Raw genomic sequence first — 67,382 nt, 5'->3', positions numbered from 1 at the left:
AGTGAGTGAGCCCCTGGGAGCCCAGGTGTGCCGGGGGGGGGGGGGGGGCAGGGGCGGTGACCCTGTGCTCTGAGCAGCACCCAGACCTGGGGCGGGGGGACGGTGGGGCAGGCGGGTGCAGCGGGGCTCCCTGAGAGGAGCAGCGGGCAGGGGCCACCCCGGCCAGCGCACTGCCCACGGCGCTCCTGGGCACAGCGGGACCCCAGCCGCTGGCCCGGGGGCACCGGGGGCCCCAGGGCAGGGCCCTCTGGGTCTGACTCTCGCCCACCGCCCAGAGCACCTCCTGAAGCTGCCCCTGGAAGGGCTCCGGGAGTTCCTCCAGGACTCTCTGGCCCAGCCCTGGGCCCTGGAGGACGAGGCGGTGCTCAGACACCTTCGGGCCTCCATGACCCAGCTCCGGAGGATGCGGTGCGACCTGCCCCCACCCCAGGTGGGCTCAGGGCCCCGGCCCCTCCCGACTCGGCCTGCTGGGGCCGCCCACAGGGGACAGAGCCCCCGGGGCCCCCGTCCTCATCTCTGGGGCTCTCCTCTTCTTCTCCAGCTCGGGGACCCCAGGCCAGGGCTGGGCGTGCGGGCACCCACTGCAGGGCCCGGGCACCAGTGTGGGGGGCTGAGCACAGGGTCAGGCCGGGGGGCCACGCGGGAGCCGTGAGGACCCCCGGGGCCCCCAGCAGGGGACACACAGCCTGCTGGAGACGCTGACCCCGTCGGCCTCTTTCCAGCGGGACCTGAGGAGTTCCCCACGAGGCCCCTGGGCCTGGAGCGAGTGTCCCCGGCGCCCGGGCCTCTCCTCCCTTCTCTGGCCTCTGAGACACCGCCCAGGGTGGAGGAGCCGGCCTCCCCGGGCCCAGCCACCCAGCCTGAGCTGCCCGGACCCCCTCCCGGCCAGGCCATCGTCCAACTTCCCCCCCAGCGATGGAACTCCCTCCCCATCCTCCCAGTGCAACAAGACGGTGCAGGCAAGAGGCCCCCAGACATGGTGGGCTTGAAGACAAAAAACGGGATCCCCTTCCCTTCGGCACCTGCCTGGGCCACCCCAGAGGCCCCGCGATGGACCAGGCCCTGGAGCACACCCAGGACTCCCATCACGGGGTCCCCCCAGCCCCCGAGGGACGACGCTGTCGGGCCCAGGACACCCTTCCTGCCCCGCAGCCACTGCAGCTCGTGCCCCTCGCTGGGCAGTGACGGGCACAGCCAGGGCAGAGCCAGGGCGGTGCTGAGCCCGCTGCCCCGAGGCCCCGCACAGGCCCGGGACCCTCTGCCCTCCGCATCCACGGGGCAGCTCGATGCTCGCGGGCCTCAGGGGCAGAGCGTGGCGGTGAGTGCGGGGGCCCGGAGGCTCTGGCCTGCCGTCACCGTGCCCTGCCTTGTCTCGCTGTCCCTCCCGGAGGGTGGCATCCCCTGTCCGCACAGGACATCAGCCCCTGACCCAGAGGGACCTCGGCTGGCCTGGCCCCGGGCTCTGTGGGGGCAGGGGCGACTCGAGCCCCCCCCAGGCCCATCACAAAAACTAATGGGATCCAGCTCCCCGGGGCCCTGGCCAGGCCTGCGTTCTGGCCCCGGGCTGAGCGAGCCCTCTCACAGCCGGATGTGACCTCCTGGGCCCTGGGCGTGCCCCACAGATCCAGGTCGCTGACCTAGGGCAGCCCTGGGGATCCCAGGACACCCCAGGGCAGGGCAGCAGGGGCAGGCCTGTGGGCCCCACCCGCACCCACACCAGGAGGCAGGCTCCTCCACGTGCTGGGGCTCCAGCAGTCAGTCACCCGGCCCCAGGGGGCCCGAGGCCGGGGTCCAGCTGCCCTGCGGGGACCCAGCGCAGGAGCCCATGGGCCGCAGGTCCAGGTCAGCCCTGCTGTCCCCAGAACCGCCTCTCAACGCCCCAACCTCAGGACACGCGCCCCCTCCCAGAGTCCGCACAGACTCCCAGGTGGGGGACTCCAGCACCCGCACCCCTGTGGGATTCCCGCTTTCCTCTAAGGACAGGAAGGTCTCCCAGGGGAAGGTGCGCACCCTCGGCTCTGAGCCCCTGTTTGCTGTTGCAAGTTCAATAAAGTGCTGTTGTGTGAAAATGCATGGCTGGCTCATTTCTGCGTCTCCTGGAGCTCTGTGCACGGGGTGCGGAGACACCCCCAGAGAGGAGGAGGGGGCACCGCCCAGGCCCCGACCAGTTCCTGCAGGGGCGCCGCCAGGTACACACAGCTGACGTCCCCACGTGCCTTCCAGGGGCGGCCAGATGCCAGGGTCAGGACCCCACAGACTCTACTGCGACTCAGCCTGTGCCCGCGGCCAGGACGGGCCTGGGACAGAGTGACAGCCAGGGAGCCTCAGGTCGCCAGGGTCTGTGCTAAGCACCCTGGGAGGTCTGTGCCCCCTCTGTTCAGGGGGCCTGGGCTGCCCGGGCTCCGGGGCGCTTCCTCCCCTCCCCGCCCCTTGCCTGTGCACCTGGGGCACAGAGGGCCCACGGGGCGGTCAGCGTGGCACCGGAGGGGACGTCAGGACAGCAGGCCCTTGCAGCTCACACATCTGGGCCACCCTCACCGGGCGGGCTCAGCGTACACACCTGGTGCTGCTGGATCTCTCGCACCAGAGTGTGGAGGGCACCCTGCACGTCCTAGAGAGTAGGGGCTGGGTGAGCGTGGGGCTCGGCCTGGGGGCAGGCAGCTCAGGGGACCGAGGGACCCCAGCCCCGTCCCCACCCCGACTCCCACACACAGGCAGCCCCAGGGCTCCCCCCATGGGCAGCCGGCTCCTTAGGAGCTCCCCCCAGGGCGGCCCCGAGGTCTGGATCCCCGCTGGAGAGGCATCAGGGAGAAGAGAAGCGGCCGGCGCTCGGCGGGGACCCACTGCCACCAACGGGAATGTGGCCGAGCCGGACCTTCCAGCTCAGCTGACCCTCCGGCGTGTCGGCCGGGCACGAGGGAGCCTGGGTCGGCCAGGAGAACCCAGCTAGCCGCCCAGCGCCAGCACCAGAAATGATGGTGTTTCAACCGTTTCGGCGTCAGGACGACGAGGCCCGAGGATCAGATCGCGGCACGGCGACAGACACACACACACCCCAAACCCAACAAATGTCGGAATCCCCCGATTGTTGTCAGACAGCAGCCGGACGGTTACAGACACGACGCTGGGGTCCCTGGTAGGACACATGGAGGACGCTCCAGACCACGGCTGCAGAGGTGCTGGAGGCCCAGGATGTGCCTGCAGGTGCCGACGGGGAGCGTGGGGCGGCGGGAAGCACCCTACAGAGGGGGGCCCCTCCTGGGAAAGGACGCCAGGTCCCCGCGAAGGCTCTGGATGCTGACATCTGTCCTCCTCTCCTTCAGCTTCTGGTCTCCCCCCTATTTTGTTCTTCCTGATTCTCCTTTGGCCTCCACCCTGCATCTGAGCCACTGACCACACGGGCTTCTTTACGACGTTGGGTCCCAAAAGGAGGCCGAGCTCTGGCTCCCGGGATCGGGAAGGATCATTGCCGAGGTTTATGCTGATCCCCCGAGCTCATGCCTTCCCAGCTCTTCTCTCCTGCAGAATGAGGGGAGGCAAGGGCCTTACAGGGAAGGAAGCCCACTCCCACTCAGGCGGGACCGTCCCTCGTGGAGGACGTCATCTGGGCCAAGGAGTGCAAGCGGGGCGATCAAGGACAGGTCGCAGGTTAGACATAGTCCGCTTTGAGGTTTGTCCTGAAGCGAGCACTCACCTTCGATGTCATGCTTTATTAGTTCATCCATTTATTATTTGTTAAAGATTTTATTTTTATGTCCTCTCTACACCCAACATGGAGTTCAAACTCACAGTCCTGAGATCAAGGTCCCCCGACCAGGCCAGCAGGCACCCCAGGGCCATGTTTCTCATCTCTCTGCTGGCTCGCCTATCTCTGCACCCAACTGGGACATCAAGTCCATGACAGGGGAGCTTTAGGTACCTCCGAACCCGGAACGTTCTCGCTGTATCCCCATCCTAGAACGACCTTCGCCATTGAATAGCAATTTAAATAAATCGGCAGTCAAATGACTCCTGGTAAAGGAAATGGCCAACTTGTCACGTGTGTGGGCCCCGCTCCCTGGGCTCCCGGGGAGGCTCTGCTTTCTTTAACATCGATCAAGGTCCCAATGACTCCACCACACCTCGACGCGGGGGCTCAGTTTCTGCCCTGACACAGGCAGCACGTCAGCTTCAATTAATACCTATCAATCAAAGGGAGCCTGGCCGCTCGGTGTGGTTGGTAAAAACAGGCGACTCTTGTTCTTGGGGCGGAGAGTTCAAGCCCCATGTGGGTGTAGAGATGACAGAAAAATAAAATCTTTTTTTTCTTTTTTGAAAAATAAAATCTTAAAAAGAAAATCAATCAGTCGGTCTGGGGGAGACACAGCCCCGGATCCCACAGGGGCAGGGAGCCAGCTGACGGGTCTACACACAGTATTAGAAGAAGCAGAGCACAAAGTCAGAACTTTCAGAAGTATGCTAGAGTGGGGGACACGCCGGCCTTGACGGTGCTTGGGAGGCGAAGTGGGGGGTGGCCCCTGGAGCGACAGGGTGGGCTCAGGACCCCGGGGGTCCCAGGGACGGTGGCGCCAATGGTTCCCAGGCCCAGGAGCGGGGACCCCGGCAGAGAGTCGCGGGACTAGGGCCAGCTGTCTGCCCTGTGTGGCCACAAACTGCAAACCCCTGTGCAGTCACAGGGCTGCGTCCCTGGGCCGGGCCAGCAAAGGCCAGAAGTGGGAGGAGACCCTCCCGAGCGGGAGGAGCACGGGTCTCCCCCAGGGCAGCCCCTAAAACTTGGAGGTTTGAAACTCAGTCACTTGTCCGAGATCAAAAAACAAACAGAAGCTGGGACGCAGGCAGGGTGAACGCAGGGTCTGCAGAAGTGGCGGAGGCCCAGGGCCCGGGGGCTCCTCTGCGGAGGCCCCTGCAGACGGGGGGGGGGGGGGGGGGGGGCGGGGGCGGGATGCTCAGCTCCAGGCCCAGGGGACGCGGCGCCCCCGCCCGCATCCCGCCCTCAGGCTCGGGGGCAGCACAGCGCCGCCCGCGGGAGGCCAGACCCCGCCTCTGACCCGCAGGTGCATCTTCCTCGAGGCAGGTGCATCGCCCCCGAGGCAGGTGCATCGCCCCCGAGGCAAGTGCATAGCCCCGGAGGCAGGTGCGCACCTGACGTCAGCGCCGCGGCCCCGCCCCAAGACCCCGCCCCGACCCCTCGCTGCCGCCAGGTGGACTGACTGCAGAGGCCGCAGAGCTCCAGCTCCGCGGGGAGAGCGGGGTCGAGCTTCCTCTGTACTTTGTGCTTGCTTTATTTTCATTTCTTTTCTTCGATTCTTTTTTATTAATTGCTTGATTTTAATTTTTATGTATATACCTTATATATGACTTATTTTTGTTTACTTTCATTGTACTTTGAGCTGAAAAAGGACAGCAACAAAGCCTAAAGCCTGCAGCAGAAGGGAAATAATAAAGATGAGAGCAGAAATAGACAATACAGAAACAACAAAACAGTAGAATGGAATAGCGAAACTAAGAGCTGGTTCTTCAAAATACTTAAATGGATCAAGCCCTAGCCAGCCTCATCAACAAGAAAAGAGAAGGGACCTTCTCTAAATAAAATCACAATGAGAGAGGAGAGATCACAATCAACACCAGAAAAATAAGACAATTATAAGGGAATACTGTGAAAGATTATACGCTAACAAACTGGGAGACCTGGAAGAAATGGACAAATCCCTAGAAATGTGCAAACGAGCAAAACTGAAATAGGAAGAAATAGAAAATGTGAACAGACCCATAACTAGCAAAGGAATTGAATCAGCAAGGCACCTGGGTGCCTCGGTGATTGAGCATCTGCTTTGGCTCCAGTCAGGATCCCGGGGTCCTGGGGGATTGAGTCCCACATCAGGCTCCCCGCATGGAGCCTGATTTTCTCTCTGCCTGTGTCTCTGCCTCTCTCTGTGTGTCTTTCATGAAAAAATAAATAAAATCTTTTTTAAAAAAAGGAAAGATGAGACAGGACCCAAATAAAATCACAAATGAGAGAAGAGAAATAACAACAAACAAAACAGAAATACCAACGATTATAAGAGAACATTATGAAAAATTATAGGCCAACAACTTAGAACCTGGAAGAAATAGATCAATTCCTAGAAATGGATAACATAGCAGAAATGAAAAAGGAAGAAATAAGAAATTGGAACAGACAGATAACCAGCAAAGAAATTGAATCAGCAATCCAAAATCTCCCAAAAAACAAAGTCCAGGACCAGATGGCCTTCCCGGGGCAATTCCACCGGACATCTAAAGAAGAGTTAATATCCATTCTTCTCAAATTATGCTCAAAGCAATCTACACATTTAATGTGATCCCCATCAACATAGCAATGGTATTTTTCACAGAACTGGAACAAATGATCCTAAAATTTGTATAGAACCACGGAAGATGGGCTGCCCGGGGAGCTCAGCGGTTTAGCGCCGCCTTTGGCCCAGGGCGTGATCCTGGAGACCCAGGATCGAGTCCCACGTCGGGCTCCCTGCATGGAGCCTGCTTCTCCCTCTGCCTGTGTCTCTGCCTCTCTCTCTCCCTTCTCTGTGTATTCTCATGAATAAATAAATAAAATCTTTAACAAAACAACAACAAACCACGGAAGATTGAAAATAGCCAAAGCAGTGTTGAAAAAAACCCAAAGCTGGGGTTTCAGATTTCAAGTTATATCACTGAGCTCTAGTCATCCAAAGAGTATGGTGTGGGCACAAGAAGGAGAGCCTTAGATCAATAGAACAGAATGGAAAACCGGAACAAGACACACACCTGTAAGTCTATTTTCAATTAATCTTCAACAAAGCAGGAAAGAATATCCAACGGCAAAAAGACAGTCTCTTCAACAAACGGGGTTGGGAAAACCAGGCAGCCACATGCAGAAGAATGAAACAGGACCACTTTCTTACACCATGTATGTAAAAAATAAATTCAAGGGATCCCTGGGTGGCACAGCGATTTGGCGCCTGCCTTTGGCCCAGGGCGCGATCCTGGAGACCCGGGATCGAATCCTGCGTCAGGCTCCCGGTGCATGGAGCCTGCTTCTCCCTCTGCCTGTCTCTGCCTCTCTCTCTCTCTCTCTCTCTCTCTCTCTGTGTGACTATCATAAACAAATAAAAATTTTAAAAAAAACAGAAAGGAAATTGAAAATCCAAATAAAGAGTACTTAGAGCCGCAAATCCCCTCCTTAGCTTAGGAGACCCCTGCCATGGCTATTGTCACCTCAACAGAGGCCTGGAGTTTGATCCTCTGGAGAGGCTTCTGAATGGATGGATGCCAAGCACATACCCTAATCCAAAACATAACTTTAACACTTAAAACTAACCCATTGAAGCTACTGGGAGTTCCAGTGCCAAGCACATGACCAGATCCAATCTCTACTGTTTACAGACAAAAACCCTAACCCTCATCTTAACCCTAACCCTAACCTAGCCTAACACCAGACCCATCAGTAACCGAAACCAAACACTAAGCCCTAGTCCATAATCCATATACCTAACCGTGATTCCAAGTATAACTGTAAAGTTAACCCTAACACCCCAACCCTAACCCCTATCCCTAACACCTAACCCCTAACTGTAACCCCTGACCCGAACCCGAACCCTAACTCCTGACCCTGACCCTAACCCCTGACCCAAACCCCAAACCCCTAATCCTAACTCTCACACCTAACCCCTAACCCTATCCCTAACCCTAACCCCTAACCCTAACCCAACTCACCCTAACCCTAACCCTAATCCGGAACCCCTAATCCTAACTCTAACCCCTAACGCCTAAGCCTAAGCCTAAGCCTAAGCCTAACCCTAACCCCTAACCCCACCACTAACCCTAACCCTAACTCTAACCCTAACAGTAACCCTACGTCTTCCTGAAGCCTTCCCACGGGGTCCTAAGTAGGCCGGGCCCTGTCAGCGTGGACGCGGCCCCACGGCCTCCCCGAGCCTCCCCGCGGGTCCTGAGGAGCCGGGCCCTGTCAGCGTGGACGCCCCCCCCGCGGCCTCCCCGAGCCTCCCCGCGCACCCAGGCTCCCCTCAGCAGGCGGACGAGGCTACTGCGCACGCGCCCCCGGCGGGGCCTGGGCTCGGGCGCCCCCTGCGGGACGCGCAGGCGCTGCAGGAGGCCGAGCGGGAGGCGGCGTCCCCGCGCCCAGGGCCGCCCCCGCCTCCGTCCAGGCTCCGGCCGAGGCCTGTGAGCGGCGGAAACGTCTCCCCGACGCGGAGCCCAACCCCGGCTTCCCCAGGACACGGGCGGACGGGGACCTGGAGCCCAGGGACGCGACGTGACATGTGGACCAAACTCACCCCGTCCCGCAAAACCCCCTGCACCCTCCTGCGCTGCGGGCGGGGCCGCGGGCCTGTGCGGCCGCCCTGGAGACAGCGCGGAGGCTGCTCGGGGAGTTCCCGCTGGAGCCGCCCCGGACCGGCAGGTGCGCGGCCCGGAGCTCCCGGGAGATGGAGACGCGGGAGACGCGGGGCACCTGCCCCCGATGTGCACGGCAGCCGGGTCCACGGCGGCCACACTGCGGGCGGAGCCTCGGTGCCCTCGGGCAGAGGGTGGATAAAGGGGATGGAGACGGGTGGTGGCGAGAGACAGAGACAGAGAGAGAGAGAGGTCGGTGTCACTCAGCGTCGAAGAGAAGGACATCTCGCCGTTCGCAGTGACGCGGACAGAGCTAGAGGGATCGTGTTAAGTGAAATAAGTCAGTCCGGAAAGAGAATGACCGTGTGGCGTCATTCACAGGTGGAATTAAAGAAGCAAAGCAGAGGAACATCCGTGAAAGGAAGGAAAGACAAATAAGATGGAAACAGAGACGGAGGAAAAAGAGACTCTTAATCCGAGGAAACACACTGCGGGTCGCTGGAGGGGAGGGGAGGGGAGGGGAGGGGAGGGGAGGGGAGGGGAGGGGAGGGGGGCGGGGTCACGGGGACCGGCATGAAGGAGGGCGCGGGATGTCACGAGCACTGCTGTTCTCTCCAACTGGTGAATCCCTGAATTCCATCTCTGAAACTAATAATACACTCTACATTAATTCATTGGATTTAAAATTAAATTTTTTTAAAAATCAGTTGACTGTATCAGAGCACATGTCCTTCCAGGCTCTCTATTCTGCTCCTTCAGCTGATGCCGGAACCACCCCCCGTGGGTCTGGTTTAAGTAGGTGCCACGCCTCGTCCACGGCCCAGCCCAGGGCTAGAACTCACGACCCTGAGATCAGGACTGGGGGCGAGGTCAGGAGTCCGGTGATTCACCGACGGAGCCAGCCGCGGCCGAGAACTGCACTGGTTCATCCTGCGTCTCTGTGATGTGACATCGATTGAAATAGGAAAGTGCTGCGTCCCGCTCTGTCCTGCTTCTCCAATACTGACTTGCTGTCCGGGGTCATTCGTGGGGGCAGACGGATGTTAGTTTTTTTTTTTTTTTTTTTTTTCTATTTCTAAGATCTGCCACCATGATTTTGATAGGAGTGACATTGAAACTGGAGAGTGGCTTCAGGAACTGCAGTCATTTTCACAAGCTGAGGCTCCCACCCCACGAGCCCAGGATGGCCTCCCAAATTCTTGTAGGTCTCAGTGCACAAGTCTTGCACTTCCTTGGTTTAGTCTAATTATTTTCTTCTTTTTGATGCTCCTGAGAAGAGAGTCATTTCCTTAATTTCCTTCCTCAGTGCTCATTGTCGGGACACAGCAAGGCTACTGATCTCTGTAGGTTCATTTTGTGTCCCATGACTTTACTGAATTCACTCATTAGTTCTAACAGTTTTTGGTGGAGTCTCTCAGGTTTCCTGTTTCTGGTACCGTGTCTTCAGCAAACAGGGACAGTTTGACGTCCCCCTTCCAGGTGTGGATCTCGGGCTTCTCCTCTCTACCCCTCATCCAAATGGCACAATTTCCACCTGGGTGATCAGGTGACCTTTATGATGTGGCTCACTAGTCCCCCACCCTTCGCAGGAGCCAGGCCCCGAGGTGAGGATGGTGCGGAACCCAATTTAGGGTTAGGGTTAGGGCCCTAGGAGCTCTGTTGGTCCTATCTACCAGGGTGGAGACCTCCCAGGACGCTGAGTTGAGGGCAAGACTCAGCATGAGGCTCGGGCTCATAGCCGATGTAAAGGGGGCCATGGAAGGTGTTGACTGGGCTTAAGAGGCCCTTCTGAGTTTTCAAGCTGGAATCATCTGCCGGAATTCCAAATCGCACAATTTCATCTGGGTGCATGGGCGAGCTTTCTGCTGTCACTCATGTGTCCTCAATGCCTTGGAATTTGGAGCTAGGCTCGGGGCCTAGGTCAGGACAGAACACAATCTAGGGTTAGGGTTACTGACCAGGAGCTCAGACGCTCCAATCTGTAGGCATTGGGCAGACCTCCCGGCAAGGCTGAGTGGAGGGCAAGGCTTAGCATGAGGCTCAGGTGCACGGCTTGGGTGCAAGGGGGTGCTGAACTTGGGACTGGTCTGTCTCATCGGCCCTTCAGATTGTTCATCTATGACAGTGCAGTCAAGGATCGCTTGATTCTCAGAGTTAAGTCTATCACATTTTCACTGCACTTCCACACCTACTGTTGAGATAGGTTCAAACTCCCTTATGTGAGAGGGTAGTTGAAAACTGTATTCAAGGAACACTTGTTTCAGAGTTAAGTACAGCGCATTTCCTTTGACAGGCTCAGACAGGCCTCTGCCAGCAGGGCTCCTGGAAAGAGATGGGAGTTCAGGACAGATACCTCTGGGGCTTTGTCTTCTGGAAGTGAACCTGGCTAGGACCTCCTTAGCAGGCACTGGGCATATGGTAAGCAGCCCAAGCCTTGGACGGGGTCACAGCCTCCAGGAAGAGCCCATGTGAGAGAAGGGAAGGTCCCTGGAGTCAGGCAGATGGAGCAAAGTGAGGAAAACAGAGGCTGAGAAACTTGCTCCAGGGCAGACAGCTGTCCAGACTGGTACCAGGTGCCCAAAAGACTTGTCCACTCCCCACCCCAGTGCAGCTCAAGCTCCCTCCTCCCAGAATCCTGAGGGTTTGCAACCCCCTCCCCAATTATCCTTTCCATAGGCCAGGCCAGAGTTGTCTCCATGTGGGAGGGAGCCTACACCCATATGACCCAGCCCCTTAAGACTCTCCCAAGAGTGGGCCCGTCCCTAAAAATCTGAGGTACAGAGGTGAGGGAAAGGGGCTCCAGGGGCAACCAATGCACCACTTCTGAGCATCTCCACGTGCCAGGCTCAGGGTTGGGCCAGGCTGCAGGTGGGCAGACATAGGTCTCACAGACTGGCTGGACAGACAAGCTCCTGGAAAGTTCAACAGGGAAGGCCAGGAGTCACGAGGAGCAGCAGATGAATCTGATGAGGACCGTGGACTCAGTACAAATAGGAGATCAGAGAAGAAAGGGGTTAGGATGGGCTGGAGCCCTCAGGAAGGCTTCCTGGAAGAGGGGTGCTGCTTGTGTCTTGAAAGCCTGATAGGAACTGAGGGGATAGGCAGAGAGAAGGGTCAGGAAGAGCACTGTGAGTGAAGGAGGAGGAGGGGTAGGGGAGTCTGTGCAGGGCAGGGGCCAGGATGAGCAGGATTCTTCAGGGTTCCAGAGCTATGGCTCAGAGTGTCTTTTGAGAGTCAGGCAACCTTCCTCCCCTTCTCCACCGGCCCAGCAGGCCTAGGTACTGTGACCCACAGGGTGGGAGTCTAGCCAGAAGGAAGGGAAAGGCTGGTCAGTAGCCTAATCCATTGAAACGCCCCCCTTACAAGGTGCCCTATGGGGCTCAGAGAGCTCCTCGTTGAGCTCCTTTCAACCCCTGCTGTTGAAATAAATACTTGTGAAGAAGCGGTGAGACCTGTGACCTAGTTTGCTCAGGACTGAGGGAGTTTCTGGGATGCGGGACTTCCAGTTGTAAAAATGGGTTGAGTTGGTCACCCTTAAAAAACAAATCCCTACTGGAGGACAGTCCTAGAGCAAGTCTGAGGAGGTCATCCCAATGATCCATGACAGATTATATGACTCAAGTGTTTCTTAGGAGGAGAAATGTTCTGTTTTTAGTTCTTTAGAACTGTTTTCCAATAATTTAGGAAAGCAGGACTTACATGTGATAGTAAATAACCCACATGAAGTATTACCCACAGAGCAGTTCAGCACTGTTTCCCAAATGCTGTTTCCTTAGGAGATGTTAACTGGTAAATCCAGAACAAAGAATTCCTGTGACCCTTGGGAACACCGAGTCCTCTACCATCCATCCACCTGCTGCACCCTTACCTCAGAGAGTCCTGCAGCCCATCAGTACATTAAAGCTCCAAAAAGCCCCAAGGGAGAGAAAAACCTGCTTCATCCTGTTTAATGGCTCAATAAACAAGGTTATTTGCACAGTGGGCGAATTCTCTTTACTCGCCTGCACACTCTCTCACCCAACACACAGATTTTCTCGTGATTCCATGGAAAACCCTGGAAAAGAACATAGATCTATAGAATCACCCACTTCATGGATCCCAAGAGCCGGTACCAATTCAATAATCTCATGGTAAGACTTTAAGGATAACCCTGTGGGAAGTGCAATTTCCGTTCTTGTTCAATTCAAAATTTCCCTCTCTTTTTTTTTTGCTTTAATAATCCACTGGATTTTATTTTTATTAACTACTCTCTATACCCAACGTGGGGCTTGACCCCACAACCCTGAGATCAAGAGTCGTATGCTGTACTGACAGAGCCAGCTAGGTGCCCTAATCCACTGTTTTTTTTTGTTGTTGTTGTTGTTTTTTACTTTTCTTAAAGATTTTATTTACCTTTTTTGTCAGAGAGAGCACGCAAGCAGGGGAGTGGCAGAGGGAGAAGCAGGCTCCCCTCGGAGCAGGGAAACCGATGGGTGGCTCTATTCAGGGACTCCCAGATCATGACCTGAGCCACAGGCAGACGCTGAACTGACTGAGCCACCCAGGCATCCCTCCACTGGCTTTTAAATGCTGGACTTTTCAGCTGTTCCAGGGGCTTCACCCCAAGGCCTCAGGCTTGGGCTGTGCTTCCCTCTGGGCTGGAATGGCCAGCAGCTTCAGGTCATTCTCCGGCCATGCCCTGCAGGGTGGGAGGACAGAGCTGGCACCCCTCACTCCTCCTTTCCTGGGGCAGCTCAGCATTCTCTTCTGGATTCTGGGTCAGGGAAGACAGTGTCCTGCCCATGGTCAGAGCAGGGGTCCAAGCTGGCCCAGGAGGCCCCAAAGCCTCTTGTGGGCGTTCCCTAGCACACTGCCTCTCCCTGAGTGAGGGATTATATCACAGGAGGCCACTGAAGCTCTTGAGCAGATGGGGTTTTGTGCAGTCATGAACCCTCTGCTGGGGCACTGGGGGAAGAAAGGCAGGAGAGGCATGGTACAGCCCAAATGGTCCCTGAGCTCTGTAATCCCCTGAGTGGGGCAGATGGGGCAAGGAGATAGCCACTGGTTGTCAAACCAGGCCAGAGTCGCAGTAGAGGGGGACTCCCTGGAGGAGGCAGCACTTGAGGATGGCTTACAGAGTGAGAGATATTCTAGTCCCAAACTGGGAGAAATCTTGGGCCCTGTGAAAGGATATGAGTTAGGCTCTGGAAGAATGAAACGTGGGAGCAAGGTGGGGACCTCTATATGGGAAGCCAGGTCTTGAGCTTTCTCAAGGCCCAAGCACTGCCTCATTCTCCCCGCTCAAGCCCCACTGGGGAAGAAAGTCAGAGAAACTAACACCCACTGAGGATCCCAGACATGGCTGAGGAAAAGCCACTTCGCCTTCATCCACACTCCAGTACCTCAGATATGGGGTGTGGCGGCATTAAGCTAGGCAGCCGCTTCTACTCTAAAAACAACCCACTGAAAATCCCTGGAAATGAGGTGTTGAGAGCATAACAGCATCAAGCTTAGAGCCCTGACAGATGGATACAAGCCAGGATCGATTACAATATTCGAGTTAGGAGGGTTTTCTCTTCCCACCTTTCAGGACTTCCCCCACATACACTAGGGGCTGTGTGTGTTAACAGAAGTCCTGTGGGAAAGCAAGGAGTGACCTAGAGGAACCAAATTGCAGATGGTGGCATTTCAGGCACCATAACAGAGATAATTTGGGTCCGGGTCTTCCTCATACCCTCCTTATCACACCACAGCCCCTGTTCGCTGAGCTATCTCTGCTCCCGCTTCGGGAGTGAGTGGGGTGGGGGCCCCCATCAAGGGGTTCGCTGGCCCAGCCAGTCCCACGTGGCCAGGCATGTGCGGTTCAGTAGCCAGCTGAGGTCTAAGCAGAGGGGACGGCAGTGCCTTTCCTGAGACAAGTGGGAAGAAGGTATCAGCCATGGCTGACCGAGCGGTGACCCAAGGCCCAACACAGAGCCAATTAGCAGCCCCCACAACGGCAGTGGGCTGGCTACAGCTTCCACAGGAAGCCCCACGTGCAACCGGCGTGTCAGGCCGAGTTAGCACCAGGAGGGCTGAGTGGAGTCCTGCTGGAGGCTGCCTGGATGGGGGAACGTGGGTGATAACACCTCCCCCTGGACTCTGGGGAGCTGGGCCAAGTGCGACGCGTGAGGATGCCTGCCTCCACCTGGGCCCGTGCCCACGCGCGTGCTGCGAGTGCTTGTGTGCACGTTCACGAGGTAGGACGTGTGTGTCCCTGGGTGTGTGCGTGCCTGCTCACGCTCACTTAGCATACTCTGTGTGTGTACTTCATGCCTACTTTGTGTGTGCGCTTGGAAATTCTGGGACTAAACACGCCAGGTCTCTGCCCTCGTGGGGCTTCCATTCTAGTGGCGGAGACAGAAAAGAAACAAACATCCACACGGACGCGTAGTGGTCAGCGCCAGAGGAAAGGTAAAACAGGAAATGGGGAGGAGGAGCTATCTTAGAACACAATCAGGGAGGGCTCCTCTGTGGAGGTGACCTTGACCTAAATGACGAGGAGGCAGCCTGCTGCATGTCAGGAGGAGGAGGGCTGCAGATGGAGGCCAGAGAACAGGGCCAGGCGGAGAGGAATTGGGATGCAAACATGCTGCTGGTATGTATGGTGTGGCCGGGAGGAAAAGGAGGATTCCACAGCTGAGGAGACCTCCAGGCAGCGGGACAACCCTCAGTAAGAATCTGCTTGCCTGGCACAGCCCTGAGGGGCAGTTATGACCCTTCCCCACATCCAGTCTCTGGGTCCAGCACACAGAGGCCTCTCTGCTTGCGCAGGTCCTGACCACCCGCAGGGGGCACCCTCAGCTCTCCCAGCCCAATTGTATCCACAGGAGAGGCCACTGCCCAGGAAGGAAGAACAGGACTCTTCTAGCCAGACTCAACCCTGAAACCAGAGCCTGAAACTGGCCTTGAAATGGAATCCTAGTGGCCAGAGGCAAGGCTGCCTTTGGATGCCCTGATGCATAAGACCTGCTGGTTGATGGTGTGAAGCGATGGCTGAGAGGCTGGAGAGGGACACCGGGGATCCAGCCCCAGCTGCGCCAGCCCAGATTTTCCCTTAGGAGGCCTGGCATGGCACGAAACCAGGACTGGGAACTGGGGACACTGGAAGCCTCCCCAGCCTTTGCTGCCTTGCCCAACCCTCTCCACAAACAAGGCAGGCTCTAGCCTCCAGCAAAGAGGCCAAAAGCCAGCTCCAGACTTTGCTTTCCATTTCCTTAATCCCACAGCCCTGGGACAGAGTGCCTCACTGGCTCGGGAGGGGAAGCTGAGCTGCACGCCCCTCGGGAGGCCTCCAGGAGAGGGCAGGTGAAAGGAAAGGGAGGTAAGTGGGTGGGAAACACACTATTATTGCCTTGACAAACCAAGCAAAGGCTTCCTTCCAGTGTGGAAGACTGATTTGGGTGTGTCAGGATGACATCGACGGAGGATGAGAACTGCATCTCTGGGTCTACTTGTACATGAGTATGTTTGATATCTAGGTCAGACTGGTACCTTCCTGATTGTTCACGTGTCTGTGAGTGAGTCCCGTGCCGCTGTGCCTGTAAGTCTGCCTGTGGCCCTTGCAGTTGCCGGCTGTGTGGGCGCCTCTCTGCATATGTGCCTTTCTGGGCATGAGTGGTGAGGTGTCTTAAGGTTTGTCACCTGTCAGCCTCTGAGGTCTGTATCACGCTGTTCCTTAGCCTGGCCTGGCCCTGAGGCTCTGGGGAGACGATGCCTGCTCTGCTCTCATCAAGGCCATAGACAGGGTGGCAGGGGGACTCACAGTTCTTGGGACATGTGATTCTGCTGCTGTTGGCTGGCAGAGATCTGCACTTGCTTCATCCACGTGTCACCACCTACCCCACCCCCACCCCTACTGCTACACAGCTAGCCAGACCAATGGCCCTAAAACCAGTTCCATGCTGATTCTGGCCTCTTACTGACTTCTGGCTGTGGCTTCAGGCCCTCATCCTGGCCACTGCCTCCCTGGAAGAGGTGGAGGCTGGGGGCGAGGAAAGGCAGGCAGGCTGGCTGGGGCAGCAGTTCATCTGGTATGTTGGGCTCAGAGATTTCAGATTGAGAGGAAATTAAGAGGTAATGTCATCTCCTCCCCCAACTTATTCATTTTATCAGCCACAGTAGTGTCTCCATGTGGGAGGGAGCCTGCACCCATATGACCCAGCCCCTTAAGACTCTCCCAAGGGTGGGCCCGTCCCTAAAAATCTGAGGTACAGAGGTGAGGGAAAGGGGCTCCAGGGGCAACCAATGCACCACTTCTGAGCATCTCCACGTGCCAGGCTCAGGGTTGAGCCAGGCTGCAGGTGGGCAGACATAGGTCTCACAGACTGGCTGGACAGACAAGCTCCTGGAAAGTTCAACAGGGAAGGCCAGGAGTCACGAGGAGCAGCAGATGAATCTGATGAGGACCGTGGACTCAGTACAAATAGGAGATCAGAGAAGAAAGGGGTTAGGATGGGCTGGAGCCCTCAGGAAGGCTTCCTGGAAGAGGGGTGCTGCTTGTGTCTTGAAAGCCTGATAGGAACTGAGGGGATAGGCAGAGAGAAGGGTCAGGAAGAGCACTGTGAGTGAAGGAGGAGGAGGGGTAGGGGAGTCTGTGCAGGGCAGGGGCCAGGATGAGCAGGATTCTTCAGGGTTCCAGAGCTATGGCTCGGAGTGTCTTGTGTGGGAGTTGGGGGAGAGGACCAGGAATGCTCCAGGAGACTGACCGTTGCTGGGTAGGAGCTGGAAGGAAGGGGAGGAGGAAGAAGGACAGGCTGGGCAGGGCAGCTCTAGCTGAGAAGAGGTGGTGGGTATGAGTACTCAGGACTCCAGCCACCTCATGGTTTCCTGTGCTCTTCCTTCCCCACAGCAGAAGTTCCCAACCTGGCTGCCCTGAGGGCACCCTGTGCAAACAGGAGACTTGAAAAACTGCTGCCACCCAGGTCCCTGCCCGAATCTGGTTCCATCAGGCTGAAGTCATTATAGTGTGTGGCCAGGACCAAGAACCATTTGACTCAGTGTTGCACAGCAAGGGGGAAGGGCCAATGCAGCTGGCACTGGGACAGAAGGGGCCCAAATGGGGGGGGACACTCCTCCTCTGGAGCACTTAGGACTCTTGAGTTGCAGGAAACTCAGCGGTGCCATGCAGAAAGAACCCAAGGGGAGAAAGGTAACTGGGAAGGGAGGGGCCTGGAACTGGGATTGGGAAGAGGCCTAGGCCACAGTCCACTGACTGTACCCTGCTCCCACGTAAGCCTGGGCCTTCTCACCAGAGCCTGACTTCCTTTGCTGTCACTTGCATGCTGTAGGCTTGCAAGGGGACATCTTCATGGCCGAGGCCCACATACTACACACAGGCTCGTCCAGCTCTCTCTCAGACACCTTTCCAGTTCTGGGAAAGAGAATGTGTGAGGCCAGCTTAGGTAAAAAGAATCAGTTTGGCTAGCTTGGGTCAAGGCTCTACCTCTCCAAGGGGTGCAGTATCACCCAGCAGAAATATGGCCATAGGTGGGCTGCTTTCCCCCACCATAAGCCCCTTGTTGTGCTAGACCCGCATCGGGTGCTGGAGATATTCTCACGGCCTTCTCAGGAAATATTTAAGCTGGATCTTGAAGAATACAGGTTGGAGAGGTGGGCAGGGTATAATGGGCAAGGCTGGAGTCTGCATCTGAGGCAAGAAACCACAGAAAGAGAAGGAACCGCTATCTCATCTCATCCTCTCCTCTCCTCTCCTCTCCTCTCCTCTCCTCTCCTCTCCTCTCCTCTCCTCTCCTCTCCTCTCCTCTCCTCTCCTCTCCTCTTCTCCTCTTCTTCTCTCTCTCTCTCTCTCACCTGTGTGAGCCAGGAGTCAGGGAGGGCTACCCGGAGGGGCAGTACTCTTCTTGCATGTTACTGGATTTAATATGCATCTCACCTCTTCCTCCTCCCCTGCCCCCACCCACTCCTGAGGCTGATAACAGAGAGCTGGGGGGGTGGGGGGATTGTAAAGCAGGACACCACTGCTGCCCTAAACAAAACAGAGGTTGTGGTAGTAGGAGGTCCACCAGCAGTCCTTTAGCTGGCATACACATAACCAGCTTTTTATTAAAAGCACCCAAATCAGACTACCGCAGGGGCACAGGAGAGGTGATGAAAAGTTTATAAAAGCAGAAGAGAGTGTTCCACGTGAGTCCAGCAGGAAGGAGAGGCCGTGCAGGGAGTGTGTGTGTGTGAAGTACCCGAAAAGCAGGTATTAGGTATTCTGAGGCCAAGCATCTGTTGGGAAAGGAGTTCTCCTGTGCGGGCCTGAGAACACCAAGAGGCATTCTCCTGTGCTCCGGCCCAGACCTCACCAAGAGCCCAAGAGCCCACACAGCTGTGCTGGGCTTATGGAGCCCTGTGGGAATGTCTTTCCCAGGCTCAGGCTCCAGAACTGCCTCTGCTCTGCCCAAGCAGGTGCCCAAGCCCCAGCTTTCTCTATTCCAGAGTCCATGGTCCAGTTGGGACCTTCTGCTGCGGTCCAAGACCGGTGCACAGAGGCCAAATGCCCAGCTGGCTGCACCCATTGTTGGCCCCCGCCAGCCACCAGGGGATGATGCCCACTGTAGAAGCTGATCTTCTGTCCCTTCTTATGGGAGTAAAGCATTGTTCTATCCAGACCTTGACTGTATTGTGTTTTCCTTGGTGATTCCAACACCAAGATGCAGCGAGAAATGGGCAGTATTTGGATTTCCGGTCCTGGTGGCTGGCATTGTGATGATCTTGGCTATATCGTCCACATGGTTGGAGTGCTCCCCTGGCACTGGTTAGCCGCACATGGTATTCTGTTAGATAGTATCCCAGTGGTTAAGCATGTGGGTGGCTAGAGTCAGGAAGACTAGGGAGTGGGGTTACCAACTCATCCCAGTTTGCCCAGGACTTTCCTGGTTAGCACTGAAAATCCCATGTCCAGGGTATACGAGCAGGGTTGGTCACACAGCCTGCGGCTTACCAGCAGTGTGAACTTGATCAATTTATTAATTAATTTTTCTGTGCCTCAGTTTCCTCCCCTGTAAGATGGGTCTAAAAATAATACCTACTTTATAGAATTTTTGTGAGGGTTAAACAAGAGAGTTCATGTGAAGGACCTAGCTCAGCGCCTGGCACAGAGACATGTTCAACAGCATTAACAGAGGCTAATATTTCCCCTGCTTTGCAAAGTGGGTGGTAGAACTAGCCACCTCCTGGCCCGGAAATATCTTAGTCTGATGATAAATTAATCTCTTTCTCTTTTTCCCCCCATTGCCCCCCAGGAGGGGAACTAGTCTGTCAGAGAGAGCAGTCTCTTTTTGTCTGATCAGCAATTCCTGTCACGGGAGACAACTCAGAGCTGCTTGAATAAAGACAGAGAGACATTCCAGCCATGAATCTAATGATCTGTGTTATGCTAAAGCCAGAAGCAAACATGAATGGGTGTCCTGGCTGCTGGGGCTGCCTCCTCTCCTTGGAAGGGAGCTCCCAGCCCTGGCTGGACTTCCATTAGCAGGCTGCTTCCCCACAACCCTGCTCAGGGGCTCTGCTGTGTGCGTGTGTGAGAGAGAGAGAGAGAGACACAGAGACAGAGACAGAGACAGAGACAGCGAGGTCAGCAAGTGTCTCATGTGATGTGTGCAAAGTCCCAGATTGCTACCCTTCCCCCACTTCGTTCCTGTTATTCCCCAACCTCCTCCCCCTCCTCGCCATCCACCCGCACCTCCACCCCCTATGGCCCTCACAGACCCAGTAGCTTAATGCGAGGCAATTAATAGAGTCCTTTGAGGAATTGTCATTAGAAAGCTCTTTAACTCAGCCACTTGAGTTGGGGCCCCAGGCATGTGACAGGGGTGCCAGGAGCACTGGGGCAGCTGCTTGGCCTGTGGGAGGCAGAGGCAGAGCAGAGAAACAAGGTCAGGAGGCCTAGGCTTTGGGGACAAATAGATGATGTGAACATAGTAGTGGTCATTGTTTTTCATTGTCTGTGGTTTGTCTTTTACCAAATTTTGCTCTGGCTAAGCTGCAGCAAAGCCGAGACCAGAGAGGTGAGATGCCCAACAATAACGCTGTGGGCTACACGGATCACGGTAGGAGAAATTTCACTGGGATGTGGGCGCCCTACAGAGGGGTGGTCATGTAGTGACATCAGATGTGTCAGGGTAGAGTGGGGTGGGGCATAGCTGTGCTTCTTTGGGGCCAGGGGAAGTCATCCAAAGAGGCAAGAGCTCCACGGGGGGGGGGGGGGGGGGGGGGCGTGAGGAGAGGATGAAGAGGGAGGAGGGACCTGGGTCTGGGGCCTGCCTCTGTCTCTGACTTCCCCAGATCTCTCACATAACCATCTCTATTTATAGCCAAGCCAGCCGGGGGCAGCAGACAGATGCCACCGATAAGGACTTAGTCTCCCCGAGTTTGTAGTGTGTGTGTGCACGCCCCCTCGCACCCCCCCCAGCTCTCCACCTGCCCTCCCCGCCCACACTGGCCTGGCCTCCCCTGCAAGAGGCCTTCGAGTGGCTTTGGTGTTCTGCAGCGCAGCGGGGCCACCACTACAGTGTAGCAGCACCCCCCACCCCGCCCCAGGAGTTGACCCCTGCACTCCCCAGCCCTCTGCCCTTCCCACTCTGGGGGTGTGCAGGCCCCAGCTGCTGGGACCACAGAACCAGTTAAATTCCTGTCCCTGGCCTCGGGCTTCGTGAAGGTGTAAGTCTGTGAGAGTGTGAGAAGGGCAGTTAGTGCAAATGCAGGCGGGGACCAGAGGTGACCTGAATCCTAGGTGTGTGTTCCTCAGCTCCGTCAGCATAAAGGTGGAAGGAGAAGAGGAAGAGTCAGAGGCTTCCGGGGAGAACCCCTCTCACTACAAAGGCAGGTGGCTTTTCAGAGACCGGGAGAAACCACGTGGCTCTGGAGCCAGACTGCCCAGAATCAACCCAGGCTTTTCCAAGGGCTCAATTTCTTACCTGTGAAGTGGGCCTAATAATGGCTCCGTCTTCTGTGCCAGGTACGAACATTATGAGTTTATACGTACAAATCACATACAACAGCATCTGGCACAGACTCAGAACACTTGAGGGAGAGATCCATATGACAGTGAAAGAGCTAGCTTCTCCTAGAACATCCTCATGACATGTACAGGAATTGGGCCCCACACATGCCAGCATCATGTGGTAACACATGAGTGTGTGAATGAGTAAAAGTCAAAGGATTATGTGTAACGTGGAAATAAGTGTATATACTTACTGTCAGTATGTAAACCAACCAACTTCTGAATCTACAAGCCCTTTCGCTCTTGAGCCCCTTGGATTGAGGGTGGAGAGCCCTCCTACTCGCTCCAACCCTCCTTCCAGGGAGGCTAGGTTTGCTCTCTCCTGCGACAGCCCTGCCTAAGCACGGGTCCCAAAGAGCTTCCCTGAGCCCTGTCCAGCCCTGTTGGGTCAGCTGGAGCAGATGGGAGCCAGTGTCTCTGGCCTGCTTCCCGTTGCTCTCAGGAAACCATGGCTTCTCCTGCATGCTGTGGGAGGAAATGCCAGTGCTCGGCCTTGGTTCCTGGGCCAGCTTTGGCCCTAAGACAGTAGGGAAGTGAAAGTGCCCAGCCCTGCAGCAGTAACCCTGTATCGGGTCATCTCAATGCACTTAACCTTTTTGGCCTTCAAGTTTCTCTTATCTACAGTTCTGGGGGGAATGGGGGAATACTTTCCTATTCTTCTCCCTCCCTGGGAGGACAATGTTTAGGAAAAAAATAAGAACAATTGAGATTTTTCTGTGCCTCTATTCACTGATGCATCTGTGTCTCAAATACAAACTCCTGGGTGACCAGGTCGCAAGATCCAAGATTAGCCAACTTACCTGTAAGGCCCTACACAGTGGCTTTTCTCACAAAGGGATGAGGTAATAACAAGAAATTTGATCCATTCCAGCAAATCCAGCATACTACGACCATTTTAATTTTAAACTTAATTTATGAATGGGTAATATGTTTACATATATTTACATAGTTCAATGTGTTATAAATATAAAAAGGCATACAGTGGAAAGGCTCTCTCTTACTCTTGAACCTCACCCTCACTTCCTAGGAAGCAAACAACGTGACCATTTTATAATGTACCCTTCCGGAGATATTCTATATAAAAAATACCTCTATAAAGAATACCTAGTTCTTTCTCCCCAGCCTTTTACTTTTTTTTTTCAAAAGAGGGATCCTTTGGGGTACATAAAGAACATCCTCATTTTTGTGTGTTTGTTTTTATTCTTTTTAAAAATTAAAGTAGCGTTGGACAGCCCAGGTGGCTCAGCGGTTTAGTGCCACCTTCGGCCCAGGGCGTGATCCTGGAGTACCAGGATGGAGTCCCGCGTCGGGCTCCCTGTGTGGAGCCTGCTTCTCCCTCCCCCTGTGTCTGTGCCTCTCTCTCTCTCTCTCTCTGATGAATAAATTAATAAAATCTTTTTTAAAAAATAAAAATAAAGTAGGGTCGACACAATGCTACATCAGTTTCAGGTGTGCAACACTGTGATTCAGCCAGTCTATATGTTATGCTGTGCTCACCACAAGTGTAGCTGCCATCTCTCACCACACGCTATTACAGTATCATTGACTATATTCCCTGTGCTGTACCTCTTATCCCCACGACTTATTCTGTCTTCATTTGTTTTTGCGGCCCCACTCTATGATGTACCAAAAGGCACTTATCGAGTTTCCTATTAGTCTATTAGTAAACTTTTAGGTTGTTTTCAATGCCTCCCAGGGCTTGCAATGAAAAGGCTTGTAGATAAGCACTCAGTCCTTGAAACTCCCGCTGCTCCTTACACATATTCCTTAGGAATTCTTAAGCTGGCGTTTAGGATCCCTTTGGAGTCAGCAGACATAGAATTCAGGGAGATAAACTCCAGAATCCTGGAAAACTAGAAGGAAAAATATTTTCCATCTTTATGTACCCAAACCTCTAACTGAAGCTGAACATTTCCCTCCATTGTGAGTAGAGGCAACAAACTGATAGTACTTGTTAGCAATATCTGGAACTCTCTCACATGGTTGATGGTATTTTGAAATATTGGGACACCTGGGTGGTTCAGTGGTTGAGCATCTGCCTTTGGCTCAAGGTGTGATCCCGGGATCCTGGGATCCAATGCTGCATGGGGCTCCCGGCAGGGAGCCTGCTTCTCCCCTGCCTGTGTCTCTGCCTCTCTCTGTGTCTCTCATGAATTAAAAAAGAAATATCATTTACACTCATTCATAATTTGCCACTGTAGTAGGAAAGGAAAACGTTTCTCTACTCACAATCCTTCTGACACGAAACCTGTGCGCTTTCCCCCTCACATCAACCAGTTATCCAGCACTCTGTACATCAGTGTGGTGTTCCGTAATTTTATTCCATTTTGATACTAACTACCTGGAGTTAGTGTGAGACTCCCCAGGCTTAAGGGCTCAGTTCCACAAGACTGTCCTCATTTCAGATGCTGTTACGGTCATGGGTCACCAGGGTGCCTATGCTTCCGTCTCACTTGGCTACAAAGTGGGAGGTTCCCAAGGTTGGAGGCTCCTCAGGTTGGATAATTTGCTAGATAAAACTTGGAAATAACTCAAAAAGAATTGGCTGACAAAACTTGGAAATACTTACACTTATCAGTTTATTACAAAGGATATCATAAAGGTGCAGTTTTAAAGGCACAGAAGGGAGGGGTCTGGAAGCGCCTCGAGCTCAGGAGCTTCTGTCCCAGTGGAGCTGGGGTGTGCCACCCTCCAAGCATGTGGATGCATTCCCAACCTCTGAACCCTAGAGTTTATGGATTTCTATGGAGATTTCATCACAAGGTCATGATTGATTATTAACTCAATCTCCAGTCCCTCTCCCTTCTGTGGAGGATGGAGGATGGGACTGAAATTTCCCGGGGTTGGTCTCTCTGGTGACCAGCCCCCATCCTGATCCATCCAGGATCCCATCCACAGTCCCCTCGTCAGATCAAAGATGCTCCTCTCACCCTGGAAATTCCAAGGGATGTAGGAGCCCTGCGTAAGAGGCTCCCATCACCTCTACTACTCAGGAAATTACAAGGTTTTGCCTGTCAGGAATAGGAGCAGAGGCCAAACATATAGATTTCTCATTACATCACTGAAAGTTAGTAGATTTTCCATTAGATCTGGTTAGGCTATGCGTTAATAAAGAAACGTATTGCTGTATCACACATTTGGCTTTCTAAAAAGTATTTTGATATCTGTATTTCAGCCTCATTTCTTTGTCGTATTCTTATGTATTTTTTTATTGTGGTAAATATACATAATACATAAATATATATATTTATATATATATTATAAAATTGACCGCTTTATCCGCTTTAAGTGTGCAGTTCAGTAGCGCTATTCGCAGCGCTGGGCAGTGATCACCACCGTCCATCTCCGGAGCTCATCTTCCCTCACTGGGACTCTGATGCCATGAAAAGAGTAACCCCCACGACTCTGCTCCCCTCCTGTGGCTCACGACTTCCCGTTGAGGAGTTTGGGGGCTCTAGATGCCCCAGACAAGCGAAGTCCGACAATGTCTGCCCTTTTGTGTCCGGCCTGTCTCACTTACCACGTCGTGAATGTGCATCCTGATGTGACGTGCGCCGTAATTTCGTGCGTTTTTAAGGTTGGATAATACCGCGTTGTGTGTATGAACGCATTTCGCTCACCCGGCCACCCGTCGCTCTCGGTTCCCCGGCTGCACCCGGCTGGAGCCGATGCGCCTGCGGTGACTCTCCGTTCCACCTTGAGGATCGTGTGTCCACTTCCACGCGTGTAACGATGGTCCCGGGGGAGCGGCGAGCGGCCCGTAGGCGCCCCTACTGCGCACGCGGGCGCGGCCCCTGGAAGGGCTCCCCGCGCGGGTCCCGCCCTCCCGCCCCCGCGGCCGCAGCCGCTGCCCGGGCGCTCCTGGGTCGGGGCGCCCCCGCCCTAAGACGACTGACCGCGGGCCGGGTCGGCAGAGCGCGGCGCAGCCCCCAGCCCCGGAGCCGCCCGCCCTAGGCGCGCAGCCGTGTCGGGGCGGGTCTCGGGGGCGCCGCGCACCCCTCCCGCGGGCGCAGCAGCGCCCAGGCCGTGCACCCAAGCGGCCCCCGTCCGCGCCCCCGGGGACCGTCCGCCTCCTCCCGTGGGCGCAGGCGGGGCGGGTCCTCCGGGCGCGTCCTCCCGTGGGCGCACCTGGCGGCGGGTCCTCCGGGCACGTCCTCGCGTGGGCGCAGGCGGGGCGGGTCCTCCCGTGGGCGCACCTGGCGGCGGGTCCTCCGGGCACGTCCTCGCGTGGGCGCAGGCGGGGCGGGTCCTCCGGGCACGTCCTCGCGTGGGCGCAGGCGGGGCGGGTCCTCCCGTGGGCGCACCTGGCGGCGGGTCCTCCGGGCACGTCCTCGCGTGGGCGCAGGCGGGGCGGGTCCTCCCGTGGGCGCACCTGGCGGCGGGTCCTCCGGGCCTGCGGGCGGCGCTCGTCGGGCTCGGGCCCGGGCGGGGCTGCAGCCGGGCCCCTCTCGGCGGCGCACGGCGGTCCGGGCGGCGCGGCGCGGGGCGGGGCGGGGACGCGGCGGCGGCGGCTCCGAGTCGGCGGGGCCGGGGCGCGCAGGCCGGTCCCGGCGGCGGGGCGGGCGGGGGCGCCATGTGGTTCATGTACGTGCTGAGCTGGCTGTCGCTCTTCATCCAGGTGGCCTTCATCACGCTGGCCGTCGGTGAGAGCGCGCGGCCCGGGGCGGGGGCCGGCACCTGGCGGGCGGGGGGTCGCGCCGGGGGGCGCCGGAGCCGCCGAGGGCCTCCCGCGGGTGCCCGCCCCGCCCGCCGCGCCCTGCCCTGCCCTGCCCTGCCCTCCGGGTCCTGCCCGCCGCGCCCTGCCCTCCGCGCCCTGCCCCGCGGGAGCTCGGGGCCTGCCGGGGTCACGGCGGCGACTCGGGTGCCCCGCCCGACCCCGCGCGCCGCCAACCGCCGCCGGGTCCCTGCCCTCCCTCCCGGCCACCGCCCGCTCAGGTCTCCGCTGAGCCCCCCGCTCCTCCGGGCCGGGCGGAGCCTCGGCCACCCGGGGTCCCCGCCCCCCGCCCCCCGCCCCGGGGCCAGGGAGGGGCCGCGTCCGCCGCAGCCCTGGCCCGCTCCCAGCCGCCCTCGGCCCCTCCCCGGGTGCCGGGGACCCGAGAGCGCCCGTCCCGTCGCTGCCCTGACCCAGCTCTGCTCCCCAGGCGGGGGGACGCCACGTGGGATGAGCGGGTCGCGCCCGGGGAGGGCGGTCACGGGGGCGGCGGGGCGCGCGGCAGGGGGAGGGGGAGGGGGAGGGCGGCCCCCCAGCGCCTCCCGCTCGCCTCTCCCCACCCTCAGCGGCCGGACTCTACTACCTGGCGGAGCTGATAGAGGAGTACACGGTGGCCACCAGCAGGATCATAAAGTACATGATCTGGGTAAGCGGCGGCCCCAGGGCCCCCCACGGCCCCCCAGGGCCCCCGTAGTTGCCTGCCTCGGGGGAGGCGGATGGGAGACCTGTGGCCCCGCTGCGGCTTCCCCAGGGGCAGGGCTGCCCGCAGACCCGGCCTCGGCTCCTTAGGCTGCTGTGCACCTGCTGAGCGCTGAGCCCACGCTCGTGTTGGCGGGACCGTGGCTGGGCCTTTGCGTGCTCTTGTCCACGGCCTCTGGCCCTCGCTCCGCGCGGAGCATTTACGAACCTGAGGACGGTCCTGAGTAGCTGGGTGAGAGTACTCGCTGCCCCGGGCGCCTCGTGCCCTGGCCTCGGCTCATGGGAGGCTTCTGTTCCTGAAGACGCAGCCCTTGTCCCCGATGTCGAAGCTGCTAGATCCCTGCCAGCTGCAGGGAGAGGTGGCGATGAGACCATCTGGATGGGAGAAGTCCAGTGCCTCTCAGGTCCCTGGTGTCAGCAGCCACTGGGCCCGGCTTGGGGTACAGGCATATAGTGGCCACAGGACCAGAGCTCTCAGCTCCAGGTTCAGAGGCCTGGGCTGTGGGTTTCGCTAGAGCAGTTAGATCTTCGTTCTGCCGACTGCGGTTTGTTAAGCGCCGACAGCTCTCAGTCCTTCAGAACAGTGTTTGTTCAAGGTACACGTGTCCTTATTGGGTTGTGCCACCAGTGCAGTGGGTCACGATTAGCGTTCTCAAAAAACACAGAATAGAAAAGAGTAGAATTGAAATTTGAACTTGGGTCTGTAAAATGCCTCGTGGGTTGCTGTCAAAAGTTTCTGAGCATTGAAAGATGTTGCTCGCCCTGTGGGAGTGGAGAGACAAGTTGGGGAGGTGAGATCTGGTGACTGTGAAACACGGAGAGACTGAGGCATGACCCCAGTGTTGCCCGGAGTGGGCTGGGGTGTAGCGAGACCAAGAAGGCTGCCCTGGAAGAGGCTTCCTGTACTGTACCTCTGGTTGTTTCAGTTCTCCACAGCTGTGCTGATTGGCCTCTACGTTTTTGAGCGCTTCCCCACCTTCATGATTGGCGTGGGCCTCTTCACCAACCTCGTCTACTTTGGCCTCCTCCAGACCTTCCCTTTCATCATGCTGACCTCGCCTAACTTCATCCTTTCGTGTGGTGAGAGGGGGCACACGTAGGGAGGCAGCTGGAGTGCGTGCGTGTGCCCAGCTAGTCCGGGGCACTGTGGGGATACACAGAAAAGAGGCAAACCAGTAAGGTCCTCCAGGAGGCCAGGCTGATTGGAAATATGGCGCTCTCACACTTGAGGGGCCTAGAGTCTACCTTGGCTCTGGTGACTGGTATTTGGGGCGACGGGGTGGTGGGGTTGGAATACCCAGACAGGGAGGGCTTTCCCAGGGAGGTGAGTTTGAGAAGGGAGAAAAAGTGGGAGTTCAGACCCCTTCTGCATCTTACCAGGGGGTGAACCCCCGCCACCCCACCCCACAGTAGCAGGCCCTCCTGGCTTCCCTTTGTCATCCCCCAGCCTACTCTTTAAATGCATGAGAGAGTTTTCCTGAAGATCTGTGGGCATCTTCCAGTTTCCCCTAGTGCTAGGAAGGAGAAACAAGACGTGGCATCGGGCTTGGAGGTGGATGTGCGGCTGCTTTGTTGTGGTGCCTGCCCCTCACCTCACTGTGGGAATAGGCAGGGATGCCCGAGTCTGAGCAGCCCAGCCCCAGGATCTGCAAGTTGTCTCTCTCCATAAATGTGGCTGCGCTGTAAGGAGGTGGGCGTCAGTCCGGAGACACCAGTTCAGACTGGTGAGGAGCCCTACCCTGGGGCAGCATGAGGAAGGACCTTCTCACCCAGAATTTGGAGGAATCCTAAAACTGCACCCCAAAGCATCTAGCAAACTGCGCCTTTTTATTCCTGAGGAGTGGGAGCCTCTTTATTTGAGGCCCTCTCCCAGCTGCCCCGTGCAGAGTGGACTCTCTTGGGAGTACGTCATCTGCACACCCATGACTTCTGTACCCACTGCCCATGGGAGGGCACCCTCAGGACTCACATCCACTTAAAAGTAGGTTAATTGTCACAATCCTTTGGGTTACATAACAAGGCTCATTGTGATACCACTCAGAGTTTTCTTACCTGCCTTCTAATTTTGCTCACAAATGCCTTCTGCGGAGGGCAGGGAGGAGCCAATCCTCCATTTGCACAGATGGAGAACTGAATTCTGGAGGGTAGTGTACATGGCTCGTAGCCATCCTGTCAGTTGGGTGTGAAATCAGGACCAAGACTCGGGGCTCCCAACTCCCAGGGGCCTCCTGAAGGTTAAAAGTCCAGCTTTATGTCATTCCCCCCCAAACTGACTGACTCTTCATTCCCTCAACAGGGCTAGTGGTGGTGAATCATTACCTAGCATTTCAGTTTTTTGCAGAGGAATATTATCCTTTCTCAGAGGTAAGAAGCGTTCGGTATGTCAAACTCAGCAAGGACGGAGGACGTCAGGGGGACTCGCATGATTTGCTTTGTGAGCTTAGCTGGGATCTGAAATAGTCTATTCAGTGGTAGCACATTTAGAGAAGATAGAGGAGTTTAGAAAGCAGTGTGGGTAAGGAGCAGAGGTCTCCTTGTCCGCGGTGGGGAGGACACTGCCCTCCCCCAGGGAGTCCTTCCGCTGTCCCAGGACCCCAGCCTAACACCCTGAGGTCAGGACAGGGCACTGGGGTGGCCTCGTCTGACGCAGACCTCACGGGGCTGGGCAGGTTGCAGCCCTGAAGCCCCAGCTCCTCCCAGCAGCCTGCCAAGCCTTTTTCCTCTCAGGGGCTCTTCACACCCTGCTGCTTCAGGCCCCCCCCCCCCCCCCCCCCCCCCCCGGAAAGAACAAGGTCACTTTTGGGAGGAATATGGGTCGCTCCTAGTTTTGCCCTCCATCAACTTCCTGTAGTTCAGATGAGTTCTTGTCCTAGTGAACGGGATTTGGGGATGGTGCTCACACTGGGTCACCCTCAGTCTCCACCTTTCCCCACTGAGCAGTCTCCATGTCTGAGGTTGCCCTGTCTCTGCCTCCGGGGGCCTCCTTCAGAGATGAGGTGTGGGGCCGTCTGTGCATCCTCCACCACGTCTGTAAGCTACAGGACCACCACGTGGGGCCCACCCTCAGCACCTCCGGGGCACTCTCTTCTCAGTGTCTCTTGTTGCCAGGTCCTGGCCTATTTCACTTTCTGTCTGTGGATCATCCCGTTTGCGTTCTTTGTGTCACTGTCGGCAGGGGAAAACGTCCTGCCCTCCACCATGCAGCCAGGAGGTGAGAAGGCGTGGTCGGGGTCCCAGGTGGGGTGACATCGGCAAGGCCTGGGCCCTGTGAGGGACACGCCTGGGCTCCGGGTGAGTGAGCCGTGTTCACAGCCAGATGCGCATGCTCATCTCCCTGCCTGTGTCTCCACAGATGACGTGGTCTCCAATTACTTCACCAAAGGCAAGCGGGGCAAACGCTTAGGGATCCTGGTTGTCTTCTCCTTCATCAAAGAGGCCATTCTTCCCAGTCGTCAGAAGATATACTGAACCCCTTGGGGAGGGCATGTGGAGCCCCACAGGAGAGTCGGGCCCTGGGCCTGTGCGCTGGGCGGGGCCGTGAGCCTGGAAGGCATCTGCCCCGAGCCCCAGCCCTTGCTCCCTTGACTCTCTGAAGCTCTCGTCCCCGCCTTCCTCGAAGGGCTCAGCTTGGCTCAGATCTGACGCTGCTAGAGGCTGTGACCCCACAGGACCCCGGGAGGATGCCAGAGCCTGCCTGGCCAGGAGGCCGGGGTCCACCTGGTTATGTGGAAGCTGAGCTCCCTAGGGCCCTCCTGCCCACCTCCGCGGTGGGCCGGGAGGTTGTGGCCCAGCCGGGGCAGGCAGGGCAGGGGCCGTGAAGCTGGAGAGCAGACAGGGCTGTTTCCTGGGCAGACGGCCGTGGGGAGGGGCCGTGGCTTGGCACTTCCAAGAGAAAGAGTTTTCGCTGTTGAACTGTGATTTCTGTCCTAGTGCTGACTGCCATTGAATAAAGATTCTAGGTGGCACTGTTTGCCTTAATACCTGAGAGTTCATCTCCCTGTCTTCCCGTTGACCTTCTGCCCTGGACTAGACTGGCTCTTCGGCTCCAGGGGCCCCTGTTCTGGGTTTGAGTCTTGCCCTCCCGGAGGGACCACTCACGGCCCTTCATGGGGAGCGGACAGAGCTCAAGGGCTGAGCGGTGTCAGGGGAGTTAGGGGCGGGGGCAGCCTTTCTTGTGCCCTTCCCTTTCCTTCCATCTTTTCTTTCCCCAAGGCTCCCTGGCGGTGACACTGGGGGCAGAGAGGTACAGCTTGGGACTGGGTTGGCTTTTCAGAGCATCTGCTGTGGCCTATTTGTAAGCCCTCCCCTGGGGAAAAGGAGTGCTTTCTGGCTGAATTCTGTCTTGGGCCCGAGGAGAAACAAAACAGAAATCAGCTTCCAGGCAGCCTGGGTTACAGCCTCATCGAGGGGAGAAAGGGTTCGTCCTTCGTCCCTCTGAGCACACAGAGGGCTGGCCCTACCTTTTGTGTGCTCTTGGCTCCTGGGGAGCTGCCCTCGGGCCAGATTCTGGCACAGACCAGCACTTGCTGACTTTGCACCCCAACTACAGTGCCTTGCAAGTACCCAGCAGTACACACTGGGGCAAAGCCCCCGTGAGAGCCGGTCTTAGCCACGTCCTGTACCTCCGAGTGGGGCTGGCAGGGGTGCAGATGGCCAGTGTGCGTGGGGTGCATTTAGGCTGGGGGAGGCCCCAGTGCTTGAAACTCTCTATATTCCTGCCCCAAGTCCCACCGCAGCCCTTCACCTCCTTGACTGGCGTGTTTCCTGTTCTCTTAAAAATACCAGCCTTTCCCTTTCCCTGAGAGGAGTAGCTCGTTGTGGTTTTTTTCTTGGTGGGAATGAGATGCCCAGGCCTCCTTATCCCGTGTCGACAGGGGAAGACAAGGTAGAGGACGCCGGAGGCCGACGTCCTCCTCACTGCTGGGTCAGCAGCTGGCCCTGCTCTCCCTTGCTGTCTACTTTGTTCCTCACCCCGAAGCTAGGTCTTCCCTCCTAGGGGTTGCCAGGGGCCTCCTCGTGCTAAATCCAGCGGACCCTTTCCTATCTGCTGCTGGACCTCTGCAGCATCTAACAGGGCTCATCACCCCCAGCTTCTGGAATTGTGCTTTCCTGGCGCTCCTGTGGCTGGCCTTCCTCCTACCTCTGCTCTTCCCTTCAGTTTCCTGTGAAGCAGGCTTCCCCATTTGCCCCATGCACAGTGGGGTTTCTCAGGGTTCTGCTGTGGGCTCCCTGGAGGAGCCCATCCATGCTGATGGCTTCAGGGACTCACTCTTTGCAGCGGAATTGAGTTCACCTCCAGCCCCAGCATCCCTCCTGATCTTCTGAACCATAGTTCTGCTGCCTTTGGATGCACAGACAGCTCCCGTGGCCCAGAGGACACTTGTTGCTGTCCTCTGCAAACCTGCCTCTTTTGGGTACCTGCCGTGGCCCCAAGACCCTTTGGGAGCCAGACCAGAAACCTGCTTTCTAGCCCTGCTTTCTCTTTCTGCCCCTCCCCCGGCCATCCGATCTCTCAAAACCGTTAAGTTTACCTTCCTAACATCTCTTGATTCAAGCCACACCCACTAGTCATCAATTTACACCTGGATTATTGTGACAGCCTCCTTCTCCTCTGTTCCACAGCCAGAGTTGTCTAAAATGTATAGTTGATCAAGTCACTTCCTGGCCTACAACCTTCCATGGCTCCCTACTGCCCGCAGGATAAAGTCCAGACCCCTTAGCATGGCTTGCAAGACTTGTGATGTCTGGTTCCCGCTCACCTCTCTGGCCTCATCACTTGCCACCTTGCACCCCATGTCCCAGCCTCCTGTATTCCACGATGCCACTTTGATTCCCCTTTCTTCCGCTCACCTTGGGACCTTCTCTGTCACTTCTCTACTTAAAATTTCACTTCCTCTGAGCTCTGTCCCCTCTCCCTGCAGCACACCACACAGATCGCTCTAGGCTTACTTACCTGCTTCCTGGTCTATCTCCCCACTAGACTGTACGCTCCTTGAGGGCAGGGACTGTCCTTCAGTTTTTGTATCAACAATGCCTGGCTTGGTGCCTGGTACATAGAAAGCACTCAATAAATGTTTGTTTAATGAATGATTTGTAGTGGTGCGTGCCGGGGAAAGCAGGGGATCCAGGGTAGCTTCCTGGAGGAAGTGCAAGTGCGTTTTTAGTCTCAGATTGGAGCCACAGGTCCTCCCTCCCTGCCCCCAAGATGTGCTGCTTGTGCCTCCCTCAACGACAGAAACCTCAAAGGACTTAATCTGAACAAGAGGCAGAATTTTCCAGGGGTCCCTCATCCTGGAAGGCTTGTGCCCAGTGGTCCAGGGGTCCCTCATCCTGGAAGGCTTGTGCCCGGTGGGCTGGGGGGAGGAGAGGTGGGGACACCAAAGTGTCACTTTTACAATGCCTGGACCCAGGATAGAGACTGATGCCCACTGTCAGGCCTCTACCCTAACTTAAACCTGGGGAGCCCAATAAATGTCTTTGTGGAGAAGGGAGACCTGGGATCTAGGCTTTTGTTAAGAGAGAAGGGGCTCTGATCTTGGAGCTTGGGAGTGAGAAGTGGAAAGCCTGTGAGAACTTCTCTCCCGCTCGTCCATTCACAACACGAATCACCACACCTCAGCTGTCTTTGGGCTGCCCCAGGTTGAGAGCCTACCAAAGTAAGTTTATGGGGGGCTTTTGAGGGAGGGCAGAGTGGGGAGCCCTTGATGGGCTCGCAGAGCTGCCAGGAAGGCTTCATCAAATGTTTCGCGCAGGTTCATGGCCAGAGTGTCAGTCCAGAAGTTGTCACCCAAGTGCTGCTTCTGGGGCACGTCCCTCATGCTGACGGAGTGAAAGCCCTGGGGCGCTCTCATCCTGTACGGCCGCGCTGAAGGGTACAGCTCTTGCACCATCACCTCGAAGGGCAGCTGGGGCACAGGTGCCACCCGGCTGCCAGCCACCGTGCACAGTTGTGCCCCACCGTGCTCATCAGGCCTCACCTCGAGGAAGCTGCGGAAGTCGTGATCCGGGCTGGGGTCTGGGTGCACGCCCAGGCGGATGCCCTGTGGGTAGCCAATCTGGGCGGTGGGTGATCTGGCTGGGTTGTTGCTCACATTCCACGACTTGGGCCGCCTGACCGTGGGCTTCGTGTACGTGGGTGTGGGTGTCCCCACGGGCTGCAGCTGTAGCGCTGGTGTCTGCCTCAGGCGTGCCTCAGGGGAGGGGTAGAAGCTCTTGGGGGGCCCCTTGTGCTTGGGGGTCTTGGACACGGTGATCGCCTCGGGTGGGGCACCAGGCCCTGGCTTGGCATTGCGGATCAGGGACTGGCCTCGGAGCAGCTGCTTGCAACGGAGCCACTCCTTGAAATCGGCTTCTCTCAGAATTTGGTGCTCTTTCTGCAACATCAGAGGGTGCAAGACAGTCATGGGCGGCTGCCCCTCCTCCCTGCTCCTGTGGAAGGGGGCTCTGTGGCTGTAGCCCTTGGAAACCTCAGGTGTCACTGGCCAGATGCAGTCTTGCCCCTGAAGGCCTCAGTCCGATGAGAGAAAACTCCCGCCTTATGGGAGCCGTCATTCTGACAGGGAGATAACTGTTGCCTGAAGGGAGCCCTTGGGCTGGTGCGGCAGATAGAACCTCTCCCATCGGGGAGACCTCCAACCTGATACGACCTCCACCCTATGGAAAACCTCAAGTCTCATGGGGAAGACAAGCCTCCACCCCAAAGAAGTCCCCGTTCGGATAGTGGAGATCTGCCCTTCCCTGAGAGAATCTCTGGTTTGATGGGGGAGGAGAGACAAATCCTTGACTCTGGAAGAAGCAAGCAGAAAGGTTTGAAAGGCCTGGAACCGGAGGAGACCAGTCTGGGTAGGCTTCTGGAAGTGGGGCACCATGTATGTTCAGGGATACAGCTGGCCGACTCTCTGGGCTGGGTGGTCATGACTCCATCTACCTGTTTTGCCTCCACTAGAATTGAACCTTCAGCTTGTCACAGAACTGCCCCTTTTCCACCCCCTTATTTCAGTGCCTTGCTCCCCAGACTGTCGCTAAGCCATCAGGTGGTATGGAGATTGACCCAGCTCGGGAGGTAGGCTCTGATTAGGCTAAGCCCATCATAATACTTCCATCAGCCTTGCCCCAGACCCAGGTCAGTCAGTACGTGGCTTTTTTAGCTCTAGGGATTGGGACAAGAATGGACATACGATCCAATTGAGGCCAATGAGATAAGGGGAGATCTGCAAGGGGCTTCTGGGAAAGTTCAGAGCCACGGGAATGGATGAGCTTTGCCTCCTCTGGATGCAAGGGACTCTGAGGACTGGGTGACATAATATAGGAGGGTGGGGCTGAGAAAACTGGAGAGAAACACAGCTGGAACCAAGCTGGAGTACTGGATTTTGCCAGCCCTGAAGCCCTCCCCACTTCTGGATCCACGTAGGATTCCCAGCATCTTTTCTCTGGGGTTTCTGGCTCTTGCATCCTATATAATTATACCTGCTTAAAATCCTTTAGGCATGCCCCCATACATCCCCAGCACAGGTCCATCAGAGGTGTGAGCCCCTGCCAAATCTGTCCATCTCCCATCTCCAACTCACGTCTATTCCCCTAGCTGTACTGACTTTGTCCTCTGCAGATACCACGCCCTCGTGCACCTCGATGCCTCCACAGGGCTGTCTGGTCCTTGTGCCTGGTCAGCCATTCCCTTCTTCATATGGCCCTTCCTCCTCTGTGGGAATATAACCAATCTCCCATTCTAGACCCTAAGCTCCTTGAGTGAGGGGACTACATCTCATTTGTCTCTGGAGCCTCAGGGTCCAGCAGGTGCCTAGCAGACCGTAAGTGCTCTGTGTCTGTTGGAAAGGATGGATTTTTTAAAAAGACTTTATTTTTAAGTAATCTCTACATCCAACATGGGGCTTGAACTCCCAACCTTGATCAAGAGTCACCTGCTCCACCGATTGAGCCAGCCAAATGCCCCAAAGGTTGGATCTGTTTAACCAGTGTGAGTCCCAATGTAGGGAGGGCATGAGTCTCACCAGCGATTTTCCTCCTAATCCAGAAGGAGGCAACGCACTAGGAGGGGTGCCATAGTTCTTGCTTACTTAAGCTGCTTTTGCTTTCTAATACAAAACAAGGTTTTTGACCTAAAGGAGTGGCTTTTAAGGGTGGAGTTTCAGAACATGGAGAGAAGGAGGCTTTTTCTGGATGGGACTGCTACCAGCCACTCTTCTATCTGCACTTGAGTCATGGCCTCTGGTGCTCAGCTGCTTGGATAGCAGTGGCTGCCCAGTGCCCCTTCCCAGCGCCCCCCCTTACCTGATATTCAGTCAGGTAGTCCTGTTCCATGAAGATCAGCTGGTCCTTGAGCCTCTTCAGTTTCTTCGTCTCACAAGCAAAGTCCTTCTTGTCCCGTCTCCACATCGCATCCTTCAAGAACCTGTTGCCAGGGTGGGGGTATGTCATCCCCCAGTGACAACCTGGGCTAGGAAGACTGGCTGCTGCTGAGAGCCTGGATGAGGGTGGGAGGAGCCACCAGAGACACCATTTCCCACTGTCCAAGGCCCCTCTAACTACTATCCTGTGAGGTGAGAAAGGAACGTGTCTGACAGTGGGATCACCACCACCCTGCTGGGGATCCAAGGCCTCGGGGCAAGGAACGGTAGGGCTAAACCCAAAGGAGTGAGGCCCTGTGGAAAGTCTTGGGAATAATATCCTGGGCAGGGGTCTCCTCTGCACACTTATCGCCCAGCCCAGCCCAGCCCCTCCTGGTAGAGGCTCAGCCTTAGGTGAGGGCCCCAGGGGAAGGGCTAAGAAGAGGGAAGGGGTGGCAGGCTGTGGGTGGTTCTCACACCCTCACCGGGCACAGTCGCGGTGGTTCCATATTTTGCAGTAGTCGATGGGCTTGCAGCCCGTGGCATCTCGGGCATGGACATCGGCACCATTTTGCACCAGCACCTTCACACAGCTCAGCAGGCCTTGGAAGGCTGCCATGTGGAGGGGAGTAGAGCCATTGCATGTCTGACTGTAGAGGGCCACACCAGCCGGGAAGAGGAAAGGAAGGACAAAGGCCATGTGCCTATCAAAGAGGTGGGCAAACCGGCTTCCAGGCCTGCTGTGCCACCGGCCCACTGGGTGACGCATGTCCCTTCTCTCTGAGCTTCAATCTCCTCAACTGTAGGACGGCCTGGACTAAATGAATGGTGGAAGCCTGGTTATATGGATACGCAACAGTTCAGATCTGCCGGGTTGGCTAGAGCTCAGAGGGCACTAAACCTTACTCTTGCTCTCCTGCCCCCCCTCCCCTGCCTGGCCATGTGTAAGCCATGGCTCACAAAGCCTGTGTGACCTGGGCCCTGCTGCATCCTCCTCACCCTCATCTTCTGACCTTGCCCCACTCTTTCCCAATGTATGATCTTAGCATGTGTTGTTCCCTCTGCCTGGGACTCTTTTCCCTGGTTTCTTGCATGGCTGGCTTGCTCAGTTTTCAGGCTGCAATTTAAATGTCCCTTCCTTAGAGGAGACTTCCCCTTCCAAAATAGATCCTCTACCCTATCACTTTTACTCATCACCTCATTACCCTGTTATTTCCTGTGTCACTGCTTACTACAGTGTCATTTTGTTCACTTATTAGTTTGCTACTTCACTGTCTGCTCCTGCACCAGGATATCAGCTTCATGAGGGCAGGGTCCTCAACTCAGGCGTGGCGCTGAGCACATAGGGCAAGTGCAGTCTCCCCTATGCCATCCGTGCACTTTCCATGCGTTTCCTCAGTTATCACAATAGTCTCATGTCATCTTCCCACATTTCAGTTGAAGACCCTCAGGAAAGAGTACCCAAACTTTGCTGCAAATTAGAAACACCTTAGGGATCTTTTAGGCCTTCCAAAGCCCAGACCGCACCCCCGTACCAATTTCGACCTTTGATTGGATCACAGGCACTGGTACTTCGGTATTTCTGAAGCTCTAAGGGGACTCCAGTGTACTGAGGCTAAGGGTTAAGTGACTTGCCTAAGGTCTTGCTATTTGCTAGCAGATGCAAAGCTGGGATGTGAACGATGTCTGTCCTCTCCTCACCTCCTTACTACACCACGTGGGCTCGCTGTGTTATGTGGGGCCCAGTCCTTGTCACCCCACAGCCCTCTGCCTGTCCTGGAAGTGGGGTCTCTATCTGCCTAGGCTCCAAAACACTTTTTGGACACAGGCTGGACTCACGTGTTGAGGGCCGCCCCTTGCTTAAGCAGATAGTGAATGCAGGGGAGGGTCATGGTCTTGTTGTCCCCGTGGATGACCAGGTGCAGGGGTGTCTGGCCATTGTTGGTGGGCAGGTCCACAGGAAAATTGTACTCCTCTACCAAGACCTGCAGGCACGCAAGCTTGCCACTCTGGGCTGCAAAGTGGATGGCAGTGAAGCCCTGTGGGGGCCAGAGGAGGGGAGGAGGAGACTGAGCAGGATTGGGGCCCCTGGGGTCCACAACCAAACCTACAGAGCAATTTCTTAGGGTTCCTGTCCCTCTTTCCTGTACCCCAAGAGTCGCTCACACTCCTTTCCCACTCTCACATGTGCTCACCCTTGCTGGCTGCCCCTCAGTGGCCCTCCTACAGGAGCAAGGCAAATTAGGACTATCTAAAGGAGAAAGACTATCTATGGATGCTGCACAGGCACACCTTGGCCAGGGAACCACTATGTGAGGAACTTTCTGTGGATGCAGAGGACTTCAGTGCTTGCCCCCAAGCACCTAGGCCTTGCCTTGTCATCGGCTGGAATTTCCTTACGGTCCCGACTCAGACAGAAGTGCAACCATTCCAGGTTGCCCAGTGCAGCGGCAAACAACTCATAGTAGCCCCCAATGGCACTCTGGACCCATGCGTCGTCCGGGCGAGTGAGGGCGCAAGAGTGGAGGGCGGGGAGTGGGGAGGCAGGCAGGCAAGCAGCGTTGGAGTCTGGGCGGCCCACCCTGCAAAGGGGCTTGCGTGAGCGTGAGGGCTGGCATGGAGCCCCAGGGCAGCTCTGGGGGCCAGGTCAGGGCTCCCTGGTCCACAGGGCAACGAGGGAGCCGGGCACCCGGGCACCCAGCCCAGTTCTCCGGGCTCCTCGCGCGCCCAAGGGCCCCTACCCACTCCAGGGAGGCCCCGCAGCCCGGCCACCTCATCCCGGCCCACCTGGGCTGCTTGGACGCTGAGTCACTCAGGAGGACTCTGGAGGAGACCTTCTCCGCTGGCTGCATGGCCACGCTTGTGTGTGTGTGGGGGGCTGCTCCCCACCCTCCCCACGCCCCGCCCCCGCCCCGCCCGGGGAACTCAGTGGGCAGGCCTGGGCCTGCGCTGCTACCTGGGGGAGTAACCATGACTGCCCCTTGTGGAGGGGCGGAGGGGGGAGGGGAGGTAGGGAGAGGGGGAGGGGAGGTAGGGAGAGGGGGAGGGGAGGGGGAGGGGGGAGGAGGGGGAGGGGGGAGGAGGGGGAGGGAGGGGCAGGGAGGAGGGGCAGGGGGAAGAGGAGGAAGAGGGAGGAGGGGGAGGGAGAGGGAGGGAGGGGGAAGGGGGAGGAGGGAGAGAGAGGGAGGGAGGAGGGGGAGGAGGGGCAGGGAGGAGGGGCAAGGGGGAGGGGCAGGGGAGGAGGGGGAGGCAGGGGAGGAGGGGGAGGGACGGGGTGCACTGCTCCAGCAGCAGGGGCCTCCTGCACAGCAGCCACCACGCACACACACCAGAAGACACTTAAGTTTTGTTTCTGATTATAAAATTAGTAAGTGCTGATTGTAAAAACAGAGAAAAGGACGGTGAGGAAATTTTTAAAATCACAGTCGCACCACCCACAGACGTCATGGTCTATGACGATATGCGCATATCGTGCAGACTTTTCTTGTACTTCGTTTCCGTCTAGCGTTTTATTGTGAACTAGCAGCCGTTGCCATGGCGCGTGCGAGACTACATTATGACGCCACCATGGGCCAACATCATAATGGATGTGCCATCATTTCACATGTGCGGCAGAAAACAAAATGATTCATCTTGGCCATTTTCTTGAGATGGATTTCCTGGAAGTAGAATTACTAGGTGAAAGGAAATGAACATTTTTAAAATCGTTAGTGTTTGCAAGCTGCCCATCAACAAGGTTTTATATTCCTTTACACTTCTATCTGCACTGAAGCAGCAGGTACCCTGCACATCAACCACGTAACTTTGGGTGACTTATTGGACCTCTATGTCTTAGTTTCTGCATCAGCAAAATGGGAGTAATACTACCTACTTCACAAGGAGGGAGGGGATTCAAGCAGTGAGACAGAGTCAGCCATCTATGAATTTGCTGTTATTAAAAAAGGAACTACTTGAACCATTACCACCAGCCCTAAAACCTGATTTTTTTAAACATTTGCTAATTTGGTAGTGGAAATGTTCTAATTTGAGGACTACCAAAAGTCAAACAATTATCGGCGTTTTTCTCTTCTGGAAATCATCTGTTTCTTCACATTGTTCTCTGAGGATTTAAAAAGTATTTCTTATTGGATTTGTAAGACTTATTAACACAGTAACCCTTTATATATTTGTTGTTGGTGTTTTCCTCAGTTCGCCTTTTAAGTTTTTACAGTATACAGTAGTCAAGCAATCAATGTTGAGTGTCACTGGACTATCCACGTTCCATCCCTTCTTAGGGATCCGAAGCTCATGGGAGGTTTACTGAGGCCCCAAGGGTCAACTCTAGCTATACCAGACTATACCCCCCCACTTCTAACTACCTTCTCCCCTCTATGTCCCATCATTCCTGGTATTTCCCCCAGAGAAATCCAAGAAGGAGAGGGGAGGATCTCCCAAGACCACAGTGACCTACAGGGAGAGCAAAAATGCAGACTGCTCACCTGAAGCAGCTCTCCCTCATTCCAGGGAAACTTCCTCTGGTAGCCCAGTCACCTCCCGACCCCAGGGGTCTGAGGAGTCTGCACCCCTCCTGAGCATTCCTAGCAAATTCTACTGGGCATCTGCCCCAGGTGAAGCCTTAACACCTGGCTCCAAATTAAGATAAAGTGACAATGCTTTTCATGCACATAGCTTGAGGATTTCCTGGCAGTTGGGAGATTCTGTGGGCTGTCGCTTCTGAGGTTATTAGGATCCTAAGAATGGCAACAAAACCCTACGTATATGTGGGGTTGGAGAGTGTGTCCCGGGACCTCTTCAAGTTCTCCCTCACTATCTTTACCTGGGTTACCCTGCAGTCTCTATACTAGTGGTTCCAACTCTGGCTGCACCTGGAGGAAAAAAACACCAATGCGCAGATTCAGGTTAACTGCTCTGGTTTGGGGCCTGGGCCTCGTGAAGCTCTCTAGGTGGTTCCCTCTGCGCAACCAGGGGCTGGTTCTCTCCGGGGCGGGGAGTGCAGGGAGAGGGCTGGGCCCGGGCAGGGGGGGCGATCCCCAGGTGTGGGCCCAGGGCTGGGGTGCAGCTAGAGCGCGGTGTCGGATGAGGGGGCCTGCGGCGGCGCCTCCCGGGAGTAGAAGTCCTCGAGCACGCTCTGCGGGATGCGCTTCAGCATCTCCTTGGGGAAGATGCGCAGCAGCTTCCAGCCCAGGTCCAAGGACTCGAACACGGAGCGATTCTCGTAGGGGCCTAGGGAGGAGCGGGGTCAGGGCCGTGCGCCCCCCACCCCCGGGTTCCAGGGTGCCCCCAGCCGCCTCACCCTGGTTGATGAAGCTCCTCTCGAACTTGTGCAGGAACTCCAGGTAGAGCAGGTCCTCAGAGGTGAGCGCCTCCTCCCCCACCACGGCCTTCATGGCCTGCACGTCCTTCCCGATGGCGTAGCAGGCGTACTGGCGGGGGGGCGGGGGCGAGTATGGTTTATACTTTCCAACAAATGTGATTTTTGCAATCTCCTTTCTTCCCTTCCTCCCTAGTGGTGAGACGAGACCACCTTGGTTTGTGTCCTGCTTTGGTGCCATGTTGGAATCTACCACTTTCTCCCAGAACTGCCGCCTGGTTTGGTTGTCAGAGCCGAGTCTTTCCTCTCCTTATTGAGTGACTTGAGGGAATGTGGTGGAATTATTTTTTGGGGGGGGGGTAGCAGCACTTCACATTTATTGAGGGCCTGCCTCCAAGGAGCTCACAGCCTGGGGGCCAAGACCCCACATGTGCTGGGGTGGAGGAAAAAAAGAGGTAAAGGCAAAGAGGCAGGCAATGCAGAGACACCGTGGCCCAAGCAAAGGGGTTGCAAAGCAGGCACAGGCAGGGGGCGGGGGGTGGGGGTGGGTGGGTGAAGAGCAGCGGGGGAATGGCGGCCCTGCAAGTCCTGCCTAGACCTCAGGATCACGGACCAAGCACAGGACTCAAGGCTGCTCCTCCCCAACCAGGTTGGTACCACCTGGGTGGGAGTGGCACTGGGGTGCCCCGGCTCCTACATCTGCCCTGAGCCAGGCCCCCACAGCGTCAGCCTTCTCCACCCAGGACTGGACCATGCAGACCCCTGACAGGAAAAGGGCAGGCAGCTCAGGTTTGGGGGCCCTGACCAAGACAGCAAGGTGGAGTCCAGGCCTGTAAGGGAACAGCTTGAAGTCTGGGCAGTCCTAGGTCCCTGGGCAAGGCCCCCAAGGAACTTCCAAGATTCTCATGGAAGCCCCTGGGCCAGGGGTGCGAGCCCGGCAGGCCCAGGTGGGCTGAGGCCACCCCGGAAAGCTCCGGCCTCCTCTGAAGCCAGCGTACCCCATGCTGTGTCCCCCTTACCAGCTGGTTGGAGACGTCTCCATGGTCCTTCCTGGTCATGCCCTCCCCGATGGCCGACTTCATTAGCCGCGACAGGGAAGGGAGCACGTTGACCGGAGGGTAGATCTAGGGGAGCAGAAGGCGGTCCAGACTTCCCTTCCCTTCCTACCCCTGCTTGTGTCTCCTGTCCCTGGGTCCCTGGGCTTCTCGAGGGCCCGCCCCTCGCTCCTCCCACACAGCTGGGCAGGTCATGCCCTGCGCCCCTGTCCCCACAGATTCTAGGGCTTAGGTGTTCACTGTTGGCTCGTGTGCTCCTGGACAGGAGGTGGACAGCGGACATGACCTGACTTAAGTAATGAAAGCCAGTATTTCAAGACCTTTGATAATTTGGACAAAAACCAGGTTGAAGCTTAATAGCTACAAAGAAGGAAACCACTAAGCAAAGAGGGAAAAGTCACAGGGGTTGCCTTTGACCTCGGCCGGGGACACATTGTCTAAGCAGCTGGCACGTTATTCACCATCTGCTTGTGTCACTTACTCCTTGTTTTGTTCACCAAAGCAAATCACTGGGAAGGAACGACAAGTGGTATTTACTGAGTATCTACTATGTGCGGGATGCTTTCCATATGCCAACTGACTTGATCCTCCACAGTGCACTCCACCGAGTGATAAATGCCATTATTTCCATTTTATAGAGGAGGAAACCTAGCAACAGAGGGATGAGATGCCCCAGTCTGGTAGGCTGGATTCTTGTGTCTGTGAACCACACAGTCTCCCTGGGTCAACTCCTCTTTGGAGTCAGCCTTGCCTGGCCCCTCCTAATTCACAGAGAAACGAAGCGCAGCTGGTGGTGCGACACCTGCTAGTGTCCCCGGAGGTGGTGAGGAGAGCACTGAGTGGGTCGGGAGGGGACCGTACTTGTCTGTTATGAAGCTGCCTGTCCACGTAGATCTGTCCCTCTGTGATGAAGCCCGTCAGGTCTGGGATTGGGTGGGTGATATCTGCAAGGAAACGCACCGGTCTCTGTAGATGGGGCCCACGTCTCCAGCCACCCAGGTCGAGTGGGTTCTCTTCCTCTCATGGGAGTGACGGGGTATGTGGAGGCAATGAAAAGACAGTGCACATCTTGAGGAAGGAACAGAGCTACTGAGCATCTATGCAAAAAAACCCACGGGCCTTTGAAGCGTCCCAGTGGGAAGGGAGGGCAGGGGCTGCAGTAGAGACTCACCATCATTGGGCATGGTGAGGATGGGGATCTGGGTGATGGACCCTCCGCGGCCCTCCACGCGGCCTGCCCGCTCATAGATGGTGGCCAGGTCTGTGTACATGTATCCCGGGAAGCCTCGGCGCCCAGGCACCTCCTCCCTTGCAGCTGAGACCTGCAATATCAGTGTTGCTGGGTAAGAAGGGGGGCAAGAGGCTGAGTGGGAGGTTCAGCAACTGTGAGAAATGCAGTGGGGGCACGCTTGGATGGGCAAGTTTCGGGGTGTAGGGACCAGGGAGAGGCAGGCACGGCCCTGACACCCTTCACCAGCTGCCTCACCTCCCTCAAAGCCTCTGCATAGGAGCTCATGTCGGTCAGTATGACCAGCACGTGCTTCTCACACTGGTAGGCGAGGAATTCAGCAGTGGTCAGTGCCAGGCGTGGGGTGATGATCCGCTCGATCCTGGAGGTACAGCCAGTGTTTAGAGAGCCCGGAGGCCTAGGCCTGTGTGCCATCGAGCCGCAAGTGCTGAGTGGAAATCTCACAGTGCACAGCAGCAGAGGAGTGGGTAGGAAGGATGAGCCCCATCTCCCAGGTGCCTAGTCAGGGCTCTGCTTCCTGGAGGTGGGCAGTTCACCAAATCTGGCATTCCTCCCTCCCACCGTCCACGGGAGGAAAGGGTAGGGAGCCTGGGACAGGCAGGGAGTTGGGTGAGAGTAGGACAAGCAGGGCCCAGAGTGTGGAGAGGATGACAGCACCCTGTCCCAGGGGGCCCTGAAGGTGAGGGGCTCTGGCCTTCAGCGCCAGGCAGGGGCAGGGCTCCGGCTGTAGCTGTCTCTTCCCCAGGCTCCCTCCCGGCCTGACTCAGCTGGAGCACTGTCTGGATTCTCTCTGTGAGGCTCCTCTCATACTCCAGAGCCACTTAGTGTGAGAGTCCCTCTGCTTGCTCTGCCCGCTTGGCAGCCCCTTTCTACTCTGAGCTCTCCCGAGTCCCTTCCTCTGGCTGCAGGCTCTCTGTCCTCAAGCTCTGTGCCTGTGGGTCTTTTCCCTGGTCATGTCGCCTGGGCCTCCAGAATTCTGTTACTTCAGTGTTTGGAGCACCTTCAGTACCTGGCACAGTTTATTAGCATTCTTTTTCATCCACCTGACCCACGGATGTAAACTCATATTTTCTGAACTTTCCAAATGAATAAATGAACAAAAGGCAGAATCAGACCTATACATACAGAGAATAAACTGATGGTTGGCAGAGGGAGGAGCTGGGAGATGGGCAAAATGGGTGAAGCAGCGGGAGTTACAGGCTTCTAGTTACATAGAGAATACAGTCCATGGTATTATCATAATGCTGCTTGGTGACAGGTGGCAGGTACACTTGTGGTGAGCACAGCATAACCTATAGAGAAATTGAATCACTATGTTGTAGGCCTGAAACTAATGTGACATTGTGTCAACTGTAGCCATATAAGAAAATTAAAACGAAAACCAGCAGTTTTTGTAAACAAATGGATTAAGGAAATATCTCTTTAGTGGTGACTTTGTGGAAGTGACTCAAGGATAAGGAGCCCTGACTGGGGACAGTGGCTGGACGCAGATACTGGGAAGAACAGAGGGGCTGCAGGTGGCAGGTGGGGTTGAGGTCCAGTTCCCTCTGTCTCTCCGAGGGCTAACCCTAGCCCTTACCAAGCCTCAGATTCCCCGTCTGCACAGAAAGGGGTTGTTTTCCCACCCCTGGCCCATGGCTGTGGTTCTGGGAGACTCGTGAACTCTGGCACTCTGGATTTTGAGAGGGGATGGGGTCTGCTGCCTGAAGGCAGTCTGGGTACCAGGGGCTGGCTCACGTGGGGTCGTTGGCCAAGTTCAGGAAGAGGCAGACATTCCCCATGGTACCGTTCTGCTCGAAGTCAGACTTGAAGAACCTGGCGGTCTCCATGTTCACCTGGACACACAGCAGGGAGGGCTGGAGCCTGAGGGCTGGGGCCCTGGCCCCTCCCATCTCTTCTCAGTAAAGCCTATTGACTGACTGGCTAACAGTCCCTGGGATGACCCAGCACCTGAGAAGGCAGGGGCTGGGTTTGCTGCCCAGTCCTGGGTGGGAGCCCATCAGGCCGCCAAAGAGAAGTTCACATTTCTTCAGGTTGAGCTCTGCTCAGTGCCATCCCGACCCCTCACCTAGGCAGCTGCTTCTCTGCTAACCCTTCCTTGGGCCCTCTGAGGGCCCCACAGTACCTGCTCCCTTGGCTTTCCCGTCCTCCAGGCCACCCTGGGCTCATCCTATAGCTGCCGTGTCCTTTGGAATGCGTTGAGGGACACACTGTCCTATACTGAGTGCCACCCCACCCACCGCCCTCCACTCCAGTCATGCTCTTCTTGCCTCTCCCACCAGATAGGCCTGGACTCTGACAGCTGCTCAAGGAGAAGGATGATGTCTCCCTCATCATATCAGACAGAGCCAGGATCCAAGAGAGACAAGGCTGCCTGCCCCACAGCTTTTAGAACTTGCCAATCTGCCCAGCTCCTCTTACCCCCATGGCCGCAAAGACAATGGCAAAGTTGTCATCATGATAGTCCAGCACAGCCTTGGACTTCTTCACCAGCCCAGCCTGGCGGCAGATTTGGGCAGCAATCTGGGGTGGAGTGGATTGGAGGGAAGGGCATGAGAACCAGAGCCCAGGGTCCAGACCACTGAGCACCACTGAGGATGATGGGTAATTTCCAGTCCATCCTCCTGCCAAGGACTTTGTGGGAAGGATCCAAGGCCAGAAAGATGAAAGGGCTGCCCCAGATCCTACTGCTTTCCTCGCGGTGGAGGACACTTGGGGACACTAGGAGCTCTTATGCAGCCCTGAGTCCATGAGCTGCCAAAGGACAGCTGCCAGTCTGGACGGCAATGACCCCTGCGTGGCCGGTCCTTGCCTGTTGGACTCAGGAGACCCTCCTCACTGGCTCACCAGCCCTGGCCTCTGCCCCGTCCCTCCCTCTTGGTCTGTGTGCAGGACCTGCAGGCCTCACCTCGTTGTGGGGGAGCCCAGCTGCTGAGAAGATGGGGATCTTCTGACCACGGGCAATGCTGTTCATGACGTCGATGGGAGAGATGCCCGTCTGAATCATCTCCTCGGGGTAGATGCGGTCATGGGGATTGATGGGCTGGCCTGGCAGGCGGCAAGCGTGGATCCATGATCAAGAGTTCAGGTCCATCCCTGTCCTCCCCCAGCCCTGCCCCAGACTCCAAAGCAGTGCTATTTAACAGAATTTTCAGTGATGATGAAAATGTGCTCTAACTACACAACCCAGTACAGTAGCCCGAGCCACGTGTGGCTGCTGAGCATGTGAAATGTGGTTTTGAAATGAAAGTACATTCCGTTTGAATTAATTTGTACTTAAACAGCCACGGTCCAGTGCTCCCTTGGACAGTGCTGCCTGGCACATTAGAAGCGGCAGGCAGGGGGCAGCTCCGGCTGAGGCCCCCGAGGCTGAGCAGGTGTTGTTCGGGGCTCAGAGGAACTGAGGGTGCCCTGGAGAGCTCCTGTCTGAGTGGATGTGTATTCTGTGCTCTGCCTCTGACTTCCTGAGTGGTTTGAGGCCAGCCACGACCTCTGTGGGCCCCTCTGGTCCTCAGAACTAACAGGGCTGGAGGACTCAGGATGGCCTCCCACAGGGACTGGCTGTATCTGCTCCGCAAGCCACCCAGGTGGCTCTGAGAGGCAGGGACAGGGAATTGGAAGGCAGGAGAGTGATGGTCTTGGGGCACCCTTGGAACTTTGCACCTGATGGTGGCATTGAGGAGCAGGAGGGAAGTCTGATGCCAGCATTTCAGGCTCTGCGGCAGATTGGGGGGCAGAGAGAGGCTCTGCAATTCTCCTCATGTACCCAGTCTGCCTGGCGGTCTGACCGACCTGTGGCTGAGCCCTGGCTGATTGCCCCTGGGGCAGAAGTTCCAAGGGCAAGGGCAAGGCGGCAGAGGCCGGCTGGGGTGGGGAGGGTGATTGGGTCCCGAAAGCTGTCCAGAGCCTCTCGCTGGCCACTCACCATTGATATCCAGGAAGTCCTCTGCCATGACCACTGGTCCCTTGTCAATGGGCTTGCCGGAACCATTGAAGACCCGACCTGAGGGTGAAGGCGGCTGTTGGGGGATGCTCAGGGCCAGCCCTGGGTCTCCCTCCCCTCGCTGCTGTCCACCCTCCACACCACCACCGGCTCTCACCGCCCCTCACATGTCCCTCTCCCCTCGGCCCTCAGTTACCCCCAGAGAGCTGGCTACAGTGACTGTCTCCCTGAGGAGCTTCTCTCCTCTCCTGGAAATCTTTACAGGTGAGGCCTTGGCCCATGAAATGACTCTAAAGTTTCAGCCTTAAAACTGAAAAGAGGGCCAGGTATGGCAGATCTTGGGAGAAAATTAGGGGACATGCATTCTGTTTCAGCCTAACCCCAAATAGATGACCACCTACTGTGCCCCTAGCTCATTGAACCAGTCTTCCTTGTTTACAGAACATCAGCTGTACGTCCGGCTCTGAGCTGGAGCCAGGGGTCAAAGAGAGAAGACACAACTTCTGACCTCCAAGAACTCACAGCAGAGGCAGACAGGCAAAGAGGCAAGGACCAGGCAGTGTGCCAAGTGTGTGGTCGGGGAAGCTGGGCTGGTAGGACAGAGGAGCACTACCCGCTCACCCAGCATGTCTTCTGACACTGGAGTCCGTAGGATGTCCCCTGTGAATTCACAGGTGGTCTTCTGGGCATCGATCCCAGAAGTTCCTTCAAACACCTGTGGGACAAGAGGTTAGTTACTCTAATAAGGGTCTTGCTGGGGAGAATGGGGCCCTCCATTCTAGGCTCCCTTTGTACCCAGCTCTGGGCAAGATGCTCTTGGGGAAAATAGGATGTTTCCTGCCATGAGGGTTTATAAGACAGGAACTTTGTGGGTTTGTTCATTCATCCAACCAGCCAACATCACGTTGACACCGCTTACCTGAACAATTGCCTTGGTCCCAGACACCTCAAGCACCTGTCCACTTCTCTGAGTCCCGTCAGGGAGGGTGAAGTTGACGATCTCAGCATACTGTGCAAACTGGCAGAAGGGGAGAGCAGCCAGAGCAACCATGAGACCAAAAGTGAAGTCCCTATTCCCCCACCATCCCTCCTGGACCTCCCTCCCTCCAGTCTCAAGCTTCTATGTCCCCTTTTGTGACCAGGCACTATTAGAAGTGAACTCGAGGGGCTGGAAGTGGGGCGTTTGAATTCTGTTTGGGACGCAGTGCACCTGAACAGGTAGGAGCACTGACTTTAGGGTTGGAAGACTTTAGGGTGAGAATTGAAGCTCTGATGCTTAGAAATTATGTGATGTTATGGAAATTACTTAATGTTTCTGAGTGTTATTTTCCCTGTCTTTCAAATGAGGATAATAAATAACACCTATTGCGTAGGGCTTCTGTGGTGAGAAAGTGACATACGTGAAGTCATTAAACAGCTCAATAAGACGTAGTAATTACGATGGCTGTTTAGTCTCATGAACAGCACCGTTGTTTCTGCCTCCACAGACCACAGTGCCCTCCTGGGCTGTCAGGTGTCCCCCTGTACCAGTGCAGTCTTTCCCTAGCTATAGGGCTAGGGCTGATTCACGTGTCATCTTCATAGGTTTCAGGAATAAAAAGATATTGTCCAAAGAAGAATACAAATGACCAATAAGCATGTAAGATACTCAACATCATTCACCAGCAAAGAAATGCAGATCAAAACCACAAGGAGACACAACGTCACATTCATGAATAAGGCTGTAGTCAGAAGGACAGATAATGACAAGTGTGGTTGAGGGTGGTGGAGAACTCGGAACCGTCACACACTACTGGTGGGAATGTAAAACGGTGTGGCCACTTTGGAAAACTCTGGCCCTTCCTCAAAGGGTTAATCATAGAGGGATTCCTGGGTGGCGCAGCGGTTTAGCGCCTGCCTTTGGCCCAGGGCGCGATCCTGGAGACCCGGGATCGAATCCCACGTCGGGCTCCCGGTGCATGGAGCCTGCTTCTCCCTCTGCCTATGTCTCTGCCTCTCTCTCTCTCTCTCTCTGTGTGTGTGTGACTATCATAAGTAAATAAAAATTAAAAAAAAAAAACATAGAGATACCACATGACCCAGCAATTCCACAGCCAGGTATAAGCCCAAGAGAAATGAAAACATGTGACCACACAAAAACTTGTGTATGAATGTATATAAATGTTCATATACAAGTAGCATCAGTGTTCATAACAGCCCTAAAGTGGAAACAACCCAAATGTGCACAGATGATGAATGGATAAAGATGATGTATCTACACCATGGAATATCATCAGCCTTAAAAAGGAATGAAATACTGATCCATGCTACAAGGATGAACCTTAGAAACATGCTAAGTAGCAAAAGAAGCCAGACAGAACAGGTTACGCATTCTACGATTCCATTGATATGAAGTATCTGAAAGAGATCCATAAGACAGGAAGGTTTAGAGGTTGCTGGGGTCTGGAAGGAGGGAGGCTTGAGGGTGACAACTAATAGGTACAGGGTTCTTTTGGAGGCGATGAAAGTGTTCTGGGATCAGATAGTGTAGTTGCACAGCTCTGTGTAAATACTAAAAACCAAAAAAAAAAAAAAAATACTAAAAACCACTGAACTGTGCTTTAACAGAATGAAGTTTATGATATGTGAATTATAATTCAATTTAAAAAAACAAACTAGGTGTCCCACTAGGACCACAGGTAGGTTGGGCAGGAGGAGGTCTGCCCCAAGAGAATCCCCCAGCTCTGTGCTCTACACACGCTCCGGAACCAGGGTCTTTCCCCACATCAGAAGAGGCTACGAGCTGAACCGGGGAAGCTGGGCTGGGAGAGCAGACCCTCCCCACTGACAGTGGCTTCAGCTCTTGTCACCCCCAAGAGACCTAAGCCCTGCACCTGTGCCTTCTTCCAGGGGAGGTACTGGAGACGATGGGTAGTTACCTTCAGGCTCCCTCACCTTGCTTCCCGGGGGGGGTTGTTACTTCAGGGAATAAGTCATAATCAGAATCTAATAAAAATAAATGGTAAAAAGATGACATCCCTCCCCACAGTGTTCCTCAAATCCTAAGAAGTTAAAGTGCTCCTCTAAGTTACTCCTTGGACGTTAGAAGAAATCAGAACTGAAATGATAAATGAAACGGAAAAGAATAAGAAAGGACCTCTCCTTGCACCATGACCTATATAGAATAAATCAGCTCTACCGTGCTTTTTGACCATAAACAAAACAAGTTAGAAATCAAAAACAAGGGGTGCCTGAGTGCTTCATTTGGTTAAGCATCTGCCTTGGGCTAGGGTCATAATTCCCAGGGTCCTGGGATGGAGCCCCGCATCAAACACCCTGCTCAGTGGGGAGCCTATTTCTCCTTCTCCCTCTGCTGATCCCCCCTGTTTCCCTGCTTGTGCTCTGTTGATCTCTCTCTCAAATAAGTAAAATCTTTTTTTTTTAAAAAAGGGAAATCAAAACATTCATATATTTGGCAATTTAAAAACCAATGTAGAAGAATGTAGAGTTAGAAAATATTTAGCACTAAATAATAATGAAAACTACATATCAACTTATATGTGATGCATTTACACTTTATCTTAATTTTTAAAGATTATTTATTTGGGAGGGAGAGCAAGCAAGGGGGATGGGGAGAGGGAGAGGGAGAAAATCTCAAGCAGACTCCATGCTGAGCACAGAGCCCAACACAGGGCTGGATCTCTGAACCCTGAGATCACGACTTGAGCTGAAACCAAGATCAGATCCTTAACCAACTGCACCATCCAGGTGCCCCACATTTAAGCTTTAAATGCTTATGTTAGAAAAAAATTAAGGAAGTTTAAGAGTACGCAACATGAAAAGTTAAAGAAAATGATAGCATTAAAACCCCCAGTAAAGTAGGGGAGGGGGATGGATGAAATATGTGATGAAGATTAAGGAGTGAACCTGTCATGATGAGCCCCAGGTGACACATGGAAGTGTTGAATCACTATATTGTACATCTGAAGTAATGTTACACTGTATGTTAACTGGATTTAAAAGAGAAACTTATAAAAAAAAACAATATAGTAGAAGAAATAATAAAGGGCAGAAATCATGAACACGGAGAAAATATAACAAAGAAGATTAAAAGCCAAATAGGTTCTTTGAAAAGCCTAATAAAATAGACTGATAAAATAAACATTAAGAAAAAAACAAAGACATAAATAATTATTAGGGTAAAATAGTCAAAACTATACTAATAGTACTGTGATACTATACTAATATACTAATAGTACTAATAACTATACAAAAGCTATACTAACAATATTAAAAAATAATAGAAAGGAATTATGAGCAACTGTATGCAATATAGTTCAGACCTTAGGTGAAATGACTAAAGTTCTAGAAGAAAACAACTCAAAACAAAACTGACTAAAAACCAAATAGAAAGCTGGAATAGTCCTACAATCTTTAAGATGGTACATATAGTGTAAAATCTTTCCACAAAGAAAACATCAGCCCCAGATAGTTTTACAAGTTCTGACAAAGAGCAAATAATTTGAAACTTTCTTGAGCTCTTCAAAAGACTAATGGAAAAGGAATGGCCTTGAATTGATTTTATGTGGCAAGGAATACCTTGATACAAAATAAGATAATTAAGGGAAAATTATAGGCAATCCCACTTATGAATATAGATGCAAAAGTTCTACACGAAATACTAACAAACCAAAACCAGCAAAGTATAAAAAAGATCAAATTACAAACCAAGTGATAAAAGAAAACATCAGGGGGCACCTGGGTGGCTCAGTGGTTGAGTGTCTGCTCAGGTTGTGCAGACTCCCAGTGGGGAGGGAGCTTGCTTCTCCCTCCACTGTATCTCTGCCTCTCTATGTCTCTCATGAATAAATAAATAAAATCTTTTAAAAAAAGAAAAAATAAAGACAAAACAAATACACACAAATACAAATTAAAAAGACCAAGTTGGAATTATTCCAGGAATTCAAGGTTAATCTAATATTAGAAATCTGATAATGTACTTTACCTTATTAATGGATTATAGGATTAAAAAAAAAAAACCTGTGATCATCTGAAAACATTCCAGAAAAAGTAAAAAAAAAAAAAAAAACCCAAAACTATCCCTGATTAAAAACAAAAGCTTTGAGATTAAAGAATCATGATATCCATAATTATAAAAAACAAAACTACCCTTTGAAAACAGAGAATAAAAGGGAAATTCCTTAACTCCAAAAAGCAGTCTCACAAACTACAGAAAACGTCATACTGATATAACGTATAAGACAGTCCCTTTAAAATTAGGAACAAAACAAGGCCTGCTATCCATCATTATATTCAGCATTACATTGGAAGAACCAGCCAATGTAATATGATGAACAGAAAAGAAACACTAGGAGGAAATGAAATTATAAAAAAGAAAACCTCCTAAACCCCAAATATAGTAAAGATGGAACCCTCTCAAAAAAAAGTAGATCAATTTCTCTTATAAATATAGATGCAGAAATTATAATCTGTTAGACAGTCAAATCAAACAGTGTACCAAATAAACAGGTATGACTAAACAGGGTTTATTAAAAGAACATAAGCCTAGATCAATCAACCTCTGGAAATTTGTGAACATTTGACAATATAATTTGTAATAATAGGGAATTTCTTTTGTAAACACGGATTAAAAGAGAAACCACAGGATTATGTAAATAGAAACCCAAAAGGCTTTCTAATAAAATCCTATGTAAAACGGGAAAGGAAGGCAACTCCTTGAACACTAACTAGACCATTTACCAAACCAACATCAACAAGCTTCTAAATGGTGAAATGCCAAATCCATTTTTATTTCTAATAAAATCAGTAACACAGAGATGCCTGTATTGGTATTGTCACTTAATATTGTTTTCGAAATTATAGTTTATATAATAAAACCAAAAAAAAGAAATTAAAAAGTATACTAATAAATGTAAATGGAGAATCTTTTTTATTTTATAAAAAAACATATATATATAACATAGTGAGAGGAGACTGTATTCTTCAGAAATGTCAGAGAAAGGATGTGGAAATGTTCCAGATTACAGGAGGCTACGGGGACATGACGATGACTAGAGGCTGAACCTGACTCCAGGCTGGATCCTCTGCTGGAGGGAGAAAATGCTATAAAAGACTTTAGTAGGACATGAGAGACTCCTAACTCTGGGAAACGAACAAGGGGTAGTGGAAGGGGGGTTGGGGTGATGGGTGATGGGCACAGAGGGGGGCACTTGACGGGATGAGCACTGGGTATTATGCTCTATGTTGGCAAATTGAACTCCAATAAAAATATACAAAAAATAAAAATTAAAATTAAAATTTAAAATAAAAAAAGACTTTATTAGGGCAGCTGGTAAACTGGAATATGGATGGTCCCAGATGAGCATATCAGTGTAAATTTCAGAAGTTGGTAACTACTGTTGTTATGTAAGAGATTATCCTTATTCTTTGGAAATTAATACAAGTTTTGGGGGATAACTTACCCTTGAAAGATCTAGGAAAAAGTTATGCACACATACGCCTACACATGCAAAGCAAAAGATAAAACAAATGGGGTAAAATGTTAACAACTAGGTGTACGGATGTTCCTAGTACTATTTTTATTTTTACAATTTTTCATAAATTTGAAATTGTTTCAAAATAACAAGTAAAATTAAAGTGTGCTGATGTAAAAAGAGACAGAAGTCCCTTCGTTTGCAGATGATAATGTATATATAGAAAAACTCAAGCGGCTCTAGTGAAAAAAAACAGAATTAGTAAAAGAGATTGGCAACTGTATACAAGATAAATATGTAAAAATCAATCTCTTGCATCACTGTGTGTCAACCATAGTTTAGTAAAAATAAAATGAAAAAAACTAAAAAAGAATCTCTTTTTTTCTATTCCAGCCATAAATAGACAAGGAAATGGAGAAAAATGTTCTATTTATAATAGGGCCCAAACTCATACAATATCTGGAAATAATTTTGACAAGAGAGGTGCAAGAAAATAATAAAACCTTACTGAAGGACATAAAACAAGCCCTGAGCAGATGCAGAACAATACTATTTTCCAAGCCAGAACAACCTACTGTCATAAAAATATAAATCCTTTTCGAAAGCATATAAATCAAATGCATTCCCACTGGATTATTGTTTCTTCTGGAACTTAACAAAATCATCTTAAAATTCATATTAAGTGTCTGACAATATCCAGAAATAGTTATGGAAAAGATCGGAGTGGAGGACTTGCCTTATCAGACATTGAAATGTGCTCTAAAGCTGCTGAAGTCAAATAAAATGGTTAAGTGATGGTGCGTAGCAGACAAATGGATCCGTGGGGCAGGTCGGAGTCCAGAGACAGATCAGATTTTAGGAGACTGTTGTAGAACAAATGTGGCAAATTACTTCACAGGGGAAAAATAGAACTTATTGAATAAATGGTGCTAACCTATCCAGCTATCTACTTAGAAGATACCCCATCGTAAACACAAACACATTTCAGGCATATAAGACCTTTAAATATAAAGGTTTTATAAAAACACTAGAAGAGCTTTTCTTGTTTCGTTTCCTCCGCTTTTCTAGAAAAGCTGGAGAAGAGAGATGTCTTAAGTAAGATGAGAAATCCAGGAGCCAAAAAGAAAAAAAGAAAAAGAAATCCAGAAGCCACCAAGGAAAAAACAGAGAGGTTTGATTGTATAAACGGACATTTCTGTGTGGCAGGGCCCGTAAGCCAATGTGGACAATGAACAAAGAGCTCCCACAGCTCAAAGTGTGCACCTCAAGGTGTAGGAAGATGTCACGCTGCAGAAAGTGAAATCCAAACCGATAAGAAGGTACGGAAATATAAGGAGAAGCGGGGCAGGACAGTTTTCATCATCGGGAGAGATGCTCAGGCCCGCGGGGGTGCTGGGTCGTGGTCCCCACGCAGGCTGCCAAGGGCTGGCCGGGCTGGGCCCACCTCAGTGCCTCTTCCAGTCTGCAGGTTTTGAACCTGCAACTTCATTTCGGGGGATCCACCTTCCCGCAGCGAGGGGCCCAGCAGCAAAGGGGCATTTTAGCAAAGCCTGGAAGCCCGCGGAGCGTCCGTGCATCCTGAGCCCCGAGGGACACGCAGGCCCCCAGGCTCCAGGAGGCCGCAGCCTCTGGCTGGGCGCGAGGCCGGGGACAAGGATGTCAGGGAGGCTCACGCGCGCGCCTTTTCTTGTTTCACTCGTTCCAAGGAGCAAGCTTTTAATTTTTTGGTGATTAAAACGTAATAAAAACGTGGGATGTCCAAATACGGTGCGACTGGTTGTCACCGTCGTTTCTCCATCAAATCCCGGCTCTGCCTGAGATAGTGACCTTAGGGGCCTGGGCGGCGGGGGCGCGGCTCGAGCTCCCAGCGGGGCGGGGCGGGGCGGGGCGCACCCCGGCACCCGGGCACCCTGCAGGGCCCACCTGGACGCCCCGCGCCGAGGACGCGGGGAGCGCACCTCCTCGCACCGCCCCCCCCCCCCCCCACCCGCAGCGGGGTCGCCGGGGGCGCAGGGCTCGGCCAGGGGTGCGGACCGCGCGGCGGGGCTCGCCGACCACGAGAGGGCGCCCGGGAGCGAGGGCTGCGCGGCCTCAGGAGCCTGGCCTCGGGGCCTGGGCGCCGGGAACCGGGGAAGCTGCGCGGCGGAGCGCAGGCCGGGGCGGGGCCCGCAGAAGGCGGCCGGCAGCTCTGCAGAAGGCGGGCGGCGGGGCCTGAAGAAGGCGGGCGGCGGAGGGGCCCCACAGAAGGCGGGCTGCGGCCCCGCAGAAGGCGGGCGGCGGGGCCTGCAGAAGGCGGGCGGCGGGGCCTGCAGAAGGCGGGCGGCGGGGATGGCAGAAGGCCGCGACTGCCGCGCAGGACGGAGGGCGGAGGAGGGGAGGGAGCGGGGGCGGCCGCGGCGGGAGGAAGGCGAGTGCGCGGCGCAGCTTTCAGCCAGGTGCCGGGGGACTGTGAGGCCCGCCCCCCCCCCCCCGTGGAGCGGTCGTGGGGCCCCTCGGAGGACAGTACCCGGCGCTGCGCGCGTGCACCCGGGGTACCCGGCTTATGGGGCGGGAGCGCTCACGCCGGAACGCGCAGTGCAGAGGGACGGAGGCTCGAATCCCAGGCCGAGGCCGTGCGCTTGACCCCGAGGAGCCCGTTCGGAGCCTGGTTCTCCCAACGCCCACCCTTGGGCTCTAGGAGGACTGCCGGGGGGGGGGTCAGTGCCACCCACCGCCTCTGCTGGGGACCAGCCGAGTCCGCAGCCAGCCTGGGTCAGGCAGACGGGAGCTGCAGCCCACACCGCGCTCCGACGGCTGGGACTTCTCTGCAAGCCCCGCAGGGCTGGTCGGAGGAAGCGCCGGCCTCCCAGTCCTCCCCTCCTGACGATGCCCAGGGCGGTTTGGGAACCCCTCTTTGGAAATCGTCTTCAGGGCTGAAGCTTTTTCCTTTAAAAGTTTGGAAGCAGCCACAGACGTTGGGAACCAAGCGCTTTCTCCAAGTCTCAGCAAGGACCGGTCTACATCAGACTACAGCAGTTGGCAGATGTGGTCCCCAGCGCAGCCGCAGCACCTGGGAACTTGTCCTGAATCAGAACTTTGGGTGGGGACCCCAAGAATCCTTCGGGGGATCCTCCCGCGTGCTCAAGTTTAAACACCACTGCCCTAGTGAGCTCCGAAGCACCCCAGGCAGGTGGCTGCCAGCTAACGGGACTCCTCTGTAATGCTTGCACAAACTGTGTGTGACTGTGAGATCCGGGCTGAGAGTGTGGAAGTTTAATAGTCTCGAGGGGTCATTTTTACAGTCTATACTCAGGGGTTTGGCCTTTTACAGTCTACACCCAGATCTCCAAAAATCAGAGGAAACCATGGAAATTACCTCTAGAAAAAAGAGCAGGAACATGGATACACAGTATCAGAGGTTTGCGAACAATTTCGAGGCCCTTATTCCCTGGGCTAAGGACTTTGAATCAACATAAAATTCTTCCCCCCCCCCCCCAATTTTTCCATTTGAGAAGCAGGGAAGCTGGAAGCATAATTGAGGGTGTGATTCGATTTGGGCAGGAGGTGGCGCTGGAGAAGGGGAACTGTGGCATCTTGCCCAAGTAACCCAGGAGGAGGGCAGGGGGTGTGGGGCCCCACGACGGGTACATAAAGCTGTCTTCTCCACCTCCTGAACTTAGGAGACTACACACCACTGCTGCTTTTCCTTCCTTCTGCAAGTCCAGGGTTCTCTGGGGTTCTCCAACACCCTGTCATTCTTCCTGCTCTTAGAAAGTTACAGATGCATCTACTAAGCACTAAGCACAGCGGCACCGTAGGTCTGGGGGGCGGCTTGTTTCCTCGTCTAGCCCCATTTAATCGTTGGGAGAGTGGATGTCTGGAAAGGTACTGAGCCTCCAAACCCCAGCCGGGGCAGCAGGTGGCAGCAACTGTTCCCTCAGGCACGTTAGCACTTCTGCATTCCAGGCAGAGCTAGTGCTAGCTGTTCTCAAGGAGGAAAAATAAAAATACGTTTATCTGATTTGATCCTCACCACAACGCTCCTGTCATTTACTAGATGAGGAAACTCGGATTTGCATGCCTGGATCGATGCTTCTCAAACTTCAGGGAGCATCACATCACCTGGAGGGCTTGTAAAGACTGACTTCTCAATCAGAGAAGGACAAACATTATATTATATGGTCTCATTCATTTGGGGAATATAAAAAATAGTGAAAGGGAATAAAGGGGAAAGGAGAAAACATGAGTGGGAAATATCAGAAAGGGAGACAGAACATGAGAGACTCCTAACTCTGGGAAACAAACTAGGGGTGGTGGAAGGGGAGGAGGGTGGGGGGTGGGGGTGACTGGGTGATGGGCACTGAGGGGGGCACTTGACGGGATGAGCACTGGGTGTTATTCTGTATGTTGGCAAATTGAACATCAATAAAAAATAAATTTACAAAAAAATAAAATAGAAGAAAAAAAAAGAAAAAAAGAAAGACTGACTTCTCTGCATTCCCCCCCCACCAAAGTTTCTGATTCTGTTGGTCTTGGGTGGGAGCCCCTGGATCCGTATCTGTAACAAGTTCTCAGGCAGCACTGACGCAGCCCATCTCCAACTGAAGGGTAGCTGGTAGGAAGTATGGGGTGGAGGAGTCGGAGTCAGGCTGCGTGACACCCGTGCATACCCGTGTAAACACTCCATCACACTTCCTCCCAGGGTCCCCCCAACGCTAGTGGGTCAAATGGGATGAACTCAGGATCTAGTTTCCAGGAATGAGAGGGTCAGATTTAGTCATTCTGACATTTATTCATTCATGCATCTCATTCATTTACTCACCCTTCCTTTGACTAACTGAGTACCCACAATGGACTGGGTGTTCGGTTAAAGTGCAGTGCGGGGCTGTTGCGGTATGAGTACTCAGGAGCAATGAGTAATAGGAGGGATATTACAGCGAGGGGACATGCGGCCAAATGGCTTAAAGGAGCTGCCAACAGGGCAGCACAGAAGAGGGAGAGGAGGGACAGGCTCATGGCCAGGGGCCTGGGTGAAACTTCTAGAAGTGACCTCTCAGCTAGGCCTGGGGATGAGTCAGAGGAAGTCATGGGGGAAAGGTAGTAGGAGAGGCAGAGGGAAAATAGGAGCAAAGACAACAAATGGCAGCTCCATGCAGGGGCAGGGTGGACTTCCAAGGAGGGAGGGGAGAGTGGGAAGGTAGGCAGGAACCTGTGGGGTGTAGAGCCTGAGTGAAGACGCTGGGTGAGTCTGAAGCAGGGAAGTGAACGGGTCAGGTTGCAGGGGGCACCGGGCGGGGGGGCCTAGAGGCCATGGCCATAATCAGGGAGCAGTGGGGTGGGCGACTGCTGACAGATGGGTCGTTGGCACTGATAGACTGGGGCCAGGAAGGGATGACTCAAAGGTAGCACCAGTTTTCCTGCGTGGGGTAGGAGCCTGATGGGCAGAACTTTGGTGGAAGAGGGACAGCAGAGTGATCTAGTACCTTTGCAGGGCCCCTTATGCCTTAAGAATCCCCAACCCCAAACTGAAAATGCTACCAGTCTGTGCCAGGGTCTTGCAGTTCCCCGGGGGACACACGGGAGCCCACTTCCCACTTCTTTCTGTGAACCACCCACGCTGCTGGCTCCCAGGCTGAGATACTCAGAAAGCCTCTGAGAACCTTGAGCTCGGGAGAAGAGCTAGGTGGCATTGTTCTTCGGCCTTCTCTTCCTCTTAAAAGAAGCAGATGGAAGAGTCCAGCTCGTGAACAAGCTCAATACAACCATACTACCATTCTACTGATGAGGAAAGAGGCACAATCGCCCAAATCCCCCAGTCCTGGGCAGTAGGTGTGGGTCCCTGAAGGCCCAGAGGGGGCGGGGTGGGCACTGAAAAGGCGGGAAGGGGAAGGGGGAAGCTGAGGAGACAGCTAGGGGGGAAGAGGGTGGAGAGGGGTGACAGGGAATTAGAAGGGACAGGTGGGCCCACGGGGGACAGCCAGGGACAGGGCAATTTAGAAGAAATCCTACAGGGCCGGCTAGAGAGTCCTGGGATTTGGCCTTGGGGCCTGGCAAGAGGTGGAAGAGTCTTACCTTGACCTGGTCCAGCACCACCAGGGGCCCATTGACGCTGCACACAGTCCTGTAGGCTGGAGAGGAGTGCAGGCCGGTGAGGGTGTCGCACCCAGACACCCAGAAACACACACACACACACACACACACACACACACACACACACACACAGGCATCCTCTGCTTTCTGTCCCTGGATGCACCACCCCCACCCTCTTCCCAATCTGGGCTGTCAGGGTCATTAGCTGTGACAGGGCCAGCCACCATTGCTGTAAGGGTCATGCCCCTGCCCACAGGGCCCCCCGCTGGCTTGGACACCTGCAGGAGGCTGGGGGGAGGGCCAGGGCAAGGGCAGAGGCCCCTCGGAGTCCTCTCCTCCCCCTCAGCCAGCAGAGGTCTTTCTTATCTTGAGTCGGCTTCCCCTCTGGCCTCAGCCCCCATCTTACCCACTCCTTCCTCTCTGACCCACAATATTTTCCAAAAGCTTCTGGCCCCCAGCTAGAGATGAGAAGAGAACTACCCGCTGTGTCTGTCTGGGAGCATCCGGCACTGACTGGGCACTGCCTGTGTGCGTGCCCCTGTGTGTGTGTGTACACCTGTGTGCCTGTGTGTGCACCTGTGTGCCTGTGTGCACCTGTGCGTGTACAACTGTGTGCATGTGTGCCTGTGTGCACCTGTGCACCTGTGTGTGTGCACCTGTATGCCTGTGTGCCTGTGTGTTGTGCACCTGGGTGCATGCATGCACCTGTGGGCCTGTGTGCATGGGTGCCTATGTACCTGTGCGCATGTGAGTGCACACCAGGTGGTGGGTGGTGCAGACACCTGTAAGGAAAACCAGCCAGGGTCCCTGCTTTGCCGTGAGGCCTTGCCAGGGAGGGTCCTGGAAGGAAAGAATGACAAGGAAGGGGGAAGAAGAATGTGCCAGTCCCTGTGGCTGAAGAGATCCACAAATGGGGAAATGAGCTCAGCTTACAGGGAGCCTCTAAGCCCAGTGTTGAGGAGCCCTGAACTCCAGTGTTAGGGACCCCAGTAGGAAAGCCATGGACTGACTGGCCGACAGGAAGCCTATCTTGGTTCTGCCAGGGCCTAGCTGGGAGACCCTGGGACTCTCCCCCGCTCACGACCCTGGAATACATAGCTCTTCCCTGGGGTCCCTGTGAAGCACCAGTGGGACAGCTGGGATGAGGGACCCTGACGAGGCAGGAGGACCAGAGCGCCTGGAGGATCACTGGGTCACTCACAGATTGAAGGTCATCAGAGGCGAGAGTGGTCTAACCCTCTTTTCAAAAGGAGAGGAGAATGGAGGTGAAAAACCTAGTGCAGGGTCCCCCAGCGCGCTTGAGGCAGAGCTGGGGCTGGGTTCCCGCCCTGTGCTTCCTTCCCATCAGACACAGTGGCTCCCAGCCACTTGCCCTCATGCAAGCCTGGTGCCCAGTCACCCCTCTCCAAGAGAAACTAAACGCCGCCTGCTCACGTCTTCCCCAGTCTGGGCCTTCGTGCTCAAACTCCTCATTTTTGTCTGATCTACACTCCTTTCACTGGGACTTGGGCTAGAAAGACCAACTGGCAAGGTGATCCTCCTGGGGATGTTTGCAAGGCTCTTCTGAGCTTAGGACTGCTGGGAAAACTCAAAAACGAGGGCACAAGAAGACCCACTCTATGGGGCTTGCACCCGGAGCAGGGGAACTCCTTCAGCTTCCTCGGGTTCCATGGGGGACACAGCCAACCTTCCCTCCTCAGCCAACCTTCCTTGGCCCCGGGGCCCAGGCCCCAGAGATGGCTGCTCCTGAGGGCAATGGCCCAGCTCCCCCCTCTCTGGTGGCCCTCCCACTAAGCAAGCTCTGGTATTTTCCATTATGTTTCTTTTTTTTTAAAAAAAGATTTTATTTATTTGAGAAAGAGAGCACAGGAGCAGGGGTGGAGGAGAGGGAGAAACAGGCTCCCCTGCTGAGCTACCACAACTCAGTGGCTCCATCCCAGGACCGTGGGATCCGGACCAGAGCCAAGGGGAGGTGCTCATTCCTGAGCACCCCAGATGCCCCTGGTATCTCCCATCTTAAAAACCACTCCCTGGGCCCCAGTCCTTGCACGGCTGCTGCCCTTTGCAGCCCAACTTCTGGCAAGTAGGGCTGATTGCTCACTTCCTTTGCCCACCTTCCACCTTCTCCTTGAGCTCTCCAAGCGGGCATCTCTCTAGGTCACCCCAAGGGACCAGGCACAGCAGATCCAGCCCTGGGAAGAGCTGGCCTCTGGGTGGCCCTATAGAGAAAATAACCAGGCCTGCCGTGGGCTGTGAAGGCAGAAGCAAGACGCAGAGCGGGTGGGCTGGGGTGCGGGGGAGGGGGAGCTGGGGGTGGGTAGGGCCCAAGGTCCACAAAGCCCTGGGGGACTCTTTCTAATTCTGCCTCAGAGTCCAATCTTTCAACTTCCTCCCTTCCTTCACAGCTGGCTCCCCCCATTTCATCCTCACAGCACTACCTTGGGGAGGACCCCTGAGGTGGGGGGAGCAGTGGTGAGGGCGGTGGGAGGGCGCCAGGGCCCTTGGGCTGGGTGCCCAGTGTGGTCTGCAAGCCCCCAGCTCACCCAGCAGCCTCAGCCCGGCCCTTCCACCCCGGTGAGGTGCAAGGCGGGGGCAGCGCTGGGGGGGGCTGGCCCCGAAGACCTGGAGACCTGGAGGGGCTCTCGGTCAGTAGTCGGTAGGCCTTCCCGAGACTCCCAGACCCTCCCTCCCTCCGCTCCGCTCCTCCCCTGCTCCTTTGTCCTCGCTGACATTTCGGGTTGCACTTGGGGCCGCAGGCGGACCCCTCCTGCCCCCACTCCCCTCGGCTTCCCCGTCAAAGGCCCAGCGGGGGCTCCAGCAGCCCACTAATTAGGGCCTGCCCGGCCACACCTGCAACGTCCGGAGAGGGCTCAGCCGGGCGCCCAGGCGTGAGGAGGCCGGGTGGGGGCAAGCCCGGGGCAGCAGGTCCTGCACCTCCTCCCTGATCCCCTCTGAGGGATTAGGGGAGGGAGGGCAGGGGCTGGAAGCCCAGGCTTCTGAGAAGCAGCCGAAGACCTGCCAGGTGTGACCTCCTCGGCCTCTCAGCGGGGGAAACCGAGGTTTGGCACCCCAGCCTCTGGGTGACCTGACCCGGCTCTACCTCTCTAGCTGGGCTGACAGCCTGTGGGCCCGACCTTTGCTCGTGCTGGGCCCTGTCCTCTCCCCGCTGCCCCTGCCCCTGCCCCAGCCTGGCACCTTCTGCCCCACACAACAGGTAAAGCTCCATGCCACCCCCTCCCCTGGGGAAAGAGCTCTAGCTCTGAGGGTGGCAGACGGATCCCTCCTTTCCTTTCCGGAAGGATGTTGCTGGGATTCAGTCCCCGTCCCCTCCCTCCCCCATACCCTGCTCCCTACTTTCTGGCCCATTCCCTCTGCCTCTGCAGTGAAATCACCCTTAAGGTCTCAGGCCTGTTGAGGGCACCTCCTCCAGGAGGCCTTCTGCTGGAATCGCTCTGAGGCTGGGAGCCAGCTGCCCCATCCCTGTCCCTCTGGACCCCCAGCTCTCGCCCTAGGCTCTTTCTGTCTCTACATAAAGTTCTCCTGCTCACAAGCAGGTAGCGTCCCCAGAGTCCTGGGGTAGGAGGCCAGCTGGGAGAGCTACAGGGGTCCTGCCTCTAGCAAACAGGGCAGCAGTCTAGGTTTTGCACCCCCATCCTCACCCCTCACAGACAAAACCCCTCAGGCCCCAGAGGAGGAAGGGGGCGGGAAGTGGAGAAAGCTGTAGGGGCCCAAGCACCCTGAGGTCAGCTCCTGGGTTGGGGGAGGCTCTCGGTGGGGCTGGGGCGCTGGTTCCCTGCGGGGACCCTGGTATGCAGCCCAAGCAGAGGCGGGAGCCTTCGTCAGTGCAGAAACATCTTTAATGCAGGTGGGGAGCAGAGTCGGGGTGCAGGGGCTCCCCCACACGCAGCTTGTCTGTGGGTCAGCCGTGGGCTGTGACGCATTCGCCTGGGTCGGGGCCATGTGAAGTGACACACAAGCAAACACGGGGACGCTGCCACCCCTGGGATCCAGCCTGGGTCAGGACTCCTGGATGTTTCCCTGTACCTGGGCTTGTTGACTCTAAACAAGGTGCCAGCTGGAGAGAACTGGCTTGGAGGAGGTTGCACCCCGCAGGGCCCCCAGACAGCAGCTGCAGGAGTGATGGGGGGAGCCTGCTGGGCTGGGCTGGACAACTGGGCTCAGGTCCCCACCGGGCTTGGGCTCGGGACCCAAGGGGGGGGCAGTCGCTGGGTATTTCTGGGCAGCCTTGACCTCTGCTTGGCCCCAGGGGGAGGATCTGGGCTTTCCTCTTCCCCCATTCCTACACAGGGCAGGGCCTGCAGGGCCTGCAGGGCCTGCAGGGCCTCCAGGGTAGATCTGGTCCCATTCAGTTTCTCCTCTGCTGGAATGTGCCCCACCCTGTGCCTGCCTCCAGCCTCCGGAGGTGCCTCCACACCCCGGGCTGTTCCCTGCACCCTGGGCCTGCCCACTGGGCACTTGGTCCCTTCTGGGTGGATGCCAGCCCCATTCAATGCAGACCCAGCTCTCAGGCTGCCCTGGCAGGTGGCCCCTCCCCCTATGGCCTGGGTAACTGGGGGGCGGGGGTGCTAGGCCAGCTTCTCCCCACACACACCCTGTCAGGAGCCTCAGGCCCTGCCTGGCTGGGGCTGGACAGGCCGGTTTACTCCAGTGAGCTGGGCTGCCTGAGAACTGGAGAGTGACCTTGGCAAGGAGAGATGAGGGGGTGCTCCCTCCGGCCCTCAGAGCCCTACTGGTGTCTGGGCCCTCGATACCGGCGCACCTCGGGATCGCCCCCTCCGAGCCCTCGGCACCCAAGGCCACGGCACACACTCTCCGTCGCCCAGCTGTATGGACACAGACACACGACCTCCCCTGGCCACGTACCCACGTTCTCCCCGTGAGCCACACGCTCGTGCATGGACACACACACTCACCCTGAGTGTAAAAGCGTGCACAGGTACTGTCACACATTTCCTCACTCTGATCATACACACATGCAAGCTGCCACACAGATTTACACATATCCTCACCCAGGTGAGGGTGGGAGCGCGAGCAGACACAGGCACGTGGCTTATACACAGACACCTGCCCCGAGAAGGCCCAGGTGACACGGACCCGTTGACAGCACTCGCAGTGGCATGTACTTCCCCATCCTGAGAACGCGGGCTAGCCTGGGTGGGGACCCCATCCCTCCATCTACAGAGGGGCCCCTTGTCCAGGCGGTCCATCGAGTCACCCTGCTGGACGGAGACCGCAGCCCCCCCGCCAGATCTTCCTCTGTCTCAGATCGTCTCGTGCCCTGAGCCTGAGAAGCAGAGCCACCAGCAGCCCACCCAACCCCACCCACCGCGGGGGCTGTACTCACTGACTCGGGGGTGGGTGATGTAGTTCCGGGTGACGGCCTGCATGTGTTCTCGGGCGGGGCCCAGGTCACAGCCACTGCCGGGGAGCCCCCCGGGCCTACTGTCTACCTTCAAGGCCATGGCGAGGCGGCAGGCGGGAGCGAAGTACCCGAGCCTACACCCTACACCGGGCTAGAGCTGGAGACGGTGACCAGCCGCCGCCCCTCCCCTGCCCCCGCCCCCCCCCCCCCGCCCGGGAGAGCTCCTCCAGGTGGGGCGGTGCCCTAACCACCTCAGCAGGTGGTGGGGAGGGGCAGGGCTGGCGGCTGTGGCCCCCCGCAGCTCCTCCCCGTGGGACCTGAGGGCCCCTCCCCAGCTCCCCACCACGGCCCTTTCTGGCAGGCTGCCCTCCCTCGCCTGTCTGCCTCAGCGTCTCTGCCGGTCCTCACCCTGCACCCCCTGCCCTTACCGGGTACAGAAGTACCTGGGCACTTCTCCCCCCGCACAATTCCACTGGCATCTTTTTTGGAACATCTAGAGGATCATTCTTGTGCCAGGTCCAGGGCCGCCTCCCGCAGGAAGCCCTCCCTGCCTCCTCCAGCACTCTGGGCCCAGCACACAGCTGGTGTCTTTCCTTGGTTGCGCCCTTTGGACAATTCTCTCTTGTCACTGCCCTAGACTCTGGGCCCCCAAAGAGCTGAGCTTATGTCTCCTCTGTCAGACTTGGGTCGCTTTAAGCTTTTCTGTCTCATAGTATTGAGAACTTTGCAGGAACAGGGAAGGTGTCCCTCCACCCTATCACAGGACCGTGCCTCACCTTTCCATACGCCCCCCCCCCCCGCCCCGGGGCTCATGCAGGAGGGCTGCCCTGACACTCCTCAGCTCAGAGCAGAATGGACAAACGGAGGAGCCCTCCTGGTGTCAAGTGGCTGACGCAGTCAGTGGCACGGACGGCTGGACAGGCAAGGTGGACACTAGGTGGTATCTCGGCCCACTGAGCCCAAGGCATGCCCCGGGCACCCTCCTGTTTCGTTCCAGACTCAGGGCGTCTGGGGACGTCGAAGCACCTGCCCAAACCGTACGCCCGCGCAGAGGGAAGGGAGGAAGCACGGTCACCCAGGCCCGGTCTGGGTGACCCAGGACAGCCGATCTGAAACCAAGTATGTGTGTCCCAGAGCAGCCTGGAACAAACCGTGCTCCTCTTTGTACACCCCCCCCCCCCCGCCCCGGGTTGAACCCTCACCTCCATCCTCTGGCCTGAGAACCCATTTCTGGTCCCTTGTCCCTCTCTCATGATTCCCATTGTTTGGAAGATGGCTCGTGGGTGGGGGGTTTGGGAAGGCGGGGGCCCTGCGCTCATGGCAGTGCCGCACCCCGGCTGCAGTGCGGGGGCCCCACACACCTCACGGGGAGCTACGCACGCAGCACCAGTCCTGCCGTCAACCTGGGTTATGGAGAAAGCAGCCCCTGGGGGAACTGCGTGGAGGGTACGAGGAATTCTCTGAGGCATCTTTGCAACCTCCTGGATCCACAGTCCTCGCAAAGCAAACAGTTAAATGCAAGTGTCTTACTTGAACAACAACAACAACAACAAAACACCTTTGAGAAGTGCTTCGGGGCCTGGCGAGGGTGACGGCCTGCTCGGAGGCTCGGGGAGCTCTGCACCGACCGCCGGGCTCTGGCTCTCACCTTCGCTGTCCCCCCTCCAAGGATTTCCCATTCCTACCTCTCAAGGGTCCTCGTTTCAGAGGAGCTTGCTGGCACAGAGCAATGTTTAACCAAC

The 67,382-nt window shown here is 55.4% G+C and overlaps 4 protein-coding genes across 15 annotated transcripts in view; 2 read left to right on the top strand and 2 right to left on the bottom strand.

Moving 5' to 3' along the window:
• Positions 1-1,042, top strand: part of LOC125755885 (USP6 N-terminal-like protein) — a 1,093-nt gene extending 51 nt beyond the window's left edge. Inside the window, exons 1-3 of the mRNA XM_049115083.1 lie at position 1; positions 276-430; positions 723-1,042. The exon at position 1 is cut by the window's left edge and continues 51 nt beyond it. Coding sequence (XP_048971040.1) covers position 1; positions 276-430; positions 723-989 — 423 coding nt within the window. The 3' untranslated portion in view covers positions 990-1,042. The remainder of the gene's footprint in view (positions 2-275; positions 431-722) is intronic.
• Positions 1,043-25,885: 24,843 nt separating this feature from the next.
• Positions 25,886-30,791, top strand: TEX261 (testis expressed 261). Of its 2 annotated transcripts, none has more exons than XM_025470966.3 (6): positions 25,886-26,046; positions 26,681-26,760; positions 27,740-27,893; positions 29,110-29,177; positions 29,922-30,024; positions 30,166-30,791. In XM_025470966.3, the coding sequence occupies exons 1-6, from the start codon at positions 25,977-25,979 to the stop codon at positions 30,279-30,281; spliced, it is 591 nt and encodes a 196-aa protein (XP_025326751.1). In that variant the 5' UTR covers positions 25,886-25,976; the 3' UTR covers positions 30,282-30,791. The 2 variants fall into 2 exon arrangements, with proteins under 2 accessions (XP_025326751.1, XP_025326760.1); XM_025470975.3 differs by having other exon boundaries at positions 25,893-26,046; positions 29,906-30,024.
• Positions 30,792-33,433: 2,642 nt separating this feature from the next.
• On the bottom strand, positions 33,434-39,095 carry ANKRD53 (ankyrin repeat domain 53). Of its 3 annotated transcripts, none has more exons than XM_049115628.1 (6): positions 38,945-39,095; positions 38,532-38,739; positions 37,997-38,196; positions 36,643-36,861; positions 36,102-36,222; positions 33,434-34,186 (listed from the first exon to the last, which is right to left on the bottom strand). In XM_049115628.1, exons 1-6 carry the CDS (start codon positions 39,007-39,009, stop codon positions 33,476-33,478), a joined length of 1,524 nt encoding a protein of 507 aa, XP_048971585.1. In that variant the 5' UTR covers positions 39,010-39,095; the 3' UTR covers positions 33,434-33,475. The 3 variants fall into 3 exon arrangements, with proteins under 3 accessions (XP_048971585.1, XP_025326748.3, XP_048971586.1); XM_025470963.3 differs by having other exon boundaries at positions 36,643-36,807; XM_049115629.1 differs by lacking the exon at positions 38,945-39,095 and having other exon boundaries at positions 38,450-38,675.
• A 396-nt stretch (positions 39,096-39,491) lies between these two features.
• On the bottom strand, positions 39,492-65,831 carry ATP6V1B1 (ATPase H+ transporting V1 subunit B1). Of its 9 annotated transcripts, none has more exons than XM_049115623.1 (16): positions 65,623-65,831; positions 60,240-60,295; positions 48,635-48,733; positions 48,337-48,430; positions 47,698-47,775; positions 46,681-46,820; positions 46,194-46,295; positions 45,510-45,607; positions 44,010-44,133; positions 43,695-43,845; positions 43,385-43,467; positions 42,488-42,592; positions 41,451-41,580; positions 41,256-41,380; positions 40,974-41,022; positions 39,492-39,831 (listed from the first exon to the last, which is right to left on the bottom strand). In XM_049115623.1, the coding sequence occupies exons 1-15, from the start codon at positions 65,738-65,740 to the stop codon at positions 40,993-40,995; spliced, it is 1,533 nt and encodes a 510-aa protein (XP_048971580.1). In that variant the 5' UTR covers positions 65,741-65,831; the 3' UTR covers positions 39,492-39,831; positions 40,974-40,992. The 9 variants fall into 9 exon arrangements, 7 of the variants coding, with proteins under 7 accessions (XP_048971580.1, XP_048971581.1, XP_048971579.1 ...); XM_049115624.1 differs by having other exon boundaries at positions 39,492-39,816; XR_004803170.2 differs by having other exon boundaries at positions 40,974-41,380.
• Positions 65,832-67,382: the final 1,551 nt, after the last annotated feature.

Source organism: Canis lupus, chromosome 10 (genome assembly GCF_003254725.2).
Source record: "Canis lupus dingo isolate Sandy chromosome 10, ASM325472v2, whole genome shotgun sequence".
Lineage (NCBI taxonomy): Eukaryota > Metazoa > Chordata > Mammalia > Carnivora > Canidae > Canis > Canis lupus.
Note: the sequence above shows the minus strand (reverse complement) of the source record. Positions and strands in the feature narration are given on the sequence as shown.

What these genes read in the sequence shown, in the direction of transcription:
- ANKRD53 (XM_049115628.1), bottom strand. Translation starts at nt 39,009, where the DNA reads ATGCAGCCAGCGGAGAAGGTCTCCTCCAGAGTCCTCCTGAGTGACTCA. An exon ending in TCAGCGTCCAAGCAGCCCAG is followed by an intron (nt 38,740 to 38,944) that starts GTGGGCCGGGAT and finishes GCCCCTTTGCAG; the next exon opens with GGTGGGCCGCCCAGACTCCA. An exon ending in CAAGGGGCGGCCCTCAACAC is followed by an intron (nt 36,862 to 37,996) that starts GTGAGTCCAGCC and finishes CCTCTTTGATAG; the next exon opens with GCACATGGCCTTTGTCCTTC.
- TEX261 (XM_025470966.3), top strand. Translation starts at nt 25,977, where the DNA reads ATGTGGTTCATGTACGTGCTGAGCTGGCTGTCGCTCTTCATCCAGGTG. An exon ending in TCATAAAGTACATGATCTGG is followed by an intron (nt 26,761 to 27,739) that starts GTAAGCGGCGGC and finishes TGGTTGTTTCAG; the next exon opens with TTCTCCACAGCTGTGCTGAT. An exon ending in CTCCACCATGCAGCCAGGAG is followed by an intron (nt 30,025 to 30,165) that starts GTGAGAAGGCGT and finishes GTGTCTCCACAG; the next exon opens with ATGACGTGGTCTCCAATTAC.
- ATP6V1B1 (XM_025470959.3), bottom strand. Translation starts at nt 65,740, where the DNA reads ATGGCCTTGAAGGTAGACAGTAGGCCCGGGGGGCTCCCCGGCAGTGGC. An exon ending in TGGTGCTGGACCAGGTCAAG is followed by an intron (nt 48,734 to 60,239) that starts GTAAGACTCTTC and finishes CCCTTCTGCCAG; the next exon opens with TTTGCACAGTATGCTGAGAT. An exon ending in AACTTGGCCAACGACCCCAC is followed by an intron (nt 44,134 to 45,509) that starts GTGAGCCAGCCC and finishes CTGTACCTCCAG; the next exon opens with GATCGAGCGGATCATCACCC.